Source organism: Rutidosis leptorrhynchoides, chromosome 4 (genome assembly GCF_046630445.1).
Source record: "Rutidosis leptorrhynchoides isolate AG116_Rl617_1_P2 chromosome 4, CSIRO_AGI_Rlap_v1, whole genome shotgun sequence".
In the NCBI taxonomy this organism is placed as follows: domain Eukaryota; kingdom Viridiplantae; phylum Streptophyta; class Magnoliopsida; order Asterales; family Asteraceae; genus Rutidosis; species Rutidosis leptorrhynchoides.
This window is the reverse complement of record NC_092336.1, coordinates 126,170,981-126,243,069: the sequence shown is the minus strand read 5'-3', so window position 1 is coordinate 126,243,069 and position 72,089 is coordinate 126,170,981. Positions and strand designations below refer to the sequence as shown.

Here is a 72,089-nt window from a genome sequence, read left to right as displayed (position 1 = left end):
TATTACAATTTATATGTATCAAATTTCATATCTATATATTATATTAAGATACTAATAGTCATAATATTGATAATAATATTAATATCTATCTTAATAATGGTTATGAAAGTAATAATAATAATATGATTATATTTTAACTTGTAGTTACATATATTAATATTACAATTTATTAATTATGTAATATTTAATAATTATATAATATATATAATAGCATTTGTTAAATATTTAATATTTAAATATTTTAATATACTATAATATACATGTTCATTTTAATATTAACCTAATTATTTTGTATATTATTTTATATTCTTAATCTTAGTGATTAAGTTTATGTTTTATTATTTTCACATTATTATATATACTTATTTTCATACTTATATATATGTATATACATACATACATATTTAAATATATATGTATCAATTTACAATTAGTTGTTCGTGAATTCTTGTGGATGGTCGAAGATCATTTGAATATATGAAATAGTTCAAAAATTTTGAGACTCAACATCACAGACTTTGCTTATCGTGTCGGAATCATATAAAGATTAAGTTTAAATTTGGTCGGAAATTTCTGGGTCGTCACAGTATATCCATATATACATCATTATATAATTATTTCTAATTATGATGTTCGTGAATCGTCAGACAGACTGGGTGGTCAAACATTTGCATGAAATCCATTCCAAATATATATATCTTGACAAGTTTGATTGCTTAACATGTTGAAAATATTTAATTATGTAAATATTAATCTTCAATATATTAGCGGAAAAATCCAGGTCGTTACATTTGTCGAAAACGCGACACGACTAGAAAGTGATAAAGTGCACTGAAACGAGACAAATATGGCAGAAGTGGGTGTCAGAAACTATCACATTCTGAACCACTTTGTCACGTTTTGATGCAGTTTGTCGCGAAACGCGACAAAGTATCGCGAAACACGACAGTGTGCGTAGCCAGCAAGTTATTCAATTTGTTTCCTAATTTTGATTAGCACTATAAATATACCTATTGTAATCTGTAACCCTAAGTACGAAAAATCAATAAAAAAGCTCTCTAGTTGGCCGTGGACTAAAGCAATCACACCGATTGCATATAACCACGTAATATCTTGTGTCGTTTACTTTTCTTATTGTTATTCTGTCCGTTTATCGTTTGTGGGATCACAATCTTTCGATTGGTGGTCGTTGTTGGGTCCACATATTCCTAACAATATATTTATTAATATAAACAGATGGTACATATACACTTATATACATGATGTATGAATTGGGAGATCATGTAATTCTCGAAACATATATGCATTCGCAATACATTACAGCACGAAGAGTAAAAAATTAAAACACGAAAGCAGTTTTAAGAGATCATTACGTTCAGCCGATTCTAACCTTGTTCGCACCTGCAGCATCGAGAGACCTTGAGTTGGTTAGCAAAGTGTGCCAATCAATGGTGCCTTTAGTCATTCTATTCGATATCCACTCGTAGCTTTTAAATTAAATTTCGTTTACTAGCACTGGAGCACTCATTTTAGAATTTCGAAACGCCGCTTGGTTTCATTTTTTTCAAATCATGTAACCGCAAATCCACTCGACAGATTGCCAAAGACGCTTACCCTAACTTGAAGAAAAATTATGACCCGCACTCTTGAAAATGTCATCAATACACATTATGTTCGGTTGATCAAGATGCCACCATTTATAGCGTTCCCACACATCGTACGCTTATTTACACAAACTAAAGAATGGTCTATCGATTCAAGACCATCATCATAAACCAGACATCTTAAGGAGTCTAAATCAATATCTCGTCTATTTAACACAACTCTAACCGGAATCCCCCTTCTTCTAGCTCCAACAAACAAAGATCCCGATTTTTTGCGGGATGAGGTTGTTTAGAAGAGTTTTGAATCCAGGAGAGGCTGACGGTGTAATGGCACTAAGAATCAGAAAGGCAAGGTGTGTCGTTGTGAACTTTCTTGTTGATGATAAAGAGCAAATCCAAGAATCACTGTCTCTTTTGCTTTTAACATACTCTGCTAATTCATTCGTGAGATTTTGTAGTTTGCCATCAAGTCTTCTCGTCATGTTACACGTCCAATTCCAAGAACATTCGATCACGTGATCTGACCACCGCACCCTATTACTGATGAAATATCTCTTTTTCGTGCACAAGTAGGAAAAGTCTGTTATACCGGTTCATAAGGATGGAAATGGCCACCCGATCTACTGGATATCCATCCGATCCACCCGGTTCGTAATGGATATAGATGAACCTAAATAGATATGGATACGGATATGTATGAACTTAAATGGATATGGATATGGATGAATAGTTTCATCCATGGATATATTCATTAACACCCGAAGTACATATACAAATACATAAGTATAGATATGTGGTAACATAATTACTATAACAAATACATTTACCTTAAATTCACATATTGCTTTCAATTTTATAATGAAATAACTATGATATATTACAATAAAACACGTATATCTAACAAAATATACATACAAATTAGATATTCAATTTTTCATAATCTACGTTTGATAGTAAATCAAACAAAATGTTTATTATCTTCGACAAACATCTAATATTCTTGTGGATAGATTTTATTTATGTCATGTTATATATATTATTGTTATAACACGTTTTCGTTTTCATCGCATATATATTAGAAAATATTATAAATTTTTTTAATATCAAATGGATATCCTTTAATTCGCTAAATCTGGCGGATATAGATATGGATTGATGAACTGAAATTAATTAGATATGGATGAAAAAAAACTAAATGGATATTAATACGGCATCACCCGATCCATATCCGATCCATTGCCATCCCTACCTGTTCATAAGCATCCCGCATCCGATCCAAACATCACTCCAAAACTTTGTTAGTGCACCATCAACTACCTCTATTTTAAAAAACTCAAAAAATTGATACCATAAACTACCTCTATTTTGAATGGTTAGCTAGCTCGAATGTTTGTTTTTATGAAAATTATTTTGATTGTTACCCCATCCCCCCCCCCCCCCCCCCGGGACCCCAAAGATGCTTTTTATGATACGTGCCCACAAAGTGTGTTCGGTTCCTTACAGAACTTCTACCACCATTTACACAATAGTGCCCAATTCTTTACTTTTAGAGAACTCATGTTTAGCCCGCCCTAATCATAAGGTAACATAATATTTTTCCCATTTTTTCCATGACATTTTTTTAGCCTCACCCGAACCCCCCCCCCCCCCCAACACACACAAAGGAAAAAAATGCCTTCTAATACCTTTGAGCTTAGTGATCACGCTAGAAGGAGCATGAAAGAAAGGGAAGAAGTGCAATGGGAGTGAGCTAAGGACCGATTTTACAAGAGTCAAACAACCACCGAACAAAAGCCCATTTGCATTTCAATCCGCCAACCTTTTTTTAAATTTTTCAAAGACCCAAATCCACTCCTTGAATTACTTCATGTTGGCACCTACTGTGAAGTCAAGATAAGTGAATGGAAGGTTTTCAGCTTTGCACCCCATCCATCTTGCCATTTCATTTATTTCCCCCTCCGATGCCCTAATACCCAAGATACTACTTTTGTTGAAATTGACTTTAAAGATACTACTTTTGTTGAATTGACTTTCAATCCGAAAATATTTTCGAAACATTTTAGTACTTTCATTAAGTTACGGGCAATTCCTTCTACTCCAATCTCCAAAGAAAACATCATCATTCGCATTTTGAAGGTGTGAAAGTACAATCTTGTCTCTCCCGATTTCTACCACTTTGAACAGATTTCTCTCAACCACCACCCTGGTGAGGATATATAAACCTTGTACCACGATTAAAAGTAAATAAGGGGATATTGGATCTCCTTGTTGTACGCCTCTCCTAGGGTTGAATTCTCGAGTAGGGGACCAGTTAATTAGGACCAAAATCGAGGCTGAAGAATGGCAAGACAATATCCATTTCCTCCACTTACATCTGAAGCCCATCCTACACATCATATTAAGAAGAAAACCCAACTAATTGAGTCGAATGCCTTGGCAAATTCAGCTTTAAAAATAAGGCATTAATTACGCTTGGCTTTAAGGTCTATAATCGATTCATTCGTGACAAGCACACCATCAAGAATATATCTCCCTCTTAAGAGCGCACTTTGGGTATCTCCGATTATCTTATGGATAACCTTTCTGAGTTGATTTGAAAGATGTTTAGAAATTTTTTTTATAGTAACAACCAATTAAACTGATCGGTCCATAATCATTGTGACCGAGAGGATCTTTTTTCTTCGGAATAAGGGATATAAATGATGCATTACATCCTTTTGAGATTTCTGCAACACTATAGAGCCAATTCATTGTTCGAATGACGTATTCTTTGATTAGTTCCCAAAAGGTTTTAAAAAACTTAAGGTTGAACCCGTCCGGTCCTGGTGGTTTCATACCAGTGCATCCTTTAATGGCATCAAGTATTTCGGTCTGTTGGAATGGAGCTTCTATGGTTTCACCCTCAATCGAAGAAATACATCTTGTTTCAAGCGCCCCAAGACTAGTCTTATTTTCATTTGCTAGCTCGAATTGGTTTTTAAAAAAGTTAAAAGCCTCCTCTTTTATTCTGGATGGATTTTCACACCATACACCACCAATGTTTAACCCACGAATGTTATTCTTATTATTTTTACGTCGAATAATTGAGTGAAATTATTTACTAAGTGTTCTATAAAGGAGACAAGGTGAACACCTTAAGAGCTGGATTTTTGATTTGATGAACACTATTTTTTATTATAAAAAGTAGTATAAATTGATATGTATATGAATTAATATCCATTATTCCATTTGATATAACGGATATGAATATAAATGAATGAATTGAAACTATGTAGATATGACACGTATAAAGAAAATAAATGGAAAAAGGGATGTACATCTTGGATGGAGCGTTGATCGCAAATGAAACACTTCAATCTCAAAAATGCAAATAAGAAAGGTATCATTTTCAAGGTAGATTTTAAGAAGGCATTCGGCAACCTTAATTGGGAATCGGCGTTTTTTTCAAAGGGAGGTGCATCTTGGATGGAGCGTTGATCGCAAATAAAACACTTCAATATCTCAAAAATGCAAATAAGAAAGGTATCATTTTCAAGGTAGATATTGAGAAGGCCTTCAACAACCTTAATTGGGACTTTTTGATGGAAGTTATGCGTTGTATGGAGTTCGGGAAAAAATGGAGAAAGTGGTATCGCCTTGCTTGAAGTCAGCTTCAATCTCAGTTTTGATTAACGGTTCTCCGAATCATGAATTCCTCTTAGGAAAATGGGTCCTTCAAGGCGATCCGCTTTCACCGTTTCTCTTTATTTTGGCGACGGAAGGATTAAATATCCTCACGAAAGCGGCGGTAGAAAGGGGTTTATTCAAAGGTGTGGAAGTCAAAAAACATAATTTTTATTTCACATCTTCAATAAGCGGATGATACAATTTTCTTTGGAGAATGGAGTAAACCCAATGCACTTAACCTCATTAGTCTTCTAAAATATTTTGAGTTATCATCGGGCATAAAAGTGAATTTTCAAAAAAAAAGTTGTGTTTTTGGCATTGGCACCAATAATATTGAAGTTGAATCATTGGCTCGTAGAATGGGGTGTAAAGCCGAAAAATTTCCTTTTACACATCTTGGACTCCTTATCGGTATCAAAATGAATAGGTTGAGTGTGTGGCAACCGGTTATTGATAAATTCAAAAGGAGACTTTCTGATTGGAAAGTGCGATCGATGTCATTTGGAGGAAGATTGGTCCTCATTAAATCGGTTCTCAATAGTCTCCTCTTGTATCATTTTTCGCTCTTCCGTGCCCCTTCGTGTGTAATCAAATTACTTGAGAGTGTAAGATGTAATTTTTTTTTAGGTGGGGATATTTCGGGTTCAAAAATGTCATGGGTAAAATAGAAAAATACTATTGCTCCTTATAGGGCTGGAGGGCTTAATATTGGGTGCTTAAACATTAAAAATCTTTCATTATTGGGTAAATGGTGGTGGAGTTTTAAAACTGAAACAAATTCATTCGGGGCGGTGGTTATTCGTAGTATCTATGGTTCTCAAGGTAACCTCATGTCGGATCACGGGATATCCCATGGTTCGACTTTAGGGGTTTGGAATAATATCATCCGTGCAGGAAAACAAATCGATAATTTTCAGGTGGCGTTTACAACATCCTTTTCGAAGATTATAGGTGATGGCGAGTTAACATCTTTTTGGAAAGATCATTGGATTGGACATAGCAGTTTAAAATATCTTTTCCTAAGGCTGTTCAGATTAGAATCAAGGTAAGATGCTAGTGTCAAAGATCGCGTTACATCTATTGGAAATCGAAATATGGCTGCTGTGGGCACTACGGGTGCTGATTCAAATTCGATTGGCTGCTAGGAATGGACAAGATCTCCTGTAGGCCGTACGCTGGACGAGCTGCATCATTTATCTTGTTTAATTACCTCAGTTAGCTTAGATTTCAGCAAATCGGATTCGTGGTCCTAGAATTTAGCCTCAAACGGTAAGTTCTCTGTTAAAAATATGTCTTCACTGATCGAGGAACACTTGTTTGCTGAAGCTTTTAATAGGGAGATTGAGACCAGTCGCAACCCTCTTCTTCCAAAAAAAAAGTTGAAGTTTTTGCTTGGTAGGCCTTAAAAAAGGCTTCCCGTAAGAACCGAACTGGATAAGAGGGGGATTGATCTTCATAGTGTTCGTTGCCCCTTATGCGGCGAGGACATTGAATCCATCGATCACTCACTTATCTTAAGTAGTCAGGCACAAGATGTTTGGTCGCGGGTTTTTCGTTGGTGGAATCTTGGGAATTTTTCTTTCTTTTCCATTAGCAAATTGCTTCGAGACACCCCATTGCAAGCTAGGTCTTCTTCGGGTTCATTAATATGGCAAGCGGTAATTTGGGTTAGTGCGTATTTGATTTGGAAGAACTGAAACAACAAGGTTTGTAAAGACAAAAGTTGGAATGCGCCGATCGCGTTAAATGAGATTCAAGTTCTTTCCTTTGATTGGATATCGAGAAGATCTAAAAAAAATTAAAATCGATTGGAACGTTTGGTTGTCCAACCCATTTTTCTATTTTTCATAACTTATGTAGGCATTTTGCAATCTCTGCTTCTGTTCTACTAATCCTGTTGTTCATAATCATTGTATAGTTTATAGGTTGGACTGTTGGCGGGCCTCGGATATGGGCCGTTGTATTCTTTTTTCGTGTTTTTTTATAAATTCTTGCTTTTCGAAAAAAAATAAAGAAAGAAAATAAATGAATATAAATATGAATATATAACATCATTGGATCCACGTGGATTGCCCTTCCTCCTAAATAGAACATAAAATTCTTGTTATTAGTTGTATGTAACATTTTTTTCTCGTGGAAAAATTTCATGATGTTATATTTCAGTAGGCTTATAACTACCTTTAGTGGCCTGGTTCAATATATTCAAATTGAAAGAACCAAAAAAAGAGAGATGTGTTGTAGAAGATATAGGAGAGAAAGAGGTTGAAGAGGTGTGATGTATTTAATGTATATGTGTGTTTTTGTAACTTACATTATGCACATATATATAGTACAAATTTTACTATCCATATTTGACTAATTACCATCCATATTTAACTACTAAATTTACAACACTCCCCCTTGGATGGTAATTTTTTTAAAGAGCAATTAATACTGCCTCGTTAAAAACCTTGCTAAAGAAAACCCAGTGGGATAAAACTTTAGCTAAGGGAAAAAGAGTGCAGCATAGAGTTGACTCCCCCTCAAGTAGACAACGCTGAGTCGTCACACCTTTTGAACTTGCCTCATGCCAATATTGTGAACGTATGTTTTGAAAACAGTGATTGACAGTGCTTTGGTATAAAGATCAGCAGAGTTGTTGATTGAACGTATATCATTTTAATCTGGTTGTCTTTTACGAGATCTTGAGTATATGAGAAGAATCTGAGGTTTTCATCTGAAACTGTATCATCTAAATCTTTTATGTACAAGTTTGACCCATGTGATTTGTCTACAGTCTCCTTCATGGTTTGCTCAAACTGTTGTTTCAATTCCTATTCCCTTTCAGTCTTTTTCTGAACCTTACCAATATACCATTCTTTTCCATCAAACTTATGACCGTTAAGACCGTTTATAGCTTTAGCGCCTCGTCAGCATTTATGTTTTGTTCTGTCATTTTTGATACTCTTCTTTCATTTGTACTATGTAAGCTGTATTATCTTTATAGATAGTTGTTGGGCTTTTATAGCGTTCTAGTCCACAAGAATCAATAATGATTTGTATCATTGATCTTAACTAAAATCATTCCCGAGTAGCTTCATGTAATGCAATCACTTCGGCATGATTTGATGATGTTGCAACAAGTGTTTGTTTTGAGAACGTCATGATATTGCGGTGCCTCCATTTAGGAATACATATCCAGTTTGAGATTTAGCTTTATGTAGATCAGATAAATAATCTGCATCTGTATAACCAAACAAATCTTGTTTCGAGTTGTTAGAATAAAATAATTATAAATCAGTAGTTCCCCGAAGGTATCAAACTATTTGTTTGATCCCATTCCAATGTCTTTTGGTAGGGGCTGAGCTGAACCTTGTCAACAAATTAACTGCAAAAGAAATGTCAGATCTTGTATAATTTGTAAGATACATAAGAGCCCCAATTGCACTAAAATATGGAACTTCTGAACCAAGAAGATCTTCATGATCTTCTAGAGGATGAAATGGATTAGTATCAATATTAAGATCTAACAACCATATGAGTACTTAATGGTTTTTGTCTTGTCCATATTAAAATATTTTAAAATCTTTTCGGTATAAGTTGTTTGATGTATAAGTAAGTCATTAGTTATATGCTCAATATGTAAATCAACGTAATACTTGATTTTTTTTTTTATTTTAAAATCTTTCTTTAGAAGTTGAATGGCTTCATAAATTTCTTTATTTAAGATAATTGATATAAACAGCTATGATCACATATCCGAACATTTTTTTTATAAAACACACGTGCAAATAAGTTTATATGTATACCCTTTTCTTATCAAGTAGTAATTTAATCGATTATACCACATACGTCCCGATTGTATAAACCCATTTAGAAATCTTTGTGATTTAATGGAATATATTCCATTGGATTTTGCATTAGATGCTTATGATACCTTAACCCTTCAGGTATATTCATATATATATATCATTATTAAGTGATCCATACAGATAAGTAGTAACAACATCCATGAGATGCATTTAAATAACTACCAGGTTGATTAAGTATCTAATAAGTAATTGTATTCATTATAGGAGGATAAGTTTTTCTCCTAATTCATTTCTGGTCTTTGTGGGAAATCTTGAGTTACAAGTCAAGTTTTGCCTTGTAACTTCATTTGCACATTTCTTTTCGGATAAAAATTCATTTGTATCCCATTGTTTCACATCTTTAAAAGTGATAACGATTGATCCAAAAACTTTTCTTTTATTGAGCGATTCTAATTCAGCTCGTATTGCTCCTTTCCGTTGAGTTCAATCACGTCTATTTTGATATTCAATGACAGATTTTGGTTCCAGATCATCATCTTTATTCATGATGTCATTGTAACATTATATGAAAATATCTCATCAAGATTTTTCATTTCATTTCAGTTTTATAATATTGCATAATTTATTGCCATTTATGTATTTACATTTATCAATATCCTCTGCAGAAGGAGTATTGATTTGTGGTTCTTCTTGAACACTTTCTTTTACCTCATTATCAGCTGATTTTCTTTTTCGAGCATTTTTATTTTTGGAACCAATTGGTCTCCCACGTTTCTGCCGTAGCAAAGACTCATAAGTGACATTATTGCCAGCTTTTGTAATTTCAATTCTAGCTGAAGCATTTACTGCTGGTATATATGATTTAGTCACTTATTTTTTGTATCTTTAAATGCATAAAGTAATTAATTTGCAAGTTCTTGCATATGCATTATATTTGAACTTTCTTTTCGCATTCTTTTGTGCGATGATCAATATTCCTTAATTGATGTTCACATCATGAAACATCATTTTATTTATATTTCATTTCTCCCTCTAATATAGGGAACAATGTTTCATTAAAGTGACAATCGACAAAACTTGCTGTAAAAACATCACCCGTCATGGGTTTAATATATCTTATGATTGAAGATGTTTCATATCTAACATATATTTCAATCCTTCTTTGAGGAACCATTTGTTGTGATTGTTCAATTAAAAATACACTGCACAACCAAATGTTCTAAGATGGAAAATATTCGGTCACCACCAAAATTAAGTTGGTAATGGAGAATATTTATAACTTGCACTTGATTTAATGCGAATTAATGTCACATCATGTAAATTTGCATGTCCTCATATAAATATTGAGAGTTTTGTACTCATTTCTAATTGTCTTGTTATTAGCTGTAAGCGTTTATCTATTGATTCAGCTAAACCAATTTTGTGTATGCACATGAGCAACTGGATGTTCAACAACAATCCTTGTAGACATATAATAATCATTAAAAGCTTGAGATGTTAACTCACCAGCATTATCAAGTCTCATCCTTTTAATGGTGTAATCAGAATAATGTGTTCTTAATTTAATAATTTGTGCAAGAAACTTTGCAAATGCCATATTACGGCTTGATAACACACAAACATGAGACCATGCGTTAGATGCGTCTATTAGAAAAATGGTCCACATGATGGATGAATTGGTCCATATATATACCCTTGAATTCTTTCAAGAAACATTGGTGATTATTTCTCAATGTGCTTTTCATTAATCGCCATATGTGCTTTTCATTAATCACCATATGTGTTTTTCGTTAATCACTATATGTGCTTTTCATTAATCAGTATATGTGCTTTTCATTAATCACCATATGTGATTTTCATTAATCACCATATGTGCTTTTCATCATATATCATTTTCACCATATGCGCTTTTAATCATATGTGCTGCGCTTTTCGTCATATGCACTTTTCATTATATGCGCTTTTAATTATATGCGCTGCGCTTTTCATCATATGCGTTTTTTATCATATGCGCTTTTAATCATATGCGCTGCGCTTTTCATCATATGCGCTTTTTATCATATGCGCTTTTAATCCTATGCGCTGCGCTTTTTATCATATGCGCTTTTCGGTGCTACATAGATATTTCTCATTTTCGATTATCATTAACTGATAATCATATCCATTATGATATATATCAGAGAAACTTAACAAATTTCTCTTTTATTTGGGAGAAAACAAGACATTGTTTACCCAAAAAATTCGTACCATTTGGTAATATGAAATTTTGCCTTTTTCGTTCCTTATATCAAGTTTGCAAGAGCTGATATAGTATTTATAATTCCTTCATTTGATTTAAATCAATGAAATATTTCTTAGATTTGATCATAGTGTGTATGTTACTACTATCTGCAATACATAGGTCTTTACCATTTAATTGATGTTGTATTTCAGCAGGATTCATACTAAAACTTCAAATAAGATAAGCAAATAATGAGTTATATTTCAGCAAGATAATCAAATTATATTACCTGCAAACAAGTTATAATCTGAAGTACATAAAAGATAACACTTAATAAAACATATGCGTTATGGTCTAAAACCATTTATTTATGAGTGATACATAAAAAAACTAGGCATCTTAGAAAATTCAAACCATTCAAGTCTCAAGGTAGCTCAGGGTTAATTTAATCAAGATTTGTCAACAGATTCACTCTCGTTTTCTTTTCTTTTGGGACTTATTTGTAGAGCTAAACAAGATGTTCATGTATTCAAGAAATACTAGACTGATGATCCACGTTACCAGATCATTAATAAGAATCTCCGGAATTCTTATAAGAGCGTCTACTAATATCTTTAATTTTATTCTTTCATGGATCACCGTTATTATTATTTTTTTTTTTTTGATAATTAATATCGTATCTATCTTTGAGTATTTTCCATAATACACTTGGATTTTCGATCATATAATATGTAGATTCTAAGGACTCGTCAATATGTTTGCTAAGAAAAATACTTACTATTGCTTTCTCTTGTTCGGAATAATTGTTATTTTCATTCAGGGTTTCTAAAATACCGTTTGATTCGAGATGTTTTTCTACATTCATAACCCATGTTAAGTAGTTGTTCCCACTTGTTCTAAATGAGCAAATTTAAGCCTTTTCAAATTCGACATTTTCTATTATCAAAAAGATGAATAACATAAATCATAATCATAATCAACTTCTATTCATAGACAAATAATAAAATGAAATTAGAATCATTTTAAATTCATAAGTAGCAAACAACAGAATAATGGTATGATTATAAATAATAAAACCACAAGGGCAGGATAGAATATAGGTTCACCCGGTGGTATATTAGCAACAATGATGATAGTTAATATGACCAATACAATAGGAAAAACCATCCTTGTGTGAATCATTTTTACAAAAACTTTTTGAGAGTAGTAATCTGAAAAATGAAGATTGATTTGTGAAAATGTGAAAACGGAGATGTTTATTTTATATTTGAAAAATATAGTTGTTGTAACGTCGTCAGTTGACGTTAACAACCGTTATGTATATATGACCGTTGTAACGTCGTTAGTTGACGTTAACGAATAAAGTCACTATATCAAAACGCGTATGAGTAATATAAAGGACAAGATTTTTTTTTTCTTATTTTAACTTTTAAGATTTACTTTTAATAAAAATACAAACTACTTTTTCTTATTTTAACTTTTAAGATTTACTTTTAATAAAAATACAAACTACTTTTCTTATTTTAACTTTTAAGATTTACTTTTAATAAAAATACAAACTACTTTTCTTATTTTAACTTTTAAGATTTACTTTTAATAAAAATACAAACTACTTTTTCTTATTTTAACTTTTAAGATTTATTTTTAATAAAAATACAAACTACTTTTTCTTATTTTAACTTTTAAGATTTACTTTTAATAAAAATACAAACTACTTTTTCTTATTTTAACTTTTAAGATTTACTTTTAATAAAAATACAAACTATTTTTTCTTATTTTAACTTTTAAGATTTACTTTTAAGAATAAACATTAGTATGCATGAAATAAATAATGATTAATTGCATAAGTAATCATAAATGTTAGATAACATATAAAGACCCCATCGTATTCGTATTGATCGGAATTAATCTCGACCCATGGTACCGTGTTGTCAAATGACGTGTTGCGTACATAAAGTACCGTGTTGTCAAATGACGTGTTGCGTACAATCATGAGGTCTTATTAACATAAATATAAATGTTAGTGAAGTTAATAAGAGTTAGATTACAGAAAATATAATTCAGGCGGTATAACCGACCATATATAACTTAAATAACATAAATATAAATGTTAGTGAAGTTAATAAAAGTTAGATTACAGAAATATAATTCAGGCGGTATAACCGACCATATATAACTTAAATAACATAAATATAAATGTTAGTGAAGTTAATAAAAGTTAGATTACAGAAATATAATTCAGGCGGTATAACCGACCATATATAACTTAAATAACATAAATATAAATGTTAGTGAAGTTAATAAAAGTTAGATAATTTCTTACCTTGATTAGTGACGTGTGCTTGCTTAGATAAACCTTGATTATACGGAGCACTTCGTGCTGATAACGTGTTATATTTCAGTAGGCTTATAACTACCTTTAGTGGCCTGGTTCAATATATTCAAATTGAAAGAACCAATAAAAGAGAGATGTGTTGTAGAAGATATAGGAGAGAAAGAGGTTGAAGAGGTGTGATGTATTTAATGTATATGTGTGTTTTTGTAACTTACATTATGCACATATATATAGTACAAATTTTACTATCCATATTTGACTAATTACCATCCATATTTAACTACTAAATTTACAACACATGAGTAAATGATAATAATAGCATACCATTAGTCAATAAAAGTGTTCATTAAATAGTTTCCACCTGAAAAAAATTAGTTAACACGATTTGAGATTCGATTTTTACCCGGGTTAATACACTAATACAACGCGTACTTAGATTATGGTCTCTAATATGGGAAGTAGTAAAACTATTGGAAAAACATATTGGTGGAACATAATCCCTTCTTTATAACCCTCTGTCAAACCAAAATGAATTTTCATAGACATGATATGAGAAAATACGGATGTTTGTTAGATAGTCGAACTAAAGGACTCAGGTAAACAAATTTCTTATTTGATTGATTTAATTTAGTTTTGTATAATTTGAGTTGGCTACTGAGAATCAAAAATATATATGAAACCGATTTATCCAAGACAAATAAACTAGGGTGTTACTGTCAAACCGCAAAAATCGGTTGGACCGTATCAATTTAGTTGATTTGGTCCAGTTTTGAATATTAGCGGTCCGGCCCGCTCGTTTGAAAATCACCAAACAGCGAAACTCGGTCCAGTTTACAGTTTTATTAAATCATCGACCGGTTAAACTGGACTAGACCGGGGTCTAAACTTAAGTTGATTCTTTAATGATATTAACCAAATTGAACGAGGTTCTCTAACATAGGTATGTGTATGTCACACCCCCAAAATGGACCAGGGGTAATTGTGACCAATCATATCATAACACAGTTGTATAAGCGAGAACGACTCTAAATGAGACGTTTTATTTATTAAATAAACAGCGGAAGCATTATTCAAAGTTTTACATCATAAGAGTACAGTAAATGGAAAATGTCTTAAACAAAATGATAAATATGAATGATGGACTCCATGCAAGCAGCAAAGCATACATCAATCATCTAGTAGCAAGTAGCAGCTAGCTCAATCATCACCTGAGACAAAACATGCTTAAAGTGTCAACCAAAAAGGTTTAGTGAAATTCACAGGTTTATAAATAATATCCAAAGTTTTAGACCACAAGATTTAGTTTAAAGTTGATTGATATAGAAATATCAATCTAAAAGTGTTGCTGCAGTTTGTAATATCGCTACTAAACAATTTACCCTATGACTCCTTGTACTGTCAGTGTCGTGGAATCATTATTATGTAACCAAAGACCAACGGTCGAATGGTTAGAGACGTTACTCTCAATAGGCCTACTCACAATAATTAAGTTTGCATTTAAACGTAGCAATTAACGATATTACGGTAGGGATTTAACATGAATCAAAGCATGACAGCATAGTTAACAATTTAGTACTTGTGTCTAAGCGTAAAACAGTTATAAAGCAAGCATGTGTCTCACCCCAAAAGTTATAAAACAGTTATGAAACAGTAAAAAGTGGGGCTATGAAGTTCACCTTAGTAGCACACGAAAGAATTGAACGAAAGGACGTGACCGAGATCTCAACCTAGAGATAGAACGTATGATCAGACATTGCCTAACAGACAATAGTATATAGTACTATATTGATAGTAATGGTTCACTAAAGAATTTCCATTTTCGGAAGGTTACTATTTATGGAAAGTTTCCACTTATAGTAATTTTCCAATTTTAGAAAGTTCGGGTTAATCTTTATCAAGACGTTGTATAACTTTACTCAAACTTCGTTGCTATCAAATAAGTCAGGAATGACCAGATGTAACCGGGGGCCCAGGACTCTTGACCAGAATCTAAGTCATGGCATTCGAGATCCACAAGCTTACCCATAAATGGCAACCTAGACATCATTCACTTACGACCGTGAGTAGCGATGAAGTTCACATGAATTATACATTATCTTTGATTAACCTTCACTTTAGGTGTATACACACAACGAATTATTAATGTACTTAATAATTATATATGTGATAATATAACCTAAGTTTTATTTAATATTTAGTTATTATACCTTATTATGTCTTATATATATTAAATATAATTATCTTTAAATAAATACCTAAATTACTTCAAAAATAATAGTGTTTTATTAATCGAACATTATTCAAAAATGTCTAAATAATAAATTAAATATCTAAAAATTACATACATAATTTTTATAATCTTAGTTAATCATATAAATTAGTAGAAAAATTTAAGAAAACGTTTTTATTATATTTTTGTATTTATTTTTGTTTTTACCCTTAATGTATTCACAAAACAATTTTAATTCTACATAATTACTAAATAAACCCAAATAATTATTTTTATAATTTTTATAAGTTTCTATCAGTCTAATAACCTGTAGAAAAATATTTAAAAAAAATATTTTTTATTATTTTATATTTATTCTTAATTTGCTTTCGAATTACATAATAATAGAGTTTAATTATATAATAAATACCAATTCGACCCAAGTAATTATTTTTATAATTTTTTTCAGATCTATATAAGTTTTAAAAACTCAGAAAAAATTATATATATTTTATTTTTAGTTAAAAGTATTTATTACGAATTTTACATTGTTTTTACGTTTAAACACTACATAATTCGTATTTAATTATAAATAATATTCCATAAATTATCAAAATTATTTTTATGCATCATAACACTTATAATACTAATTATAACATATAAACATAATTAATTTCGAATTTTACAAAGAATATACAATAAATATAAATATAAATGACAATATTGAAAAAAATTAATAAAAATAGAAAGTACCTCAAATTTTCTTCAAGGTTTTGAGAGAATAACTTAAGTTTTTGTGTTTGGCAAGAAAAAATGAATGAGGAGCCATGTATTTATAGGTAAAAAATGGTTGGTGAAAAGAAAAAAAATAATAAAATAAAGGTGCCAATTTTGACAAAATAATAAAAACATGTTAAAAATGTTTTTAATAAGTTTTTATTTTTGAAAATATTTAGTCAAAATTCATGGGCTCATTATTTAATTTATAAAAAAAATTCTTATTTCTTTTTATTTTTATTTTTTTATAAGCTAAAAATATATAATGATTAAAATAACTTATCATTTAATTAATAATTATGTTACATATAGTTTTAAATATAATATGCATTAATATTAAATAAAGTTATTTTATATAATTAGTGTAAACTTTAGTTAACAAAAAGTGTCGACTAAAAATAAATATTTGATCAATGTCAAATTTAGTTATATATTACGTATGGATAACAACCCTATAGTCAAATTAGTCAATTCAGGCATGGAAATATGAGGGTTGTTATAGTGTATTTAGGTTTGACAAGTAATCAAATACTCCCTCCGACTCATATAATAGTTCACAGATAAAAAATACATAGTTTAATGAAATATCATAAAAATATTGTACCTACCCGTTAAAAGAAATTTCGTCCCGAAATTTAGTTGTTGCCATTAATCGGTGTTGTTCGTACATAGATGAGGATATTTACGTTTTATTTGGTTTTCATGTTCCCAGGTATGCTCGGGGCCTTGCGTGAATTCCAACGGATAGAATATTGTTCTGTTTCAAGAATTAAAATCATACAAACCATAATTTCTACAAGTTCTTCTACGAAGTGCATTTTATTATTAATGCGGAGATCATTCAAAATGATGATGTTATACAAGTCATTTCAGTAAATTGGATATATAAAATGTGTTATGAATAATATCGAGCTCATTTAAACCTTGAGCGTTTATGCCACCACGCTAGGGTAGACAAAATAGAAAGGAGTTCATGAAAATCATAGTCGTGAAATTTGATAGAGATTGTCATTCTTTACAACAAGAATGATGAATATGAGTTGAAAATATTGTTTTATCAACATTGGGTAATATGGATAAAACGGTTCGATTATAGGAAGAGTATAAATGAAGTTATCTTAAAAGTTTGAAATAAGGAAATATCAGTTTGCCTTAACTTTTGACATAATTAAAGGTGATTTCCGGAATTCAAGAGATTTAAAGGAAATCTTTATAATCTGTATAAGATTTGATTCTCCGGTAATTAAGGAAATTAAAATTGCCTTGATTGTTGTGTCTAGAATTTTGCTATAAATTAGCTTCTTTTGTTTCATTATCTTCACCACTTATATACTTTCTTTCTCGATTCATACTTCCAAAGATTGTGAAAATGCTCCATCCAGTTCTTATCCTGGATATTTTTCTGACTATCTTTTCTGTCATTCTTCTTTTTCATTTACCCCCAGAGGAATCTGTTTACTTCTACAATTACCTTGGGGTTATAGTGTTTTTAATTCTCCCGTGTCTTTATGTTGCTATACGCATTGATATACACGGTTTGTAATTTCCGTGTTGTTATCGGGCTTTATATTTTCCCTTATATGTCGGAGCTCTATGCTCTTGTTTTTCCTTCCTGACTTCAAGTCAAGCGAATAATGGTCTAGAATTCGTAGGTATGGAGTTTCAAATGATCATAATATACAAAGCAGAAGGAAAGGTAATAGCACGATTTGATTTGTCAAATTACTAGAATTACTAAGGATAGAACTATCAAGAATATATGTTCTTGATATGTTCAGAGGTTAAGTAGAATGTAAAAGTCATGTAACATGGCAAATGATGATTATAAAGTCTATGAATCATCATCTTCCATTAAAAATTTAGCATGACTTACTGTAATATAATCACGTTGGACTGACATCATTATATTATACTGACTCATGCTTCAATTCCCAACACTACCTCAAATCATTCAAAATTTAAACTTGTATGTTATAGAAATATAGAAACTAAAACAGTTTTCTTTATTATGTAACACATAAAGTGCGAAGTGATAAATAATTTCGGACAAGAGTAGTTATGAATGTATCTTCAGAAATATGGAGGATATTTATAACGAAAGATACGATGATATCTTAGAATTTTCTAAGATCAAATGATAACGAGAAAAATTCTTCTGTAAGGATTTAGAATGCATAAGGAGATCTTTTGTGATTTTCATCAGAAATCGAATCATCTAGATTCTTTGATTACAGGTTTAATCCTTGTGATTTGTCCTCGGTCTCCTTCATGGTTTGCTCGATCCGTTTTTCAGCACCAAATTTTCTATCAAGCGTTCCCAATACCCCATTCTTTATCATCAAACTCTTGGCCATTTAGGCCATCTACAATTTTACTGTTTCCTCTGCATTTAATGCAGCCATATTTGAATCGTCGGTTATCAATCTGAAATGGTTTCAAGAAATTTCGTTTTTAGATGATTGAACGCTGATTGTGATCGTCAAGATTCAAAGGATGTTTTCAAAAAAATTTGAATTTGAAGTGTTTAAGCGTAAGATGCATCCATCAATGGATCTAACAGTTGACGAAGAAATGTTTGTGATTTTCAAAAGTAAGGAATGGTAAGTTCAGTGGTTTGATGTGATAATTCATCATAGAATACGAATGAATATAATTCATGAATGTAGTGATCTTTAAGAAGATAACACTTGCTAAAGTTTTACTTAAATTCCGATATGCCAAAATCAGAATATGTATTTAAATTTGTATGAAAATGGTTGTTCTTTAGTGAACGGATACATATGTGGATGTAAGTAGTATAGTTAATGACTGTTGAATCAGAATTGAAGAATGTACGGCGTAACATATTAATGTGAGATATAAATATTTCTCGAGTATTACCTACCCGTTAAAATATTTTCACCGTCAACAGTTTGTACAACAGAATATTTAATTACAATCTTTATGAAAATATATGTACATATATATTTTCTTTCAGATGTAATCATGGATTTAATGAGTTAATATAATATTAAACTCATTTGATTTACGGTTGAAATGAGAATTAATAATCTCCAAAACCTTTGAGATTTAATAATTGTCGCGAAATATTTCGCTAATGAAGTTATGAATCAATACTTCATCGTTCATTGTTATTGATATATCTCGGTATATGATGTTGGTGCTCGTGGATTTCTTGTGAAATTCACAAGACACGAATAATGTTTTCTAGAAAGTTTTGAGTACATCGAAAATGGAAGTGTAAAATCAAACATGTATTTGAATAATACACTTGATTTATTATGAAAATGGAGTTTAGTGTGCTGAAGCAGTGATTAACGATTGTTAAGTCATTAACGAAGGATGTACATCATAGCATATTAGTGATATGAATTAACCGAGTAGTATTTACTAGTTAAGATTCACACGTAATAGCTTAGTACGAAAATATTTATTATTGTTCCAAACCATATATATATAAAGTATACATATATAATTCTTCAGGAAGAATGAGTCAATACATCTTAACTCATTATTACTAATATTCCTTGGTATCTATGGGGCGTATGATGTTAATGTTTGAGGTACTGAGTGTGATGTTGAGGCGTGGAATGCAGATGTTGTTGTTGGTGAAGCTGATGCTGTTGGCGGTGATGCTGATGGTACTGGTGGTGCTGGTTATGCTGCTGGTGCTGCTGCTGGTGCTCGTAGGTTTTGCACCATATTTTTCAAAGCCACTACTCGAGCGCGAAGCTCGTTGACTTCTTCTATTATTCCGGGATGATTGGCGGTTCGGACAAGGGGATGAATAAGATCTGAAATTCTAGATATTATATATTCGTGACGGGATATCCTGGAAATGAGGGTGAAAATAGTGTTCCGAATGGGTTCGCCAGTAAGTGCTTCTGGTTCTTCGCCAATAGGGCAATGTGGTGGGTGAAAAGGATCACCTTCTTCACTTCTCCATTGATTAAGTAGACTACGAACCCACCCCCAATTCATCCAGAAAAGGTGATGACTAATTGGTTGGTTCATTCCGGTTACGCTGCCATTAGAGCTTGAGGAGTTCAAGGAATCAAGTGAGAAATCCATATTATCTGATCGGAATAAGGGTTTTTGTTATAAGATGAGTGTTGAATATTGAATGATATATTTGTCTTCTTGATATACGTATATATAGCAAAAAGATTTCCGTAATTTACGGAGGAAATTTAGAAAAAGTGTTAGACAAAGTCTATTAAGATAGATATGATAAGATATAATAAGATATGATGTGTCTATACTCCAATAATAGCAGTATGACGTGTCGAGATCATAAAATGATAAGTATGTAATCTGATAATCTTTCTATTAAAGACTTTCAATTCGTAATGGCCTATTCAGGTCTACGGCTTGAGCTATAGGATCCTTTAAATCGATAATCCAAACCCTTCTATTCTAGAGTTTCGTAGACGCCATCCGTCAAGAAAATTCAATGATAAAAAAATAACGAGAAATCAAAGATTTTAAAGTAATGAATATGAGTAGTGATGACATTATAATGTCTTTGAGATAACTCAATGACATTTTCCGGTTCATAAACCGATGCATAAAGCATATAGGTACGTGATATAACAAGGAGGTTATATACGTTTGAGTATAAATAGTAACAAATATAGGAGTTTTAAAAATCATGGATAACATTTCATGTAATACATATGTAATACACAAAACTATGATAGATGACATAGGAATGTCGAGAACGGTGTCGCATTTAAATGTGGTGGCGGAATTGAATAGTACTTAGGAAAGTGAGCAGAGTTCTTAGGTTGGCTCGGCATTCTAAGATAAGTAAAGTTTCTAAAGTATAGTGTAGCATTTAACAGTTTAAGGCAACAATTAAAGGCACTATAGTCAAGGAAAGTTGTAGTCCTACATTGCTAAGGTACCTAATTGTATAAGGCACACATAAAATGCAATCCTAGTTCTCTACATCAGCCTGCTCTGATACCAATCTGTCACACCCCCAAAATGGACCAGGGGTAATTGTGACCAATCATATCATAACACAGTTGTATAAGCGAGAACGACTCTAAATGAGACGTTTTATTTATTAAATAAACAGCGGAAGCATTATTCAAAGTTTTACATCATAAGAGTACAGTAAATGGAAAATGTCTTAAACAAAATGATAAATATGAATGATGGACTTCATGCAAGCAGCAAAGCATACATCAATCATCTAGTAGCAAGTAGCAGCTAGCTCAATCATCACCTGAGACAAAACATGCTTAAAGTGTCAACCAAAAAGGTTGAGTGAAATTCACAGGTTTATAAATAATATCCAAAGTTTTAGACCACAAGATTTAGTTTAAAGTTGATTGATATAGAAATATCAATCTAAAAGTGTTGCTGCAGTTTGTAATATCGCTACTAAACAATTTACCCTATGACTCCTTGTACTGTCAGTGTCGTGGAATCATTATTATGTAACCAAAGACCAACGGTCGAATGGTTAGAGACGTTACTCTCAATAGGCCTACTCACAATAATTAAGTTTGCATTTAAACATAGCAATTAACGATATTACGGTAGGGATTTAACATGAATCAAAGCATGACATCATAGTTAACAATTTAGTACTTGTGTCTAAGCGTAAAACAGTTATAAAGCAAGCATGTGTCTCACCCCAAAAGTTATAAAACAGTTATGAAACAGTAAAAAGTGGGGCTATGAAGTTCACCTTAGTAGCACACGAAAGAATTGAACGAAAGGACGTGACCGAGATCTCAACCTAGAGATAGAACGTATGATCAGACATTGCCTAACAGACAATAGTATATAGTACTATATTGATAGTAATGGTTCACTAAAGAATTTCCATTTTCGGAAGGTTACTATTTATGGAAAGTTTCCACTTATAGTAATTTTCCAATTTTAGAAAGTTCGGGTTAATCTTTATCAAGACGTTGTATAACTTTACTCAAACTTCGTTGCTATCAAATAAGTCAGGAATGACCAGATGTAACCGGGGGCCCAGGACTCTTGACCAGAATCTAAGTCATGGCATTCGAGATCCACAAGCTTACCCATAAATGGCAACCTAGACATCATTCACTTACGACCGTGAGTAGCGATGAAGTTCACATGAATTATACATTATCTTTGATTAACCTTCACTTTAGGTGTATACACACAACGAATTATTAATGTACTTAATAATTATATATGTGATAATATAACCTAAGTTTTATTTAATATTTAGTTATTATACCTTATTATGTCTTATATATATTAAATATAATTATCTTTAAATAAATACCTAAATTACTTCAAAAATAATAGTGTTTTATTAATCGAACATTATTCAAAAATGTCTAAATAATAAATTAAATATCTAAAAATTACATACATAATTTTTATAATCTTAGTTAATCATATAAATTAGTAGAAAAATTTAAGAAAATGTTTTTATTATATTTTTGTATTTATTTTTGTTTTTACCCTTAATGTATTCACAAAACAATTTTAATTCTACATAATTACTAAATAAACCCAAATAATTATTTTTATAATTTTTATAAGTTTCTATCAGTCTAATAACCTGTAGAAAAATATTTAAAAAAAATATTTTTTATTATTTTATATTTATTCTTAATTTGCTTTCGAATTACATAATAATAGAGTTTAATTATATAATAAATACCAATTCGACCCAAGTAATTATTTTTATAATTTTTTTCAGATCTATATAAGTTTTAAAAACTCAGAAAAAATTATATATATTTTATTTTTAGTTAAAAGTATTTATTACGAATTTTACATTGTTTTTACGTTTAAACACTACATAATTCGTATTTAATTATAAATAATATTCCATAAATTATCAAAATTATTTTTATGCATCATAACACTTATAATACTAATTATAACATATAAACATAATTAATTTCGAATTTTACAAAGAATATACAGTAAATATAAATATAAATGACAATATTGAAAAAAATTAATAAAAATACAAAGTACCTCAAATTTTCTTCAAGGTTTTGAGAGAATAACTTAAGTTTTTGTGTTTGGCAAGAAAAAATGAATGAGGAGCCATGTATTTATAGGTAAAAAATGGTTGGTGAAAAGAAAAAAAAATAATAAAATAAGGTGCCAATTTTGACAAAATAATAAAAACATGTTAAAAATGTTTTTAATAAGTTTTTGTTTTTGAAAATATTTAGTCAAAATTCATGGGCTCATTATTTAATTTATAAAAAAATTCTTATTTCTTTTTATTTTTATTTTTTTATAAGCTAAAAATATATAATGATTAAAATAACTTATCATTTAATTAATAATTATGTTACATATAGTTTTAAATATAATATGCATTAATATTAACTAAAGTTATTTTATATAATTAGTGTAAACTTTAGTTAACAAAAAGTGTCGACTAAAAATAAATATTTGATCAATGTCAAATTTAGTTATATATTACGTATGGATAACAACCCTATAGTCAAATTAGTCAATTCAGGCATGGAAATATGAGGGTTGTTATAGTGTATTTAGGTTTGACAAGTAATCAAATACTCCCTCCGACTCATATAATAGTTCACAGATAAAAAATACATAGTTTAATGAAATATCATAAAAATATTGTACTTTCTGCTTACTATTCATTTTCTTTCCCATTTAATCATTTCCACGTACATTAAGAGCATAAGAGAACTTAAGCTTCTTGTTATTTTCTAGTTATGAAAATAGACTATTAATTTGAGAAATTTCAAGATAAATTACTGGACTATTAATATGAGACGGAGGACATAATAATAATTGTTGAACTAGGTGCTCAATATTTTAGTCATACGTTTATTTTTCTTAATTACATTTTTAATTAGTTTTTAAGGTTGTGATTATTACAAAAAGAAGTTGTTCTTTAAAGTAGAATACTATTGTTAAAAGTTAGTCTCTCCATTCATAACAATCGTCTTTTAAATTTTCGAAATCTTTATTTTTCAACTTTGACGTTAAATATATTTATTTGTGATATATAATATTTGATTAGAAATGAAAATTATCTAAGTGAGTCAAGCTTTATATGTACTTTTTATTAATATGAGTTTCATAATAAACTATAAACTATTATATAACATAATAAAACTACTTACATAGTATCAAGCCATATTATCGATTATATTGTTTTTTCTTCTTTCGATTGGCTTTCTTCTCGTTATTTGAAAGCTAATTTAAATTGGAATACTTGGTTGCAAAACCCTCTTTTATCTTTGTAATGCCCTAGCTCCTTGCTAGTTTTTTATATAATTTAAAGCCGTTTAAAAAAAAAAAAAAAAAAACATAGTATCAAGCCATGGCATATGTATTGATGTAAAGGTGGAATGTGTAAGTGGCTATCGAAGACGTGGGATAGCATGTTTAGAAGACGGATACTTAACTAGTAGATGGAAACAAATTTTTAAAAAAAAAAGTGAACTTGAAACCATTAGACCATAGATAATGGTGACTGTGACGTGGAGTGGTAGAGTTTCACTTTTTGGGGAAAAACTGTGACTGGGCCATGACATTTTTGGGGGGAGTTGTAATGGGGGGCTTTTGTCTTGGTAAGCCTGTGACGTGGCATTTCCTTTTTCTTTTTTTTTATTGTTTTTAAATTATTTTTTATTTTGTTTAATACAAAATATAAAATTAATTAGACAAAAGTACATTAATTATTTAAAAAAAAAACATTACAATTAAAAAAAATACACCAAAAAAAAAAACATTACAGTACATTATTAAAAAAAAAACACTAGTTATGCATCGAGCGAAAGTTTGGCGGGAGGTTCCAAACGTCGAATTTTCACAAAAGTAATCGTTCGACAATAATTGACCCGCTGCTTCACGATATCTATTTAAAAAACGTCGTGGTTGTCTTTGAAAACGAGTTCTTGGTTGGATTTCTTCCTCTTCTTCGGACGACGTTGAATCGAATAACAAATCGATACTTAAGGCTAAAAAATCCATATTTTTTGTTTCTAAAACAAAGAAAATATATAAACTTTTATATATATGTGAGTGTGTAGTGAATAAAAGTGTGTGAAAAATGAAAATAAAGAGTGTGTATTTATAGAAGGAAAAAAAAAAAAAGCCAACGGCTACCTTGTAACGGCTATGAAATTTCCACCAATCAAACCGTGCCACATGCTCTTCTCGTCCGTTTGTCACAGCGTTTTTCCAAGACAAACGCCCCGCCACAAACGCTCACAAACGCCCCATTCCGGGCGTTTGTGGGGCGTTTGTGGGCGGGTTGGGTAGACATACGCCTGCGTTATCTATGGTCTTAAAACGGTCAAACCGAACCTCCTCAAACCAGACTAAACGGTCCAACAAGACAACTTTCACAATCTGATATGCTTTGATGTATGTTGAAACCTTGAACCCTGGTTTGATTGAGACTTAGTCAAAACCGGAACAATCCGAACAAAGAACACCCAATGAACTCTAAACCAATCGAACGTACAACTCACACTCGCTATAAGTCGGTTTGGTCACCCCTATTAAAGTCCATGCTCCACACAAACCCCAAAGGATTTGGATTTGGATTCTCTATAAATACCAAATCAAAATCTAACATTTCCTTTCACAAACACCACTCACTTCCAACACTTACACATTTGCTTACCACCATTAATCCATTATCATCATGCCTTCATCATCATCTTCAACAACTAATTCTGTTAACATAATTTCAAAATGCACTGTCTACCCACATACAAACTCAACAACAAAATCCTTGCAGCTCTCTGTTTCTGATCTCCCAATGCTTTCATGTCAATACATACAAAAAGGTGTATTACTTTCTCAACCACCATCAAATACCAATATCATTTCCCTCTTAAAACTCTCTCTCTCTAAAACCCTCTCTCACTTCCCACCTCTCGCCGGCCGTCTCTCCACCGACTCTTCAGGTCATGTTCACATCATCTGCAACGATTCCGGCGTCGAATTCCTTCACGCCACCGCTACCCACCTCCACACCCACCAAATCTTACACCTAAACACCGACGTCCACCCATGTTTTAAAACCTTTTTTGCTTTTGATAAAACTTTGAGTTACGCCGGCCACCACCAACCAATCGCCGCCGTGCAAGTGACGGAGCTTGCCGATGGACTTTTTATTGGGTGTACGGTTAATCATGCTGTCGTAGACGGGACTTCTTTTTGGAACTTTTTTAATACTTTTGCTGAGATCACAAAAGGGTGTCAGAAAGTAACAAACTTGCCGAATTTTAGCCGGGAAAATGTTTTTATTTCTCCGGTTGTTTTGCCTCTTCCGACTAATGGCCCATCGGCGACGTTTTCAGGTGATGAGCCGTTGAGAGAAAGGATAATTCATTTTAGTAGAGACGCAATTTTGAAGTTAAAATTCAGAGCTAATAATCCTTTAAGGAAACCACAAAATTCGGATCTGAATGATACAGAGATTTACGGAAAAGTGTGCAACGACGTTAACGGAAAAGTTAACGGGGTGACGTTTAAACCGAAAAGTGAAATTTCGTCATTTCAGTCTTTATGTGCTCATTTATGGCGTGCGGTTACACGCGCGCGTAAATTTAACGATACTAAAACGACGACATTTCGAATGGCGGTGAATTGTAGGCATAGATTGGACCAAAAAGTGGACCCACTTTATTTCGGGAACTTGATCCAAAGCATCCCAACCGTTGCTTCAGTTGGGGAGTTGTTGTCACATGATTTGTCATGGGCAGCCAATGAGCTTCATCAAAACGTGGTGGCACATGATAATGTTATGGTGCGCCAGGGTGTAAAGGAGTGGGAAAATAATCCTAAGTTGTTTCCTTTGGGTAATTTTGATGGTGCTATGATTACAATGGGAAGTTCTCCTAGGTTTCCAATGTATAATAACGATTTCGGGTGGGGTCGCCCGATGGTTGTTCGTAGTGGTAAAGCGAATAAGTTTGATGGAAAGATTTCAGCTTTTCCTGGACGTGAAGGCGATGGTAGTATTGATCTCGAGGTCGTTTTAGCTCCCGAAACCATGTCATGTGTTGAATGTGACGATGAATTTATGCAATATGTATCTTAAATGAATGTTGGTCGAATTCTAGTAAATTCATTTCGCAGGTTTTTTGAACGGCAGCACACACATTCATTATCATGGATACATACAATTGTTTCATCTCACAACCTAAACCCTCAATCACATGATTAAGAAGACACGTCCATACAACTAGACCAATGAGTCTTTGGTGAAATCATTTCGTTGTATCTATTCATATATACATATGTATATATATCTAGCAAAGACATTGTACTAATGTTTTGAAATAACAACAATTACAATATAATTGAGGAATTGAAAATTGTGTTAATGGTGGTTGGGGTTTGAATATCTTTATCGAGTCTTTGAAGTCTTATATTAAAGAAAAAGCTAATATAAATGATTCATATTTATGTGTTAATGAACTTGAGTAATGTTAATTAAAGGGTGATGGCTCGTTAATGTACACGCAAAGCAGACGACCATCTATACTTATAAGAGCACGGGGAATCATCACAAGTTTCACACTGTCCACCAAATCCAACGATGGTATCTCGGAGTCGCCGACACCGGCCCGACGTTAAACCGCCATTTTGAATCACGATTATCCTTCATTTTGAATCACGATCAGCCTTCAAAGTTAAATAGGCGACGTTAACCATTCCTCCATTTTTGTCTAGCGTTAAATTTCAGTGTTTTAGAAGACACTGAAATTAAACACTGAATATAGTGTCACGACTCATAGTAGTCTAATTATTTTGTGTTCATCAGTTTAAGTTACGTTATAATGGTGATAGAGATAAGTAGAGTTTTTTTTTTTTTTAACAACAAAAATATATATATAAATAAACACGATCCCTAGCAAGGAGCTAAAGGAAAAATTACAAAGGAACAGAGAGTCAAGTGTTCCAATTTGAAACTCTATGACCTCTGTTTTTAAGCCAACGGAAAGAAAGTAATCTAATAACATCAAAAAGGCTACTTCTACTAGAAAAACTTTCGTTAAACACGATGCCGTTCCTGAATCGCCAAAGAGCCCATAAAATGGTGACCACAATCCCAATAACTTTGTCTTTCATCCCGTTAGTAAAAGAAGACGCACCAAACCATGAAAATAAATCGTCCCACGAATGCAAGCTAGGAAACCCACAATCCATCCAAAGTCGAGACTTATACCATATATCCAAGGCAAACGAACACCCAAAAAACAGATGCGAAAGATCCTCCACACCGTTGTTACAAACCGGACACACGATCGAATTAATCTCTATACCTTTCGCGGAGAGATTCCAACGCAAGGGGAGAGCATTCAGTCTAAACCTCCACAAAAAAACATTCACTTTTCGGGGGATAAATTTAAACCAAACCGTAGAAGTGTTCGAAGTAATAAGGTTTCTGCTATCTATAATATCCCGTGTTTTCTTCACCGAGAATAAACCGTCCGACGCTGGAGAAAACACCCATTTATCTTCCCGTTCGCAAATAAAAACTTGATTGATCTCATGACGAAGAGAATTTAATAGCGCAAGATTACGACTACCAATTTCTTCTCTAGACCACACCCATTGCCAATCTCCATTAACCCATTTATCTGCGACTGAGTCATTTTTATTTACGTCTAGATGAAATAAACGATTATACCGAGAAGCTAAACATGAATCACCGCACCAAAGATCATGCCAAAATTTCACACTCCTCCCATTTCCCACATCCATGCAAATGAGATTGGGAGGCAACAAATTATCGTCGACAGTTTTAGAACATAAGCGAACAATCGATGTCCAAACGGAATTACCTTCTGTCTTATTGAAAACGTTACCATGAATCGACTTAATAACTGAAACCCACATATCGGCCGGATTAACAAAATAGCTCCATTTTCACTTATGAATCAAAGCAAGGTTAAAAGCTTTCAGACTTCCAACATTTAGCCCGCCACGCTCAAAAGAAGATAAAATAGAGGCCCATTTAACCCAAGCCATTTTCTTGACGGAATTACAACCACCCCAAAAAAAAACGAGCACTAAATGACTCTAATTGTTTCAGGATGGTTTCTGGGCATTTAAAAAGAGAAAAGAGGTAAATACCGAGACTACCCATGACGGATTTGAGAAGAGTCAGTCTGCCACCCGAAGAAATTAAACTAGCCTTCCAACCAGAAAGTTTAGCTCGAAATTTGTCCACCAAAGTACCCCAATTCGAAACCAAGTTCTTAGTTCCAATAGGAATACCTAGATACATATTCGGGAATGAACCCGCCCTGCATCCAGTTATCGCCGCAAACATATTGAGATCTGCCTCTTCGACTCTGACACCAAATATTTGCGACTTTGAAACATTTATCCGTAAACCCGAGACCAAGTAGAAAATTTCTAGAATAGTAAGGATCCTTTTCAGATCTTGTCTACTCCAACGGGAAAGAATAATATCGTCATCCGCATACAAAAAATGAGAAAGATGAATTCTGTTTGCCCCAACCGAAACTCCCCGAATAAAATTAATTTCCATAGCCCGCTGAAACGTTAAATGAAGACCTTCCATAACAATAAGAAAAAGAAAAGGACTAAGAGGATCACCTTGTCGTAGGCCTCTTTCGATACTGAATTCCCTGGTTGGCGACCCATTAACAAGCACGGAAGTTCTAGCCGAATTGAGACAACCCATAATCCACCTACACCAAGTATCACCAAAACCTAGAGAGGATAACATAAACATTAAAAAGTCCCAATTTACCGAGTCATAGGCCTTCTCGAAATCTACTTTGAAAAGCAAAAGTTTCTGTTTCGAACGTTTAAACCAAGACATAATTTCACTTAACATTAACGGTCCATCGAGAATCTGGCGACCAGAAATAAAAGCCGATTGCACCGGGCTAATTACTTTATCAATAACACTCGTCATCCGATTCGTGAGAAGCTTAGTCACGATTTTGTAAAAAAAACTAACCAACGAAATGGGACGAAAATCATTGATAAGAACCGGACTTTTAACCTTCGTGTAACAGACTGAAACCCGGGCTAGTTGTAAGTGGACTATTTTTCCCTTAGGGTTTGTGCTAAGTCTTAAGTGCTTTTTATTTTAATTATTTAATTAGTGTTTTATTATAATTGTGTTGTGACCAGTTTGTGACAAGGGTCCCAGAACAGGTTTGTTTATTTTATTTGGACCTCGTTTGGGTTACCTAATCTTGTGTGAAAGATATCAGATAACTGGTAAATACCCGTGTGTTGCTCAGTGTGGGAATTAAACCCAACTAAGAGACTAGTGTACTGTATTTCCTTCCCATTTCTAGAAAATTCATTCTTCACTCCCGTACCTAACTTCCACCTCTTCAAACCCTAATTCCTAAATTGTGTTCTAGAGCTCAAATTGTTCATACCATCTTGTTTCTTACAGATTACTGAGTCTATCAAGGTAAGTAACATGTGTTTTTGTGTTCAATTCGTTGTTAAATTCTTGGTTTTGTGTGAGTTTTGTAAAAAGCTTGAATTTGTGTCAAAACAAGTGATTTAAGTGTTGTTATGGTCAAATTGTTGTGAGTTTTGAGTCTATAACAAGTAGTGAACAAGTTGTGGTCGATTTTGGTGTTTAAGACGAGCTCTAGATCGAGATTTGAGGATTTCATCGTGAAGTCCGTAGCCTTTGTTCAGTTTCTGAGGAAGATGAACACAGTCGGCCGACTGTCGGACGACAGTCGACCGACTGAGGGTGAACCGACCGACTGGCGAGTGAACCGACCGACTGAGATTTGCCTTCGGCCGATTGATGTATTACCCAATGAATCGACCGACTGGACAGGTCAGTCGACCGATTGTGTCGACAGTCGACCGACTGTAAGTGTCAGTCGACCGACTGTGTGTACAGGGCAGAATGTTTTACCAAAGTGCCTTTTTCTAGCCGTTATGCTGCCCGTTTATATTTTGGTGTTCAGGATGTAAATTTTGAAAGTGCACAAGTGTTAAGCATGAAAATTTTAGCGGACGCATTTTTTTTACTAATTTGCTATAATTCGCTGTCAGTGTGTCTAATCTTGATGAGAACACTATTCTAACTTGGTTTTTGCTGTTCTCAGGAGATAAGGATAAGGAGGAAGCTCAGAAATAATAACTGAGCGGTTGCTGGTAATTGGTGAGTGGGTCTATCTACGGATAGAGTTTAAGTAGCATATCATGCTACAGTGGTGGACTCTTTTACCATGCATAGTGTAGAAATTGCCATGTTAGAATAATATAGTATGCCTGATGTTGTATGTGAATTATGTGTACATTGTGTGAATGGCACCAGTCGGGCCTAGGGAGACTGGGGACTCGAGATCGTGCCTAGGAGAGGTTAGAGTCCGTATGAGGTCAACCGTGCCTAGGGGAGGTTGGGTCCATAGGCTACTGATTGTGGAGTATAGTGTGAATGATGCATCCCCTGCATCTGGATAACTATACTGTGAATTGAGTAGCAGGGACTATCGGTAGACTCAGGCCCGATCAGCTGGGAGTCGTGTGCTCGTACAAGCCGCCGATCCTCGTATTGTCTTATTGTATGCTAGTTGGTAGTTAGCAAGTGTTGTTGTTAGTATATAGCTTGTGTGTGGCTTAAGCTATATCTGTTAGATAGATTCCATTCACTTAGCGGTGCGCTAATCCCCCACATGTTTTCCCCCTTTGCAGGTTTAGGTACTGCTAGATGGGATGGGTATTGATGCAGAAGACATGTTTGACAACCCAACTCTGATGTGGACTTTTGTATAAATAATGTTTTGTGATAACGTAACACCGTTGTGTAAACTTAAACGTAATGACGTGACTTATATTGTGTTTATTAATAAAGTCTTCCGCTGTGTATTTTAAAAAAAAATGGCCGGTGTTACAAGTTGGTATCAGAGCATGGTTTGGCAGCAAATACGTGCGCGTATTTTGTTCCCAAACCCTGAGGCAAGTCAAACATGTCTGTGGGAGTGGGGGCTAAGTGAAAATAGGATATACGTGTGTTAGTTGTGATTGAACTAACTGTTATCCACTAAGCTTTTGTGTGAGCTGTTTTGTAGCACAGGTATGTCTGATAGAAATGCAACTGGCCCATCCAACCCCAGAACATTTAGAGCACCAGAAGAGGGTGTTGAGTCTGATGATGATCAGAGTAGTTACATCCTTCAATTAGAAAGTAAGCTAAAAGAGGCTGAGGACAAAATTAATGAGCTTGAATTGGCAAGGCATTCTGGAAATGATGATTCACCACCTGGATTTCCAACCGCGCAATCCCAAACGATACCTAATGTGCACCAGAACCAGTTTCAGAATCAAATACCTAACCAATATTATATGCCACCGCAAAATACTTTTACTTACCAAAATCCCATGATGATGAATCCATACCAAATGCAAATGTTCTAACAACCTTACATGCAACCACCCAAAAAGTGTACTTATAAGAACTTCCGTGATTGAAAACCCTCTGAGTTCTCTGGAAGTACTGATCCGACTGTAACTCTCAATTGGTTGCGAGAATTTGAAAGGGTATTTGAAGCGTGTCAGTGTGAACCCGAGCTGAAGGTAACATATGCTAGTAGACTGTTGAAAGGTAGGGCTATGATTTGGTGGGATTCTTTGATTTCTAGTATACCAAAAGAGCAAGTGAGTATGATCACATGGGAGCAGTTTCATGGGAAGGTGTGTGAACAATATTGTAATCCATTTGATATGAACCGAATCAAGACTGAGTTTCTTGAAATGAAGATGACACCTCAAATGACGATCGATGAGGTAGTGGAGAAGTATATGGATAAACTAAGGTTTGTACAACAGTGGGTGCCAGACGAAGCGTCTCGTATACAACATTTTGTTAATATCATTTTGCCAGAGTACAGAACTTTTGTTAGAACGGCTACGTCGTTGTCTCAAGCGGTTGTGATGGCTAAGATGGTAGAAAGTGATGTTCAGGCCGCCAGAAACAGAATGTTTGGTAATGTGCTACAACAAGGTGGGCAAGTATCTGGTCAATCAGGATCTAAATCCAAGAAGTCTAGTGGGTTTAAATCGAAGGGTAAAAGTGGTCAGAGTAGTTCTAGGTCTGGATCAGGTAAAGGGAATTGGTGTCACACGTGTCGATCTTCTCACAGTGGTCAGTGTTCTGAGGCTACAAGAAGATGCTTAAAGTGTGGTGTTGTTGGGCATGAGTCTTCAGCATGCCCGTATCCGAATAGTGTGTGTTAGAGTTGTCACAAACCAGGGCATCGTGCAATTAGTTGTCCATCGAAGAGTGGTAGTTCCGGGGCAGGGTCAGGGGCGCGTTCAGCATCAGCTGGAGGGTCAACTGCCTCGAGTGGGCAGAAGAGGAAGAACCCTCCAATAGCAGAGGCTAGAGCTTTTCAGATGATGGTGGAAAATGCTGTGGCAACCGACGAAGTAATCACCGGTATGTTTCTAATCAACTCAATACCTGCTCGCGTATTGTTTGATTGTGGTGCCAATAGGTGTTTTATGTCCCTAGATTTCTGTGCTAAGTTGAATTTACCAGCTACTGTGTTACCCAAGCCGGTTAGTGTAGAAGTAGCTGATGGTAAGACCACACCCGTCACAACCTATGTGACTGGGGTTTGTATAGAGATCGAAGGGAAGTCTTTCCCGGTGACTTGTTTAGTGTTACCTATTCCTAGCTTTGATGTAGTACTAGGAATGGATTGGTTGAGCTCGCTTAGGGCTAATATTAAGTGTGATAGGAAAATGATTACCTTTCGTTCGACCGATGGAACCCGTGTTGTGGCCCGAGGGGAGCGGGGAGGGTATAATTTTCTGTTGATAACCATGATGAAAGCGAAAAAGTCGATGGCAAAGGGTTGTGAATCATTTCTTGCATATGTGATTGATGCGAAGAAAGAAAAGAAAACAGTGGCCGATATTCCGATAGTATCAGAATTTCCTGAAGTGTTCCCAGATGAGTTACCAGGTCTGCCGCCGGTAAGGGAAGTTGAATATAAGATTGAATTGGTTCCTGGAACAACTCCAGTTGCAAAAGTTCCATACCGATTAGCGCCGTCTGAAATCCGTGAAATGATGTCACAGATTCAAGAACTATTAGATCGTGGGTTTATCCGACCGAGTTCTTCACCGTGGGGTGCTCCGGTATTGTTTGTTAAAAAGAAAGATGGGTCAATGCGTATGTGTATTGATTATCGTGAATTGAACAAAAGAACAGTGAAGAATAAGTATCCGTTACCTCGAATAGACGATTTGTTCGATCAGTTACAGGGTGCTTCATTCTTTTCTAAGATAGACTTACGATCCGGATATCATCAGGTTCGTGTTGCTGAATCAGATATACCGAAAACAGCGTTCAGAACAAGGTATGGTCATTATGAATTTCTTGTCATGCCTTTTGGGTTGATGAATGCGCCAGCCGTCTTCATGGATCTAATGAATAGAGTGTGTCGTCCATTCTTAGATAAGTTTGTGATTGTGTTTATTGATGACATATTGGTGTATTCGAAAACAGAGAGTGAACATGCTGAACATCTGAGGTTGGTTTTGAACTTGTTAAAACGTGAGCAACTATTTGCAAAATTTTCAAAATGTGAATTTTGGTTACGTGAAGTGCAGTTTTTGGGTCATGTGATTTGTACCGAGGGTATAAAAGTTGATCCGACAAAGATAGAAGCGGTAATGAATTGGAATTCTCCGAGGACTCCGACTGAGATTAAGAGTTTTCTGGGATTGGCCGGTTATTATCGCAGATTTATCAAAGATTTCTCCAAAATAGCGGGTCCATTGACTAAGTTGACTCGTAAAGATGTAGCCTTTCGATGGACTGATGAACAGGAAAAGGCTTTTCAGATTTTGAAACAGCTACTGTGTCAGGCACCAGTGTTAGCTTTACCAGAAGGTTCAAACAACTTCGTGGTATACTGTGATGCATCATATGCTGGGTTGGGTTGTGTATTAATGCAAAGAGATAAAGTAATTGCCTACGCCTCGCGACAGTTGAAAGTTCATGAGAAGAATTATCCAGTGCATGATCTTGAAATGGCTGCAGTAGTGTTTGCTTTGAAACTGTGGAGACATTATTTGTATGGAACTCATTGTGTTATTTGTACAGATCATAAGAGTTTGCAATATATCTTCTCACAGAAAGAATTGAATATGCGTCAGAGACGGTGGCAAGAGTTGATCAAAGATTATGATTGTGAAATTAAATATCATCCGGGTAAGGCAAATGTGGTTGCAGATGCGCTAAGTCGTAAAAGGTCAAGTGATAATGTGAAATTTCTTCGTTTGAATATAACTTTAGATTTGATTAACAGCTTAAGAACCGTTCAGGCCTGTGCTCTAGAGGACGAACATATTAAATCTGAACAAATGACTAAACGAAAAGTGGACTTAATTGATGACTCACGTGGACTAAAGACTTTAAACAATCGTGTTTGGGTGCCTAAGCTTGGAGATTTGAGAGATTTAATCATGACAGAAGCTCACAAATCAAGATTGACAGTACATCCGGGTAGTAATAAGATGTATCATGATTTGAAAACAGTGTATTGGTGGCCGACAATGAAAACAGATATCGCTCGATATGTCGAAAAGTGCCATATTTGTGCTCAAGTGAAGGCAGAACATCAGAAACCTTATGGTTCGCTACGTCAGTTACAGATTCCAGAGTGGAAATGGGAACATATAACGATGGATTTTGTGACCAAACTACCAAGAACTCAGAAACGACACGATATGATTTGGGTAATAGTGGATCGTCTAACTAAAAGTGCTCATTTTCTTGCTACTCGTGAAACAGCTTCGTTAAGTGAGTTAGCCGAATTGTATGTTAAAGAAATAGTTAGTCGACATGGCTTGCCATTATCGATCGTTTCAGACAGAGATTCCAGATTTGTGTCGAATTTTTGGAACAGTCTTCAACAGAATTTGGGTACACGTGTGAATTTAAGTACAGCTTATCATCCTCAGACAGACGGTCAGAGTGAAAGAACGATACAGACTTTGGAGGATATGTTAAGGGCTTGTGTGTTAGAATACGGTGGTTCGTGGGATACACATTTACCGTTGGTCGAATTCGCGTATAATAATTCATATCATTCGAGTATAGGGATGCCGCCCTATGAAATGTTGTATGGTCGTTGTTGCAGAACACCGACTTGTTGGTTAGAAGCCGGGGAGAAACAGTTTGCAGGTCCCGAAATTGTTCAAATGACAGCCGAAAAAGTTGTAAGTGCGCGAGAAAAGTTGAAAGCCGCTAGAGATAGACAGAAAATGTATGCTGATCCGCGTAGACGTCCGGTAACCTTTAGTGTGGGTGAACGAGTGTATCTGAAAGTTTCGCCGTGGAAAGGGGTTATCAGATTCGGTAAACGTGGTAAGTTAGCACCGAGATTTATTGGTCCGTTTCCGATCAGTGAAGTGTTGAATGATCAGACTGTGGTGTTAGATCTTCCGCCAGAGTTAGCCAGTATTCATAATACATTCAACGTATGTTATCTTCGTAAGTGTAAAGTCGACGATGAAACACAACTTCTTCCTTTAGAAGATTTAAGGGTCGATTTGAATAAGAAATTGGTGGAAGAGCCGGTCCGTGTGATTGACCAAAAGGTGACTAAGCTGAGAAAGAAAGAGATTCCGATGGTGTTGATTGAGTGGAAACACAGTTTGGGTGTAGCGACCCCGACAAATCGTCAAATGACGGCGTCATCTACGTATGGTCCCATTACATGGTCGTAAGTCTTTATAACAAAGTTTGACCGAAAAGTATGTCGCATTCATTTCATAAATAGGGGTGTTTCAAAGTTTACAAAAGTAGTTTCCATAATCAAGTACATAACAATGTTTAAAGTTTGTATGAAACACGTGCGACACGATTAAAAGTAGTCCAAAAAGACGTTCCACGTAAGCAAGTATACTCGACATCCAATGCAAGTATCAAATAGTATGAGCGGAAGCATGTATCACCTAAGTTCAAGGACCTGAGAAAAACATAGAGAATCTGTCAACGAAAACGTTGGTGAAATCATAGGTTTAAACAAGTAAATGAGTAATAGTAAGTTGAACCACAAGATTTGCAATATCAATAAAGCCATAGTACATTCTAAAAGTTAATATTCACGAGCACCCAATTATCAAAGCTTAACGTTCCGTCCGTTGAATACCCCATCAATTAGTGCTAGAACAACACTGTTCCCGAAAATATATTTCATTCGTAAACGGTAGCGAACCGTTTGAATGAGGGTTTGTCAAACCCATATGGCCATATAACATAAGTTCTCGCTTACACCATCTGATGTAACTAATGATAATCGGATTGAGGATTTTCGTTCTAAACTCGTATGTAGAATGTTTGTTTTCCCGTTCTTGTGTTCACTTAGTTCAAAAGAATCGTTTATGTTTTCTCATCCCAAAAGTAAGTTTAAAAGAGTAAAAGTGGGACTATGATCTCACCTTGAGTGCACGAGTAGTAAAGTACTTCAACAAGTAACGTGTGCAAAGAACAATGCTAGTCTTGACCTAAACAATAGGTTGTATCAATAACGGTAAACACGATAGGTCAAAGATGTTCAATTAGTCCTATGGCTCGTTAAGACTCGATCATAATAGCATGTGAATCAAATTATCATGTTTCATGCAAGGTACAAGTATAAAAATATGTTAGAACGATTGCACAAATATTTGGTTAAGTTTGATTAAAAGTCAAACTTTGGTCGGTCAAAGTCAACGAAAGTCAACACGTTCGGGTCGGGTCCCAAACTATTTTTCTAAGCTTAGAAGTCATATATGAGCATGTTGGCCAAGTTACATGTTAATCGGAGGTGCGTAGCATAGCAAACATTATTCGAAATTTGACCAAGTTGGACAGAATCTGTCCAGGTTATTCTGCGCGCCGCGCAGAAAGGGGGCGCGCCGCGCCACTTCCTGGGCAGAGAATCCTGGCCAGTTTTTCAAAGTGTGCACGAACCAAAACCTTTTCTAACACAATTCTTGACCCGCAAACACTTATAACGCCTATCATACATCGTTGGAAAGGTAATTTGACGAGGAAAGCAACTAAACACATATCATCAATCAAACTTGCACTTATAACAACCTAAAATCGCATTTAATGTTCCATAATCAATGCATTCAAGTCAATATTGAAATTAAATGATTCGGTAACCAAATTACATGAACGATATGCCGTTTCGTAGGTAATTAAGCATACAACACAACCTAACACTTACAATTAACATTCATGTCATTTAATGCATCAAAGATTCATTCTTAGTTCATGAAACCCCAACCAAAAATCACCAAATTTCATAATCAAGTTTAAGGGGTTTCCTTGGTCAATCTTTACATCATAATGAAGCTAGTAACACTAGGAACAAGATTAAAACATGAAGTCTTAGCATCTAACAACATATGAACACTTAATATTCAAGATTAAACATGTTAACTTTCCATATGAACTAGTTACTTCAAAATATCGAAATCACGCATACAAATCACATAAACAAACTAAACTTGAGCCATAGACACTAATTAACAAACTTATAACTTAAAAATCTCAAGAACACAAAGATTAGTGATTTTAGAAAGTTACCCAAATTTGATGAGGTTGGTATGGAATCGAAGAGGAGATCACGAGGAGTTCAAATATGTAAACGGTTTGGAATGAATCCTTCTTGAATGATTTTAGATGATGATTTGCTTTTTGGAGAATTTGAGAAAAATGGAGAAGTATGAAAAGAAAAGAAGAAAGAAAATGAAAATGGGGAGGATAAGGGGGTTGACTAGTCAAATGGCTAGTCACCATTTTGGCAAGTTGGCGAAACAAGTCCCTCTACTTCCAATCGGGTGCGTTAAATTACCTAATCAATATAAATCGAAACGCGTATTAACGGGAGATGTTATAAACATATAACGGAACTCAAATAGTTAAACGGAAAAGTAGACGGAAAAAGGCGGGATGTTACATTACCTACACCTTAAAAGAAATTTCGTCCCGAAATTTAGGCAGGCGTAGTAATCGTTGTTTCTTCCTCGAGATCTTGCGTTTCCGAATTCACGAATAGATGAGGATACTTCCCTTGCATTTGATCTTGTCTTTCCCAAGTAAACTCGGGTCCTCTTTTGGCATTCCAACGAACCTTGACAATTGGAATTCGGCTTTGTTTCAATGTCTTGACGGAGGTGTCTACAATTTCAACCGGTTCCTCCACAAAATGAAGTTTGTCATCGATAGTAAGTTCCTCGAGAGGGATGACGATATCGGGTTCGGCAAGACACTTTTTCAAGTTAGATACATGGAAGGTAGGATGAACGGAGTTCAATTGAGGCGGAAGATCTAAACGATAAGCAACGGTTCCAATACGCTCCAAGATTTCGAAAGGACCAATATACCGCGGATTTAGCTTCCCGCGTTTCCCAAAACGGATTACACCCTTCCAAGGTGCGACTTTCAACATTACTCGGTCACCGACTTGAAATTCAAGATCGTTGCGTCGTTTGTCGGTATAGCTCTTTTGACGACTTCGGGCCGTCCTAAGCCTATCTCGGATTTGAACGATTTTCTCGGTGGTTTCGTGAATGAGTTCGGGTCCGGTGATTTGCATGTCGCCTACCTCGGCCCAACAAAGAGGTGAACGACATTTGCGGCCATATAGCGCTTCAAAAGGTGCGGCTTTAATACTCGCGTGATAACTATTGTTGTAAGAGAACTCGGCGAGAGGTAAGTGCTTGTCCCAAGCTTTTCCGAAATCAACCACGCAAGCTCGTAACATGTCTTCTAAGGTTTGAATTGTACGTTCGCTTTGTCCATCGGTTTGAGGATGATATGCGGTGCTCATGTCTAAACGCGTTCCCAACGCTTCTTGCAATGTACGCCAAAATCTAGAAACGAAACGACCATCTCGGTCGGAGATAATCGATAAAGGTACACCGTGTCGGGCTACGATCTCCTTAATGTAAAGTTGTGCAAGTTTCTCCATTTTGTCCGTTTCTTTCATGGCAAGGAAGTGTGCGGATTTGGTGAGACGGTCAACAATAACCCAAATGGTATCATAACCGCCCGTCGTTTTTGGTAGCTTGGTGATAAAATCCATCGTTATCCTTTCCCACTTCCATTGCGGGATCTCGGGTTGTTGAAGTAGTCCGGACGGTCTTTGGTGTTCGGCTTTGACTTTGGAACATGTCAAACACTTGGAAACATAAGTAGCTACGTCCTTTTTGATGTTCGGCCACCAATATAGTTGTTTAAGGTCGTGGTACATCTTATTGGCACCGGGGTGAATCGAGTATCGTGACTTATGGGCTTCATCTAAAATAAGGCTTCGTAGGTCCCCATAACTAGGCACCCAAATCCTTCCGGCGTAATATCGGAGTCCGGTCTCCCTAATTTCGAATCGAGAGACGAGAATGTTCAAGAGCTCGTGTGAAAGGTTTTCATCCTTGAGAGCCTCATCTTGGGCTACCCGAATTTGGCTATTGAGGTTTGTGTGGATGGTGATGTTTAAGGCTCGGACACGAAGAGGCACCGCTCTTTCTTTTCGACTTAAGGCATCGGCTACTACATTTGCCTTCCCGGGATGGTAACGAAGCTCGCAATCGTAATCGTTTAAGGTTTCAATCCACCTTCGTTGTCTCATGTTTAGTTGCTTTTGATTGAAAATGTGTTGGAGGCTTTTGTGGTCGGTAAAGATAGTACTCTTGGTTCCATAAAGATAGTGTCTCCACAGTTTAAGTGCAAAGACAACGGCTCCGAGTTCGAGATCATGTGTCGTATAGTTTCGTTCATGAATTTTGAGTTGTCGAGAAGCATAAGCAATGACTTTCGTTCGTTGCATCAATACACACCCAAAACCATGTTTCGAGGCATCACAATATACAACAAAATCATCATTGCCTTCGGGGAGTGACAAGATAGGAGCGGTGGTCAGCTTCGTTTTCAAGATTTGGAATGCGGATTCATGTTCGGTCGCCCAAATGAATTTCTTTCCCTTGTGAGTCAATGCGGTTAGAGGACGTGCAACCAAAGAGAAATTTTCGATGAATCTACGATAGTACCCGGCGAGTCCCAAAAATTGACGAATGTGAGTAGGAGTAGTAGGAGTCTCCCATTTGCTAATGGCTTCGATTTTCGTTGGATCGACTTTAATACCTTGGTCACTTACAACATGACCAAGAAATTGAACTTCCTTTAACCAAAATTCACACTTGGAGAATTTGGCATAGAGTTGTTCTTGTCTTAAAAGTTCAAGCACAAGCCGGAGATGTTGTTCGTGCTCTTCTTCATTTTTAGAATAGATCAATATGTCATCAATGAACACAATAACGAATTTATCGAGATACGGTTTGCACACGCGGTTCATAAGATCCATGAACACCGCCGGTGCGTTAGTGAGACCAAATGGCATGACAAGGAATTCATAACTACCATAACGAGTTCGGAAAGCGGTTTTGGAGACATCTTCCCCCTTAACCCTCAATTGATGATAACCCGAGCGGAGATCGATTTTCGAATATACACAAGACCCTTGTAGTTGATCAAAGAGGTCATCGATGCGAGGAAGAGGATATCGGTTCTTAACCGTCAATTTATTTAGTTCACGATAATCAATGCACATTCGTAGGGATCCGTCTTTCTTTTTAACAAACAAAATCGGAGCGCCCCAAGGTGAATGGCTAGGTTGGATGAAACCACGATCAAGTAGTTCTTGGATTTGACTTTGCAATTCTTGCATTTCAGATGGAGCGAGTCTATATGGTGCACGCGCTACGGGTGCGGCTCCTGGAATAAGATCGATTTGAAATTCAACCGGTCGATGAGGTGGAAGACCCGGTAATTCGTCGGGAAATACATCGGAAAAGTCACTAACAATTGGCACATCTTCGATACGCTTTTCGTCGGCCTCGACTTTCTTAACGTGAGCAAGAATCGCGAAACAACCTTTACGGAGTAGTTTTCTAACTTTAATACTCGAAACGAGGTTGAGTCCGGTGCAACTCTTATCGCCATAGACGATCAAAGGTTCACCATTCTCGATAGGAATTCGGATTGCGTTAAGATCACAAAGAATGTGAGTTTTCGTTTTGACTAACCAATTCATACCGATTATTACATCAAAGCTTCCTAGTTCCATGGGTATTAAGTCAATTTCAAATTCCTTACCCAAAATGTTCAAAGTACACCCCCGGTAATATGTGTCGGCACTTAAGAGTTTTCCGTCGGCCACTTCGATGGAATAAGTAGTATCTAAAGGGTGTGGTGGAGTGCAAAGGGTAGGAGCTAAAGTCTTGGACACAAAACATTTGTCGGCACCCGAATCGAATAAGCAAGTAACATAAGAGTTGTTGAGAAGAAACGTACCCGTGACTAGTTCATTGTCATCTCGGGCTTCCTCGGTGTTGATGTTAAAGGCTCGGCCTCGGTTGTTGGGGTTGGCTTTCTTTTTCGGGCATTCGTTCTTATAATGGCCCGTTTGGCCACATTCGTAACAAGTGACCGTTTTTGGAGGATTGGGCCCCTTTCGAGCGACGGGGGCGGTGCTTGTGCAATTGTTGGCCCTATGACCAACTCCTTGGCAACGGTGACAAATTAGTTTGTTACATTCGCCGTAATGATGTTTGTGGCACTTGTTGCACAAAGGTAAGTTTCCGACATAACCCTTCTTGCCGTCGTTGTTGAAGGGCTTTTTGGTGAAGGTGTTGTTGTTGTAGTTGGTTGATGGAGTGGCTTCCCATTTCCTTTTGTTGCCACCCGACTTGTCCTCGGCCTTAGGAGCCGGCGCTACGATTTCGTCAACCGTTTCAATTAGTTGGCGAGCCATGTTCATAGCGGCTTGATGAGTAGTGGGTTTGGATGACATCACCCCTTGTTTGATGCTTTTTGGAAGACCGAGCATGTAAAGCTCAATCCTTTGAGATTCGGGGTTAACAAGATTAGGACACATTAAGGATAGTTCGGCGAAGCGTTGATTATAAGCCTTAAGATCGTTTCCGACCGCTTTCAAAGCTCTTAGTTCTTCTTCAAGCTTTCGGGTTTCTTCGCGCGGAAAATATTCGACAATCATCTTTTCCTTCAAATTGGTCCAAGAGAGGGCATGAGCTTCATCGGTACCCACCGATTGAACATAGGTGTTCCACCAAGTGAGAGCAACACCGGAGAACGTGTGGGTGGAGTATTTGACCTTGTCTTGATCACGACAACCGCTTATGCTAAAGACGGCCTCGGTTTGTTCAAACCAACGAGTAAGCACAACCGGTCCACCGGTTCCATCATAAGTGTGAGGTTTGCACCCCATGAAAGCTTTGTAGGAGCATCCCTCGTTTGAGTTACCGGCCCCATTGTTGTTGTTGTTGTTGTTGTGGTTGTTGTTATTGTTATTGTTGTTGGAAGAGTGACCGGCCATGGCCGCATCTACGGCGGTAGCTATCATCCGTTCGAGAGCTTGTTCGGGAGTTTCATTGCGGCGTACACGACGAGGAGCCATTGTTCCTTCAAAACAAAATAATACCGTTGGTTAGTATTCTAAATAATACTAACCGTGATATGGGATAAAGATAGAGAGAAAATTATCCTTGACCCGCCTTAGATTCTTTATGTCATAATGTCGGTATGTTCATATGAGTCACCGTAATATAATTTCCGGGAATTATATTACCCTAATTCATATGTGCATTCGACATTACGTCATATAGTCAAGGTGGCGTGTCAACGCAAGATTCCATCATACAACGCAAGATTTAGATAGGATAAGAGTAGATATGAGTAAGAGAGTTCGAGTATAAATGCACAAATAGTCAAGTAATTCCTACGTCAAGTCTATATGCCGGTTGTAGTCTAGACTCACCAATGTACCCTAAGACTCGGGGTTGACACCAATGAACTCTAAATCCCTACAACCAAAGCTCTGATACCACTTGTAGCGACCCCGACAAATCGTCAAATGACGGCGTCATCTACGTATGGTCCCATTACATGGTCGTAAGTCTTTATAACAAAGTTTGACCGAAAAGTATGTCGCATTCATTTCATAAATAGGGGTGTTTCAAAGTTTACAAAAGTAGTTTCCATAATCAAGTACATAACAATGTTTAAAGTTTGTATGAAACACGTGCGACACGATTAAAAGTAGTCCAAAAAGACGTTCCACGTAAGCAAGTATACTCGACATCCAATGCAAGTATCAAATAGTATGAGCGGAAGCATGTATCACCTAAGTTCAAGGACCTGAGAAAAACATAGAGAATCTGTCAACGAAAACGTTGGTGAAATCATAGGTTTAAACAAGTAAATGAGTAATAGTAAGTTGAACCACAAGATTTGCAATATCAATAAAGCCATAGTACATTCTAAAAGTTAATATTCACGAGCACCCAATTATCAAAGCTTAACGTTCCGTCCGTTGAATACCCCATCAATTAGTGCTAGAACAACACTGTTCCCGAAAATATATTTCATTCGTAAACGGTAGCGAACCGTTTGAATGAGGGTTTGTCAAACCCATATGGCCATATAACATAAGTTCTCGCTTACACCATCTGATGTAACTAATGATAATCGGATTGAGGATTTTCGTTCTAAACTCGTATGTAGAATGTTTGTTTTCCCGTTCTTGTGTTCACTTAGTTCAAAAGAATCGTTTATGTTTTCTCATCCCAAAAGTAAGTTTAAAAGAGTAAAAGTGGGACTATGATCTCACCTTGAGTGCACGAGTAGTAAAGTACTTCAACAAGTAACGTGTGCAAAGAACAATGCTAGTCTTGACCTAAACAATAGGTTGTATCAATAACGGTAAACACGATAGGTCAAAGATGTTCAATTAGTCCTATGGCTCGTTAAGACTCGATCATAATAGCATGTGAATCAAATTATCATGTTTCATGCAAGGTACAAGTATAAAAATATGTTAGAACGATTGCACAAATATTTGGTTAAGTTTGATTAAAAGTCAAACTTTGGTCGGTCAAAGTCAACGAAAGTCAACACGTTCGGGTCGGGTCCCAAACTATTTTTCTAAGCTTAGAAGTCATATATGAGCATGTTGGCCAAGTTACATGTTAATCGGAGGTGCGTAGCATAGCAAACATTATTCGAAATTTGACCAAGTTGGACAGAATCTGTCCAGGTTATTCTGCGCGCCGCGCAGAAAGGGGGCGCGCCGCGCCACTTCCTGGGCAGAGAATCCTGGCCAGTTTTTCAAAGTGTGCACGAACCAAAACCTTTTCTAACACAATTCTTGACCCGCAAACACTTATAACGCCTATCATACATCGTTGGAAAGGTAATTTGACGAGGAAAGCAACTAAACACATATCATCAATCAAACTTGCACTTATAACAACCTAAAATCGCATTTAATGTTCCATAATCAATGCATTCAAGTCAATATTGAAATTAAATGATTCGGTAACCAAATTACATGAACGATATGCCGTTTCGTAGGTAATTAAGCATACAACACAACCTAACACTTACAATTAACATTCATGTCATTTAATGCATCAAAGATTCATTCTTAGTTCATGAAACCCCAACCAAAAATCACCAAATTTCATAATCAAGTTTAAGGGGTTTCCTTGGTCAATCTTTACATCATAATGAAGCTAGTAACACTAGGAACAAGATTAAAACATGAAGTCTTAGCATCTAACAACATATGAACACTTAATATTCAAGATTAAACATGTTAACTTTCCATATGAACTAGTTACTTCAAAATATCGAAATCACGCATACAAATCACATAAACAAACTAAACTTGAGCCATAGACACTAATTAACAAACTTATAACTTAAAAATCTCAAGAACACAAAGATTAGTGATTTTAGAAAGTTACCCAAATTTGATGAGGTTGGTATGGAATCGAAGAGGAGATCACGAGGAGTTCAAATATGTAAACGGTTTGGAATGAATCCTTCTTGAATGATTTTAGATGATGATTTGCTTTTTGGAGAATTTGAGAAAAATGGAGAAGTATGAAAAGAAAAGAAGAAAGAAAATGAAAATGGGGAGGATAAGGGGGTTGACTAGTCAAATGGCTAGTCACCATTTTGGCAAGTTGGCGAAACAAGTCCCTCTACTTCCAATCGGGTGCGTTAAATTACCTAATCAATATAAATCGAAACGCGTATTAACGGGAGATGTTATAAACATATAACGGAACTCAAATAGTTAAACGGAAAAGTAGACGGAAAAAGGCGGGATGTTACATTGGGATCTAATCTTACGTGGGAAACGGAAGAGTTGATGAGAAAATGCTACCCTCATTTGTTTGACCAAGACCAGATTCCGAGGACGGAATCTCCTTAAGGGGGGTGGATTTGTAACAGACTGAAACCCGGGCTAGTTGTAAGTGGACTATTTTGCCCTTAGGGTTTGTGCTAAGTCTTATGTGCTTTTTATTTTAATTATTTAATTAGTGTTTTATTATAATTGTGTTGTGACCAGTTTGTGACAAGGGTCCCAGAACAGGTTTGTTTATTTTATTTGGACCTCGTTTGGGTTACCTAATCTTGTGTGAAAGATATCAGATAACTGGTAAATACCCGTGTGTTGCTCAGTGTGGGAATTAAACCCAACTAAGAGACTAGTGTACTGTATTTCCTTCCCATTTCTAGAAAATTCATTCTTCACTCCCGTACCTAACTTCCACCTCTTCAAACCCTAATTCCTAAATTGTGTTCTAGAGCTCAAATTGTTCATACCATCTTGTTTCTTACAGATTACTGAGTCTATCAAGGTAAGTAACATGTGTTTTTGTGTTCAATTCGTTGTTAAATTCTTGGTTTTGTGTGAGTTTTGTAAAAAGCTTGAATTTGTGTCAAAACAAGTGATTTAAGTGTTGTTATGGTCAAATTGTTGTGAGTTTTGAGTCTATAACAAGTAGTGAACAAGTTGTGGTCGATTTTGGTGTTTAAGACGAGCTCTAGATCGAGATTTGAGGATTTCATCGTGAAGTCCGTAGCCTTTGTTCAGTTTCTGAGGAAGATGAACACAGTCGGCCGACTGTCGGACGACAGTCGACCGACTGAGGGTGAACCGACCGACTGGCGAGTGAACCGACCGACTGAGATTTGCCTTCGGCCGATTGATGTATTACCCAATGAATCGACCGACTGGACAGGTCAGTCGACCGATTGTGTCGACAGTCGACCGACTGTAAGTGTCAGTCGACCGACTGTGTGTACAGGGCAGAATGTTTTACCAAAGTGCCTTTTTCTAGCCGTTATGCTGCCCGTTTATATTTTGGTGTTCAGGATGTAAATTTTGAAAGTGCACAAGTGTTAAGCATGAAAATTTTAGCGGACGCATTTTTTTTACTAATTTGCTATAATTCGCTGTCAGTGTGTCTAATCTTGATGGGAACACTATTCTAACTTGGTTTTTGCTGTTCTCAGGAGATAAGGATAAGGAGGAAGCTCAGAAATAATAACTGAGCGATTGCTGGTAATTGGTGAGTGGGTCTATCTACGGATAGAGTTTAAGTAGCATATCATGCTACAGTGGTGGACTCTTTTACCATGCATAGTGTAGAAATTGCCATGTTAGAATAATATAGTATGCCTGATGTTGTATGTGAATTATGTGTACATTGTGTGAATGGCACCAGTCGGGCCTAGGGAGACTGGGGACTCGAGATCGTGCCTAGGAGAGGTTAGAGTCCGTATGAGGTCAACCGTGCCTAGGGGAGGTTGGGTCCATAGGCTACTGATTGTGGAGTATAGTGTGAATGATGCATCCCCTGCATCTGGATAACTATACTGTGAATTGAGTAGCAGGGACTATCGGTAGACTCAGGCCCGATCAGCTGGGAGTCGTGTGCTCGTACAAGCCGCCGATCCTCGTATTGTCTTATTGTATGCTAGTTGGTAGTTAGCAAGTGTTGTTGTTAGTATATAGCTTGTGTGTGGCTTAAGCTATATCTGTTAGATAGATTCCATTCACTTAGCGGTGCGCTAATCCCCCACATGTTTTCCCCCTTTGCAGGTTTAGGTACTGCTAGATGGGATGGGTATTGATGCAGAAGACATGTTTGACAACCCAACTCTGATGTGGACTTTTGTATAAATAATGTTTTGTGATAACGTAACACCGTTGTGTAAACTTAAACGTAATGACGTGACTTATATTGTGTTTATTAATAAAGTCTTCCGCTGTGTATTTTAAAAAAAAAAAAATGACCGGTGTTACACTTCGGGATAAGAGAAAAGAAAGCCGAGTTAGCACCATTAGGCATAGAAAAATTAGCAAAAAACTTTCTAATATCTCTACAAATATCGTGTTGTAGAATATCCCAAAAATGCTTGATGAATCGAAAAGAAAAACCATCAGGACCCGGAGCTTTTGAACACCCGCAATCCCAAACTGCCCGTTTAATTTCATCGTCTTCAAACTCCCTTTCAAGAAAACTGGCCTCGGCATTGGACAGAATGTAATGAGGACGAACCTCATTGAACTCGGCAACCGCTACCCAGTTACCATCAATCATCAAACCTTGAATTTGTTGTTGACCACGTTTGATTTTAAGAGAGCAATGAAAAAATTTTGAGTTTTCGTCCCCCTCCACGTCCCATTTAATTCTCGATTTTTGCAACATGTCAAGAGCATTCAACTTCGATAAATCGACTTTTTCTTTAAAAAGATTATTACGAGTCACAACAGTGGCCTCATCAGCGTTGCCTGAGTCAATATTTATATCGAGATCATTTATCAAATTAGTTACCTCTTTAAGTCTTAGACATTCAGAAGTACGTGAAGTATGAATCCAATCTTTGATGATGACTTTTAATAACCTTAACTTGGCCACAATGTTTAAATTTGGATCACTGTTAACCACATTCCAGCCATTACGTACACATGTATCGAAACCTTCTCTATGGAACTAAGAATCAAAAATTTTAAAATACGTAGGACCATAATCAAAGTTGTCTTGAAAAAGAAAAATAGGAGAATGATCCGAGAAACCACGAGGTAACACCACGCCTTTGATATCGTCTACACCGACAAGAACATTATTGGAAATAAAGAATCGATCAAGTTTACTAAGTTTATTACCCGGTTTATTTCTCCACGTGTATCGCATGCCCCCGAGAGGGACTTCATGAAGGCCCGAAGACTCGATAAAATTATTGAAACAGTCCGCATCTTGTTGCAAAAATTCAGACCCGCAACGTTCATCTTCTCTTCTAACTGAATTCCAGTCACCGAAAAGAATATAATCACCCGTATGGTTCTCCATGAAATTAGCCAACTTATTCCACAGGACGATTTTGTCCGAAAGTGGTTGTGGAGCGTAAACATTAATCATGAATGTGACAATATTCTCACGCACCCATAAACCTTTAACAATCAGGAAATTAGGGTCACACCAGATGTTACTTTTAACAAACGCATTTGGATCCCACATAGAAATTAAACCTCCTGAAAAGCCCCGAGATAAGCTTACCGCATAATCAAAATTGTGGTTGCCCCAAATAGATCTTAACCGAGCCAAATTAAGACGCATCATTTTAGATTCTTGTAACCCCATGAATTGAACTTTCGAAGAAAAACAAAGATCCCGTAACCAATCTCTTTTGTTAAACAACTCAGACCCGCAACTATTGATGGATATGATCTTCATGGGAAACCATTTAATCCACCAACTCGATCCACCACAACACCACATCTTCTTAGGTTATAGCCGAGATCATCCCCAATATTAACAATATCATCCATATCTCCATGTAAACTGTCACCATTACAATACACCGAGCAACCGGTATCTACTATGTCATCTTCATGAATGTGCATATGAGAAAAACCTGGAGGAGGATGAACGTTAGATTCGTCATCCCTTGAATCGGAAACATGAATTGGCTTTGTAGATTGATGGGAAACATCAGTCCCCACATATACTGATTCTTCACCCTTGCTTTCATTAACTAATTGTATACCATCAAATTCCTTATGAGGATCAGAATTAGAGTGATTCGAACGCTCATCAGAAGAAACACTTATCGTATCGCCTAGTTCGGATTCCAAAACATTTGTGGAATGCCCTTCGATGGTGGAGTCTATGTCGAACGTCCAACTGCCAATTTCCTGAAAGTGCGCTTCAACATCGACACCATTGATCCCCACTAATTCATATTTGGAAATATGTTTTTATCATAAGTTGCTAAACATACCCGAGACGTCGATAAAGGAACAGTACTCCGTGCTTCAAAAAACAAGAGATAAGTAGAGTTATAAGTAACGGTATAGGAATCTAGCAAAATCTTTGGGAGTAGTAAGTAGCTAAACTCATAAAAAAGAATAGTTTATTAGAGAACATAAAAACAAGCAAAAGAGTAGTATGTGAATATTTTAACGACCGTGTTAATGAAAGGAAGCAATCACGTAACTAAACTGCGTAGTTAGTAAAATTACGGTGACCAATTAAATAAAAAAAAAATTAATAATAAAAATTACTCAATAGATAACATAGCAATATGAGACAAACTATCGGGATTAAACGCGTGAATATTTTATTGAAAGAATAGTATATTAACATTGCTAAAACCAACAATGTTACACACATATACTACTATCTACATTTGGTACATTTGTAGTATTTCCTCTATGACTCATACTACAAAATTTATATTTTAACATATATTCATAATAAAAAAATGTGTGTAGCTACACTTAAATCACATGCAATAGATCTAAGCCAGATCATGGGTTAGTTGGTTAGAGAGTATAATAGTATGAAACAGGGGAGGATTTGAGCATGTTCTAAGTGTGTCATGGAACATGGCCCAATTTTTTAAATATATATTAGATATAGTGATCGACCCTTTAAACGGTCCAGAAAATTTATAATTAAAAAAAATCTACTAGGGAAAAACCTATGTGTTTGTTAGTATTATTGAATTTATTATTTACTATATATGAAAATTTTGATTATGCAAAAGGCCTAGTTTATATATGCTGAACATGGCTCATAATTTTGTCGAGACGGCCCTGGTATGAAATTTTGAAGTGACTTAAACCAATACCCAGAGAATTATTGTTTATGGATAAGTAAAACTAATTCAAATTGCATAACTAAACACGTAATTTATCTAATATTTGAAGAATTATTGTTCGAAGATACGTGTCAAAATTGACTCGAGTGCAATATGAGATGGATTGAAAGAAACTTTCGATCTGGGGATCTCGATTAGAGTTTGGGGGATTGAAGGGTATGTTAGTGGTTGACTTTTGTTGAGCGTCCAAGTGAGCGTAATGGATTTAGAGTGTTGGTTGAATTGAATGTCGAACCCCTTACAATGGACCAAAGGTCTTGTATTTATAGGTACACAAGTGGCGGTTATTAGATAACTGATCACCCAAAACTGCCCTATCAAGGAACATTTCAGAAAACGATGGTTATAGCTTGATATATAGAGTCCACTCTCAAGCTCACGTTTGCTTACGTGGAGCGAAATTCCTGGACACGTGTCAAGACCATCTATCACGCCACATTATTGTGTGATGTCCAATATGAATAACCAAAGCGCTTATCTTTATAGAAAAATCCTTGTAGGCTGAACAAATGGAAACGCCACTTAAGATTACAAGTTGTGTAATTTGTACCACTTGTGCCTCACATGACGTGTTGTGCCAGATGCACGTCATTAAGTCCCTCAGTTTGGTTAGGTGTGAACTAGAATCACACGAGACCAGACTAAATCATTACAAGTGAGAAGGCATGCATTAAATGGCATTGGCCAGTGAAATGACTCACGTTCATGTTCCATATACATACGTCACCATGACGTGTACAATTACAACGATAACATGGTAATTTCCTTATCAACGGTAAAGATATCAACGACCAATGACATGTGTGCGTCTGGGATTAAAGCCCATCAGGCCTGACCCAATAACTATCCCTTATAAATATAGGGTTTTAGTCTCACTTCGTTTATTTACCTCCATTCTATCATCTTCTTTGCAAATTACTCTTACAACTCCTGCAAGAATTTTCGATCAAAGTTTCGAACTTTCAAGATTAGTTATATATTGTTGCGAATTATATTTTCATAATTTAAAGATGTCAAAAGGCAAGAGTGGATGATGAGTGTAGTACCATTACACAAAAACAAATAGTAAAGTTTTGTGAGGCTTATCCGGCATTAGTAGAATACCATCATATTTCTCCGACTGAAGAACAATGAGCGAACGCGCCAGCAGAGTTAAAAGTCGCCTTATATTTGAAAGCGTTAACTGTAACACCCTGATTATATGGGTCTAAATGAAATATGTATATTGTGTTATTTTATGATTATAATTTAAATACGATATTTAAATTATGGGTAATAAGAATTATTTACAAGGAGTGAAATAACAAATTATGTGCTGATAATTTATTATGTGAACTTATGAAAACATTTTGTGACGATGGTCACGAAAAATATCGCTTTGTTTGATTTGGGTTTCGTTCGGGCTGTCTGACGAAAGCATTGTGTTTATGATAACGGATATAAACATCAATTAATATTGTAAGGAGGTTACCCTCATATTAAGGGAACAGTTTATAATCTATAATTTCAATTAAAATCCTATAATAATGATATCATTATTAGGCTAATTCTTTTGTTAAGAAAAAATTTAAATAAAAAGGAAAAAATCTATGTCACTTAAATGATAATGATGTCATTAATTCTAAGTATTTTATAATTAGAAAAATTGTACTTATAGTAACTAATTATTTAATAACTTAAATAAATTATTAATCCGTAATATTTTATTACCCTTTAAATTTCATAATGATGATGTCATTATTTTATAATAATATTAATATTAATTCTAATTAAAAAAGATACAAATTAAAAACAAATATAAAGCTCTAAAATGATTATGTTATCCATCCACTAATTACAATTTAATTTTCATAATAATAATGTTTTTATTTTATATTAATATTAATTCTAATTAAAAAAGATACAAAAATAATAACAAATAAATGTTGTTAATATATGAATGACGATACGGAAGGCAAAAATAATTAATAAAATATTATTTAATATTTAATACGGTATTATTTGTTTTATAAATATATATCTCGGAGCATCTCCACCATATATTATCACAACTCTTTTTCTCAATATGTACAAACCTTTACAACTATTTTTCTCGATCTTCACCATATTATCCAATAACCTTTTATTTTCAAAAAAACATGTACAAACTTTCATGTCATTGTTAATGATTTTTTCAAAGAATTATTCTCTTTTATGCGTTGTTTAATGATAAAATTTATCACATCTTGAATATTTTATTATTGAATATTTGTTAAACAACAAGAATCTGAAAATCGATAACATACGTCATATCATATTGTGACAATTTAAAATGAAGGTATATAGTATGATAGAAGAATTTAAAAAATATTCATGATTTTTACGAGGTTAAACCAGGTATTTTCAATCCCTCTTTTAATGTTAAATAAGTACCATTTATGACAAGGAAAATAGTATTTGTAATAAAAATTAGAGGAATGTGGTGGGAGAATGAATGTAGTTCATTTATTCTGACCAAGTTAACAACGACAAGTTTCTTAGTCGAAATTTGTGGTCCCACGAGTCATTAAACTAAATGACTTTAGCATTTACATTAACTTGATATCTATAATATATCATTAATATCTATAATATATCATTATACTGTTTCGTTTAAACAAACCCGTGGTTCTACGAGTCATCTCACTAGTTATTATATTTTTTTTAACAGCGATTGGGATCACCCGAGGGGGACTTTACCACCCGTTGCGATCATCTTCCGTTTTGACTATGCCGATGCAGCGATAATAACCTCACCCCCATCGCTGCCCGGGAGGAAACCTTGAAACTGATCAAAAGACACGGCCAAGTAAAACCCCCTCCCCTTTACCCCCCCCCCCCCCCAAAACGATATGGGAAAGGTGCCATGGGTGGATACTTCATGGCAGGGATGAAATTGTGTTTTTTAATATGTAGCCAACGGGGGGTCGAACGCCTGACCTCCCCTAAAAGAAGCAGACCACCAACCGCTGAACCACATCACAACTTCACTAGTTATTATATTAAATATGTATATATTTGTAATATAATTGAGAAAGTGGTCTCTTTGGGCATGACACATATTGATCCAAGTCCCTCATTCCCTTTTGATTTCATTTTACCATATGTGGTAATTAACACACACACATATACGACTACATATACATATGCATAATAACACACTTGAATTCTATAATTATAATTCATGAAGATTTTTGTTGGGTACTGTTACACCATGAATCAGAAACGAGATCAAGGTATGAAGCAAATGATTTTTATCAAATTAGTATTTAGTTTTAATGGTTATGATAACTAATTGAGTAAATGATCAAATCTAGGTATATAATGTTTATATGCTTAGATTGATAATGGTTATAGCTTGATTATGATATAAGTATGATTCAGCTATGTTTGATATATTTGTGTTAAATTAGTATAAATGGTGATTTAAATTTTAGGGTTCATGTTTGTATTAATTGGGAATGTTGGTACTTTGATCCTAAATTTTGTGTATAAGTGTTAGATATTAGTGATGGGTAAGGAATACGTGTATATATGTTTAGTGTGTTTCCTTGTGGTTTGATTTAGTCCAAGAATCTTGAAATCGATCTTTTTGGGCATAATATCACCTAATCAGCGAAGCATGTGGTGATACAGTGTTGCTCGAAAAGTTGTGTTTGAGAAACATTGCTCGAAAACCTTTAGTGCTCGAGAAGTTCATACTGCTCGAGAACCTGCTGCTCGAAAATAGTGTATTGCTCGAAAACATGGTTGTGCTCGAGAATAGTGCTCGAAAACCTTTGGTGCTCGAGAACCTTATAGTGCTCGAAAACCTTGTCTGTTGTGTGAATGTTTTCTGTTGAATGTGAAATTGTGTTTCAACACTTGGATATAATATTAACTTAGGATATATTGTGATGATTCTTAGGTGATAAAGTGGAAGTGAAGACTCGGTAATATAAGATCACTGAGTTTTGCTACTATCGGTGAGTGGGACTATCTTTATGGATGTGATTATACAGTGACAAGTGTAGTGCTTAGTACCATGTTTATGATTAGACTCTATAATAAGTCTGTGACCAGTGCAGTGACCGTATGTGATTATGTGCACACCCAGTACTAACGTCGATGGTGTAATTCCGACGTAGGAGGTCAACCCTATTTACCTTAGTGTCGGGTAATAGTGTTGGGCCCATGAGTTACTGATTGGTGGTATATTGTGAATGACGAGCGTGTCGCGTCTGGAGGAATATACCACTGATTTAGTAATGGGGGCTATCGGTAGATTCTAGCTTGATTAGCTATGGGTTGCCGATCCTCTTGTGTATGACTTTAAGTGATTAGTGACTAGTGCCTTTAAGCCATGCTTGATGCTTGTAGTGATGTCCACCTAGATATTGCCATTCACTTAGCGTTATGCTAATTTCCCCACGGTGTTTTGCTCTGCAAGTGTGTATTAGCGGCTTTTCGTGAGTATAGCAGGGCAAATGAAGATGTTTCACACGGTGTGACTCTAATATTTTATGTAAATGACTTTATTATATGGTCTGTAATTAAGTAACACCGTTGATTTTGTGGAATATGGCTATATGTGTGATTACTATGTTAATAATTGACTTTCGATGTGTATTTAAAAAAAATCATCAAGGGTGTTATATTAACTGTGGGGAATCCCCCCCCCCCTCTCCCCAAACTGATTTTATTATCTATGATTTGAAGCATTCTCACAAAGGGTTTTTGCACTTACACTCGCGGATATAAAAATTAATCATGTTTGAAATGTTTTTTAGAGGACAAATGAGGCCATGCCTCTTAGACATTTTTAAGGCAACTTTCAGATTGCGCATTTGGATAGACAGTCGGATATTTACGACTTATATATGACCTGTAATTCAAATGATTAAGTCTTGCTCTAAATATCGTCTTAAATTCTAAGTGAACGCTACATGTTTTATTGGATGGTCAGTCAAAACTAATATTGAATGCGCTTGAAAGTAACGACGAAAACATCGTGTCGTGTGGATGAGATAAAAGATCACCTTTTCAGTGGGTGAGTAATTAATCTCTCCATTATGTAGGACTTTGCTAACAAAAAAGATAGGCACATGTGAAGTGGCAAACTTTGCAATCAAAATTGAACTATTGCCTCAGCCGAGGCGGCCAAAAAAATCGTTAGGATTTCACCCTCAAGTGTGACGCTAGCAATTATTTCGGTCACTAAGACTTCTTTTCAATAGAAACGTTATTACCTGGAACCGAGGTAGTTAGTGTGGGAAGTGTTTTCAATAGCGTTTTCATTTCTTGAAACGCTTTTTCCGCTTCCTCTGTTGTGACACCGCTATTTTTTTTTTAAATACGTGGCGGAAGCATTTATTTATTAATTACCAAATACACTTTAACAGTGTCACGTGATCATAAAAAAATACATGTTTTAAACGGAAGAGATGTAATTACATTCGGTTTACAAAAGAACACAATTCATATGATAAAAGACTTCATCAGAGTTAAACATTGTCAAACATAACATTGGCATGCCCATCTTCTCCCAAAAGCAATATTTACAAAGCTACAACCTGCAGGGAGGAGATGGAGGGGAATTAGCACGAAGCTAAGTGAGTACGACTAACTACAGGCAATAGTATACAGGAACTATCATACTAATCATGTCATAAAATCTAACACACAAACATCACCCAAGTGCCATCTACAGAGACTCTGGCGGCTCGGCCAAACCATTAACCACCAGCTGATCGGACTGGGGCTTACCAGAAGTTCCTCCACCACCGTGTTGTATATATATAATCCACATGCGACGAACACGTCATTCACATATATATATACACCACGATTGTCTAGGCCACCACATGAGGAACCCAACCTGCAGGTTGATCTCTCCTACCGAGGCCACCACACAATAGGGACGCACTGGGCTCCAGCAGACAAGCATCAACCAACATGCAGTCATCACAACTTACTAACTAACTGTATCAGTAAGTATAGCTAACAAGCATGGCAATCATAATATAACATGCTACTCTATACTATGTTCTCCAGTTAGTCCCACTCACCGATTACCAGCAAATGAGAAGGTGTTCAGCTGTTTAATCACTGAACCTTCTCTTTCTCCTTTTCTCCTGAGAAAGACATATACACAAGTTAGTTATAATGTCTCGATAACAACCCGACAATAAAACAATAATACCAAATATCAACACTTAAGCACTTAACAACTAGTTCACCAACCGTACGAGTAACACTCTCACTCGTACGTTTGAGAACACTCAACCGCACGGGTGACAACTTACTCGTACGTTTGGTCTGACTAAACACCCATCAATGGATTAAATGATCCGTACGGTTCATCACACGCGTGACTAGTGACTCGTACGAGTCACATCTCAACCGTACGTATCATCTTAACTAAAACAATAGTTCTCCATATCCACTCACTCGCACGGTTCATGACACGGCTGACCACCCCAACCGTACGAGTGAAGGCTCACTCGTGCGAGTGATGAAGAACAGTAGCAGCAGTTTTTTATATGGGTTTCCACTCAAAATGTACAACATAAACATCAATACATACAGTAAATTAAGCCATATCATCATATATTCACTATATGATAAGCCTACATCATAAATCCAATCAATAACGACACTAAACAAGTACAAAACAAGACATACACAATAAAATCTCTTCTTATGACCAAAATAAAGTTTTATCTAGCATTTTAAAACCTTATAATTGGATAGTAAACTTCAATATGAGTCCAACGATAGTTTATTCATCGAAAACGGAGTTACGGTTTGAAAGTTACAGCCTTTTCAATTTTACCAAAAACTGACCAGTACTCACTCGCGCGGACGAGACCTCACTCGTGCGAGTGAGTCCTCAACCGCGTGGTTGATCCTTAAACGCGTGGTCACTCGTACGAGGGACCTGTCAGAAGTGTGGGAGCTGTTAGAACATTCCAGCTCGCTGTTTTCGCATTTTTTGACCCAAAATCATGATTTTTGCAAGATCTAACACCAAAACCACTTCCAAAACATCATATAAACTATATATATAAGCTATTATAACAACAATTGAGCATAACAAACACTTAAGATCAAGAATCAAGCATCAAAACCTAACTTTTACTCAAGAACACAAAAACCCATCTAAGCAAGAATCAAGACATGAATCAAAGAGATGCTTACCTTAAAATGATCACAAAATCACAGAGAACAAGAAGATGTAAATAATTTGAGCTCTAGATCAAAGATTCAAGATTAGGGTTTGATTAGGTGAAGGAGATGAAGGTACGGTGTGTGTTTGGAAAAATCTAGAAATGGGAGGAAGAACACAGTACACTAGTCACTTAAGTGAGGTTAATTCCCAGACTGTGCAACACACGGGTATTTATCAGTTATCTGATATCTTTCGTTCGTTATTTGGCAACCCAAACGAGGTTCAGATTAAATAAACAAACCTGTTCTGTGACCCTTGTCACAAACTGGTCCTAACCACATCATCAAATAATAATAAATGTTAAATTAAAATAAAAGCATATAATAACACAACATAAACTTAAAGACAAACTAGTAATCTTACAGCTAGGCCCACTCGAGGATGTTACAAATCTACCCCCTTAAGAAGATTCCGTCCTCGGAATCTTGTCTACCACAACAAAAAAAGTCACGGGTTCTACTCACATTCACTGTTCTCTAATCTAAGTGCTAGTCAAACGTACGATACACATGTACTCTAACACACATAGTCGGTTAAATCACCACCAGGGTCTTTCACATCAACAAAATCAACAAATTCACTCACCAAAATCAATAACCAAATTAAAACCCTTATCATTTAAAACCAACCACCGTTTCTAACAAGATGTAAAGGATAACTAACTCTCATGACAAACACCGTCAATAATAATTATGGTTACCACAAGGTTCGTAGTTCTAACAATCAGCATTCTCAATTTCCACGGTCCTTTCATAGATCAAGGTCCATATCCAATCACTATGTCATCTGTTATCAACAAATTACTCATTTTGTCATAGCATCTATCTCTTTTACGCAGTTATCTTTCTTAAAAATTTCTAAGTACATGCAACAGATATTCATCTAATTCACTAAATGCGAATCATACAATACAATAGTCAGACAATTTACTACACAATTGACCATAGTATCACACTCTTCTCTTGCACATATAAGTAAGTACCATCGGCCAATCATATTCCAAAAGCTGCGCAAGTCATTTTCTATCCGAGTTATAAGATAAAAGGATAACAACTCATCAGTTCAATACCATCTACCGTTAGACTCCTTTTAAACAGGAAACAACACATAGAAAATACATCGATCCGTCATCGATTCTAATAAATTTTCACACTTTTTCCCTAGTCATAGGTAACTGTTCACCATTTAACCCATCAATTATCACTAACATCTTGGTTTCCGTCAATTTTCCACAAAGAGTTCTACATTAGAACGACCATTGCACATCGCACATCATAAAGACGAATGGAAATCCACTTTTAATCCATCATATGTAAACCATATCATCAGGTTACGAGATTACCCATTAGATAACTCCATCGAATTTTCCAATTCAATTCATCTAAACCATCAATTCGGCGTCATCACATTACTTGAAAACACTTGCTCAATCAATTCCCGCAATTACTGAACCACAATGTCAATACTAGTTCACTAAACATACCCAAATTTGTAGTTACATACCCATTACTAACCCGGTATTTATGAATTTAACCACAATTCTCGCAAGAATATTATTATATATATACTCAATAATCCGTCGACTAGAATATATCTCTGATCATCTCTTCAACAATAAGAATTATTACAAACACGATTCTCAAACCACTTTCAATCATACCATCAATGATTTATACTAACGGATATCCACTTATACTGTTATGACACGGTTATTAACAAGTTATATCCATCAAATAACATCAGCATACAAATCGGACACCACACACTACCTCAGTAAGGTTATCACTTGGTTAAAACTCCATCAAGATTCGCAATTTAACAATGTTTAACCAATAATAAACCAATATCTAATTCCAGTCCAACGATCAATACCAAATCTGAAAGTCAACTTATGATCAAAATCCTCTAAAAATTGCAATAAACCGACATTAGAGGAACTTCCACTAATAAATATCAATCATTATCCATCAAGTTTATTTCTTTACAAAGATTTCATATATACATAATCAAACTATAGTTTACAATCCATCGAAACCATATATATACTAAACATCAATTATCATCTTATTCTTCACTTGCTACGTCTCCTCCGACTCCCAAAACTACTGCATGATTTACCATGATGTATTTTTGTTAGCCAGACATAATACATCATCCTAAATCATATTTTCATTTCGAGTATTTCGGAGCAAGACCCTAATCAAGTCTGTCAATCTATCACAGTATGTTCCTCTGGTCACTGAAAGTTACAATCCACTAATACAAATTTATTATAATGTAAAGTTTCTAACTGGATCATCTGATTACAACTAGCTTGGTATACTAACGCACCTGTCACAATCATACTGTTCAAATTTACCCAATTGATCCACTTTTGCAAACACACTGGTAAATCCTGACATTTCTATTCAAATCCTCTCTAGTTACAACTGTTAAATGAAGAAGTTATAGTTTCCTCATAACATGATATCATCAACCAATAACTAACCCCATCATTACCATTCATATCCCTGGTGATTACAATCGTCAAGTACAAATGTCACACAACTCTCAAAGTATAGGAATATATTAAATCATACCATGCAATTCCAACGATGTTCCAATCACAATTCTAAGTCAAAAGTCACATATTCTCTAAAGAGTTCACACGGTTCACCTCCCACATTCCCGCCGTATATAGTCACAACTGTCAACTAACGAGATCTCACTACCGTTGGAAATAATCATGGTCAAACCATACCAATTTACTCTAAGAAAACACTAGCCACAATATTCCCAAAACATCGTCCGACACTTACACTGATCTTGAAGTCAACAATACAATTATTATCCAATCTAAAGTCAAGTCAAAGTCTGTCTCTATCTCCTCAAGAGACCAAATAAGGAAAGCCTCCCCCAATAAAGTTCTAAGGACCATCCACAAGGTCATGTTAAACCAAAGTAGGAAGATAGTTCTACTTGACAACCCTACAGGTTCCACACAACAAGTCCAAGCATATAATATCACTACTAGGCTAGTCACCTACTGTTTCAGTCACAGTCTGTAAACCTACAGACTACATATCATATGGCCACAAACTAAGGTACAAGTCTCGGGTCAAGAAATAAGGGAACTACTACCTAAACAGTCCCTACTGGTCACTACGTGTGTCCAACCAGTCAACGGTCTATGGTAAAGAGAAAGACTTCTTACAAGTCTTAATTAATACAACCAAAGTACGCATAACAGTATCAGATCAAATCCGGACTAACAGGACAATCTAAATCAGTCATACTAACCAATACCTAAAGCATGGTACTTAACAAATCTAACATGTTGCATACAATAAATGTAACGACCCTGGATTTTCCAACGTTTATTTATTAATAATTATTATTAATACTTGTGATTTATTGAATGTATTGTTTATATACATTTACTTGTTACCGCGATTAACTTTGAATGCCCGAAACGACTTTGTGACACACGTACATTACACGAATAATATTTTCGAGTATTATTTACATTCATGATTAAGTTTTATTAATTATTTTTAATTAACTATGGATACTAGTTAATTACTTGGGCTTTTGTTGGATTAACTTATTAAATACTTGAACTTGGGCTTTGATTAGTGTTAATGGACTTAAGAGCCTACTCTACTCACCTTAATGGACTTATTAGCCCATTACACATGTAAGTATCATATTAAGATTAAACTAGATGGATTAAGTTGCATGGAATCTAGTTACATGTTACTTCCCATGCAAATACACCTTATGACCAACTTTTGAACCTTTACATGCAAGAGACTTGTGGGTTTTTCCTTTCCCCTTCTCCACTTACAAACCGTCGGCTCTCATAGAGTGGGAAGGAGTTTGTTTCATTTTTTTTTATTACTTCAAGCACTAGTTCACTTATTCTCTCACATTTACTCATACACTCTTACTTGCTTTTTTTCTCTCAAACACTTCTCCCATTTTGCTCTCTAAATTGTAAGTAGCAAGAACTTCTCTTCTTCCTTTTCTTTTGTCCAAAACCGAAACCAAACAACACCTTCATCATCATCATTCTTTGTTTTTTGTTTGTTACTTGATCTTAGTTGTTGTTACTTACTAGTTACTAAGAACCAAACTCTTTAGTTTGTTCTTCATATTATCTTGTATTAACAAGAACATACAAGAACTAAACTCTCTAGTTTATGTTCTACATTTAATGTTTGAAAGATTGAAAGTTCATGTGTTGTTAAACTCATACTTGTAATTCATGTTAGTAAACTTAAAGTTTACTTCCTTAAAGATCAAGACTTTGGCTTGAATCTTTAAAGTATGAACAACCATGAATTGTTACTTGTTTATTTAGTTTATAACTTCATTTCCTTGCACTTTAATTTTGTGATTATGGTTGTTGTTGGTCAAATGTTACTAGTTAACTTTGATCTCATTTTTCTTGAACTAAAGTTAACTTTAAAAGTTCAAGAACATGAAAGTATAACTTTTTAGTTATAACTTCATACACTTATGTTAGATTTAACTTAATAACTTTAGATCTAGACTTTTGGGTCTTGGATCTTCAAGATCTAACTAAGAACTATGTTCTACAACTTAAGATCTTGATTAGTTAGTTCACTTTCAAATTTGTAGTTCCATATTACTTTTATAACTCTTGTATGTGTTGGATCTAAGGTCTTGATGTAACTTTGGTTCATCAAACATCATACAACTCTTAAGTGAGTTGTTCTACATATCTTAGACTTACACTAGTGTCATGATAGTCAAAACTTGGTTAATATTACTTTTATAGTTCATGTATGTGTCGGATCTAAGATTTTGATGTAACTTTGGTTAATGAAGCTACTTGCAACACTTAAATGAGTTGTGCTACATGTCTTAGACTTACACAAGTTTTATTATGGTCAAACCTTGGTTAAAATGATGCAAACACATCAACGATTTGTACACTTGAAGCTATATGCATCAAGGATGAGAACCGTGATAAGCATCGAGCACCAAGAACCCACCAGAACCTACTGTTTACTATTTTCTGGAACAGACCCGAATACCTGGGCTACTGTAAAGTTGATTTTCAGTTATCTCTGTTCGAGTAGATAATTTTTCATTTAAGACTCGTCTTAATCCGAGTTACGGTTTAGGATCTATGGTCCTCCGAACGTCACTATGTCCTTTTAACGTTGTGCTGAAAATTCGGACCTACTCGCACTTAGACCGATGCCACGGTCAAACGAAGACGAGTTTGCTTCTGGAATTTTTACCACAACTAAAGGACTCATATACGGAGCCATGGCCACTGGTCTCACCTTATTTCAGTAGGTATAGAAGCCGTGGTGACTGACCGAAGTCAGCCTTTGTTTTAAACTCTTTTCATGAATGAAACTTACGTTACACCTTTTGTTTGATGATGATTGATGATGACCCTTAAGACCTTATTTACATACTTTTAAACCTATTGGGATGATTTACTGACTTAGTAATATTTGAATTAGGTTGAGGACTTTCCGGACCTACGTACTTGCTTACTTCCCAACTCGAGTTTACCACTACTTTACCACTGTGAGTTATAGCATCCCTTTTTTACTTTAACTATTTTGGGAACTGAGAATACATGGTCATTTTACATTTTACATACTAGGCACGAGTACTTAAACTTTATATATGTGTAGGTTATACAATGGCAGAAACTTTCCCTTTAGCTCGGTAACGTTTAGTCATTGGTTTTTGAACCGGTGAACTCGAATCTTAGATATGGATCCATAGGGTTTGACATCCCCACTCGGGCTAGTCGCGCTAGCATTTAATGAGTGTTTAATACTTTGTAAACATACGCACTCTCCAAGTGTACTTTCAGGGGGTTATAAACATTAAGTTAGTTACCAAGTACCCACGGTTAAACATATACTTTATCATACTGTTTTGAAACGCTCTTTGTAGCACTGAAATCTCATGGCCTACCTTACATACTGTTATACTTAAACTAAAGCTCACCAACCTTTGTGTTGACGTTTTTAAGCATGTTTTTCTCGGGTGCTTAAGGTTGATTCTGCTGTGTACTAGTCATGCCTCATAGACTCCCGCTGTGCTTTACTAGAGATGTCACCGCATGAACTACTTTATCTTGCATTCAAACTTTAATACATTTGAACCATGATTTGTAACGACCTGAGGGTCACGTACTATTTCTAATTACTTATGTTCATTGAGGCATACTTTTGATGTAAAACATTTGACGTTGTTTATGACGTCACCTTTTATCATGAATGCAACTTGTTTTGAAAATGCATATAGTGTTTGACCTTGTAATGATCCTGTTGTTGATGATTCGTACACGATGGTTTTGTACGGGGCATCACATTTGGTATCAGAGCATTGGTTGTAGGGAATTAGGTTGCATTAGTGAGTCTGGACCGACCCGAGTAGGATTTACTAATAGGACTAATCTACAACTTGCTAGTTTACTTGTTTCCGCTGAACTTGCTGCATGCTGCTGCTTACTTTTACTGCTATATGCCGTATGTTATTACATGATTTCACTACTGCATTCTATTATCTGCTTTCGATTGCATGATATTTGTCGTTATTGTCATGCTACTTACTGTTATACATGATCTAGACTGTTGTAGTTACTTGGCCTAATACGTGCTTGCTTTATGACTTTATGACATGGAAAATTTATTTTTCCTTGTTCAGATGTCGAATATTCCACTTGCTATCATTTTGGGCAGCGATTCAGACACTTCAGCCACTTCACCTGCCACTGTTGCCGATCCCCCGATCCCGTCGGTGACACACTCTAGTGACATAGGCGCTTCGTCCTCCGGAGCTAGTAGTCATGCGCCTGCCCCAGTGGGTACTGCAGACGGAGCCCAGGACCTCCCGGCAATTCCAGCTCCACTTGCCCCGGTACCTCAGGAGCCACAGCACCATCCCGGTGGTGTTGTGATTCCCGCAAAATTTGGGGAAGGTCCATTCCGTAATCAGTATCGTCATTAGTGTCGACGCGCTCCTGATGGACGTTTGGTGCCGATCCCGCCTTTCAGATACCGACAGATGATGGCCGCCCGAGGAGAGCCAGTACAGCCACCCGTGCAGCCACCTCCACATGATTTAGATGACCTGTCATCCGACGACTCATCCACAGACGACTCTAGTGACGAGGATTCCACCGATGACTCCGACGAGGAGGACCCCGATGATGCACCTGTACAGCCACCCTCCACCCCGCCGAAGAAGCGGTACCGTTTCGATGGTACCGTCATTCCAGGGATCAACGGAGGTCGAGCATTCACTGACGCATATGGTCGGCGTCGTAGGGTTACCGCCCGTAAGCGGCTTGTGCCGTATCCTGCTAACCCCTTCATCCGTAAGCCTTACCGCTTCGCAGCCTCTACTTCTGGAGCCAGACCGTCTGCACCACCAGCTCCACCAGCACCACCCGTACCGACTGCACTACCTGCCCCACCCACTCCCTCTGTCGAGGAACTGATGAGGGAGGTGGAGATCCTCCGTGCTCGGGTAACTGAGCTCGAGGACCAGATGTCCCACGTATTGGACATCCTACACCCACCATCACCGTAGGGCTTTTGTAGTAGATTTCATTATGTAATCTAGTTGTAGTTTTATGTTTCACTTATGTATTGTAAGAACCTATACAAATGTATGCAACTTATTATTATTAATGAATGGAACTTTGCGTTATTTAATTCTTGCACGATGTTCTATTTACGTTACTGTATGATTCTGTGGTATTTGTACCTGGATTGTATTACTTAATAAACATGTGATGTGTTGATTCCATGTTGGTTACCATATACTGTATTATTACTATTTGAATACTGGGTTTTGACTTGAGTCAAAATTTTTGTTTAGAACACCATGGCCAACGGACGATCCACACCTACCGCAGCCCAAATGGAGGATATGATCAATGAACGAGTCACCGCAGCTTTAGCAGAAAGGAACCTCCAAGCTCCACCGCCACCACCACCGGTTATTCAACCCATTCGTAATGGGTGCACGTACAAGGAGTTCCAAAGCTGCAAACCCCACAACTTCAGTGGAACAGAGGGGCCGGTTGGTCTCACTAGATGGTTCGAGATATTAGAATCTGTGTTTCGAGTTAGTAACTGTTCAGAGGCGAATAAAACCAAGTTTGCTTCATGCACTCTGTCTGACGGCGCACTAACGTGGTGGAACACGTTAGCTTAAGCAAAAGGTATTGATGAGGCATTTGCTACCCCATGGGAGGAATTCAAAGGGGCCCTGATTGAAGAATATTGCCCTAGGACCGAGATCCAAAAGACGGAGATTGAGTTTATGCAGTTGAAGGTTGTAGGGAACGACCTCGATGGGTACAATCGTAGGTATTTGGAACTAGCCCTGATGTGTCCTACCATGGTCACCCCGGAATTCAAGCCTATGGAGAGATACTTGTGGGGACTTTCTAAGTCCATTAAGGGAAACGTCACCTCGTCCAAACCACCTAATGTCCCGAAAGCGATGCGCATGGCGCATACTTTAATGAATCAAATCATCATTGATGAACCGGAGAAGGCTAAGTCTGAAGCGGGTAGTAGTGAGAAGCGCAAATGGGATAACAACAGGGGAAGGACCTATGATCAAAAGTCGGCGAAACGACATGAGGGTTTCAGAGGAAACAACAACGGTGGAAACCCCAATCCGAACACCAACTCAAACCCCAACTACAAGGGTACCCTACCACAATGTAAGAGGTGCTACAAGCACCATACTGGGTATTGTAACGTTGTTTGTGAAAAGTGCCAACGGACTGGGCATATCGGTAAGGACTGCAAGGTCACCACTTTGAATGGAAAGCCGAACACCAATGGACCTAAAAAGTGCTACGAATGCGGACAAACGGACCATTTCAAAAATGTGTGTCCCAATAAAAGAAAATACGGCGGACCACCCCGTGGTAGAGCTTTCAACGTTAATGCAAGGGATGCACGCGAGAATCCCGACTTGGTGACAGGTATATTCACTATCAACAATCTATTAGCTTCTGTCTTATTTGATACTGGTGCCAATAGAAGTTATGTATGTAGACACTTTTGCGATAAGATTAATTGGTCGTTAGTCCCGTTAAAGGAAAGTATGCTTGTAGAGGTAGCCAATGGAAAACATGAGAAAGTTGACCATATTAGTCGAGGAGCTATTATCAACATAGCTGGTGCGGAATTCGAAATTGACTTAATACCTATCAAATTGGGAAGTTTTGACGTTATTGTGGTTATGGATTGGTTGACCAAGATAAAGGCTGACATTATCTGTGGAGATAAAGATCTTCGTATACCACAAGGAGATGGTGAGCCACTGATCATTTACGGAGAGAGATGTACCTCGAAGCTGAACCTCATTAGTTGCGTGAAAGCGCAAAAGATCATGAAGAAGGGACGTCTTGCTGTCCTAGCACATGTGAAAATGGTAGAAACCGAGGTGAAGAGTGTGAACGACGTTCGAATTGTGAACGAATTTTCCGATGTCTTCCCTGAATAATTGCCTGGATTACCGCCGCCGAGAGCAGTAGAGTTTCAGATCGATTTAGTGCCAGGAGCTGCACCTGTAGCTCGCGCACCTTATCGGCTCGCACCTTCAGAAATGCAAGAGTTACAGAGCCAGTTACAAGAACTGCTAGACCGTGGATTCATCCAACCAAGTTTGTCGCCTTGGGGCGCACCTGTTTTATTTGTGAAGAAGAAGGATGGATCCTTTCGCATGTGTATCGACTTCCGTGAACTCAACAAATTGATGATCAGGAATCGGTATCCTCTTCCCCGCATTGACGATCTTTTTGATCAACTTCAAGGATCGAGTGTTTACTCCAAGATCGATTTGCGATCCGGTTATCACCAGTTGAGGGTGAAGGAAAGCGATGTGATGAAGACTGCATTCAGAACTCGTTATGGTCATTATGAGTTTCTTGTAATGCCATTCGGATTAACCAACGCACCTGCCGTGTTCATGGATCTCATGAATCGTGTCTGCAAGCCATATCTGGATAAGTTCGTTATCGTCTTCATAGATGATATCCTCATCTACTCCAAGAGTGAAGAAGAGCATGAGCAACATCTTCGATTAGTAATTGAACTCTTGAGACAAGAGCAACTTTATGCGAAATTCTCCAAGTGTGAATTTTGGCTGAAGGAAGTCCAATTTCTGGGACATGTTGTGAGCGACCAGGGTATCAAAGTTGACCCTGCCAAGATTGAAGCTATCAGCAAGTGGGAAACCCCCACTACACCGACGCATATTCGCCAATTTTTAGGTCTCGCCGGTTACTATCGAAGGTTTATTGAAGGTTTATCTCTGATTGCGCGTCCTTTGACTGCGCTGACTCACAAAGGGAAGAAGTTCATTTGGGAACCCACACACGAATCAGCATTTCAAACTTTGAAGAAGAAGTTAACCACCGCACCTATCCTATCACTTCCTGAGGGCAGTGACGACTTTATTGTTTATTGCAATGCATCAAAAAGTGGTTTTGGTTGTGTACTAATGCAAAGATCAAAGGTTATTGCCTATGCTTCTCGTCAACTGAAGATTCACGAACGGAACTACACTACCCACGATCTCGAACTTGGAGCCGTTGTCTTTGCGCTCAAATTGTGGAGACACTATCTTTATGGAACTAAGAGTACTATCTTCACCGACCATAAAAGTCTCCAACACATCTTTGATCAGAAGCAACTGAATATGAGACAGTGTCGATGGATAGAGACGATGAACGATTATGATTGTGAACTTCGTTATCACCCTGGCAAGGCCAATGTTGTAGCTGACGCTTTAAGCCGAAAGGAGAGGACGGAACCTCTTCGTGTTAGGGCTCTGAACATCACCATCCATTCGAATCTCAACAGTCAGATCAGAGTAGCCCAAGATGAGGCTCTCAAGGAGGAAAATATATCTCATGAACACTTGAACATACTTGTCTCTCGATTCGAGGTTAGGGAGACTGAACTCCGATGTTATGCTGGAAGGATTTGGGTACCTTATTATGGAGATCTACGAAGCCTTATATTAGATGAAGCCCACAAATCGAGATATTCGATTCACCCCGGAGCGGGTAAAATGTACCACGATCTTAAAGAACAGTATTGGTGGCCGAATCTTAAGAAGGACGTTGCAACTTATGTTGGGAAATGTTTGACTTGCTCGAAAGTTGTGACGATCGCTCCAAATTCATATGGACGAACACATCATTCATTGATTTCATTACGAGGTATTTGACCTCTATATGATACATTTTGTAAACATTGCATTCTTTTGAAAAGGCACACCATAAATGAATATTTAAATCAAAGGTTTTCGACATCTGATGATTTCTACATATAGACAATCACCATAAATAATAGTTTACAACAGTACTTCCGTTGACAATGCAGTCAAAATAAGATACATGGTGATGATTTGGTGAATGCAACGTTTCCTTGAAAAATATGTCATGTAAGACTCCATGCACATTGCTTGTCTAACATCTAAGCAAACAGCGGAAGACTTCTAGGAAACCTGAGAATAAACATGCTAACAAGTGTCAACACAAAGGTTGGTGAGTTCATAGTTTTAATGTTTCGTATAATCTGTATATAAAGGTGGATCACAAGATTTCAATTGTTTTATCCAGAAACGTTTATCAAAATATTCTACAAGATTGAGCACCCTGGTAACTAAGCTTTAACGTTATAATAATTACCCCTGTTTTAACATACATGCAACCAACATGTACAATACACGCAAACCAACGTGTACTAAACTCGAATAGCATACGTCTGTTTTATAGTTCAGGCTAGGGTTTCTATACCTGGAATAGACGGGGATGTCAAGCCCTATGGATCCATATACCTCTATTCGCGCCCATCAGTTCTTATAACCGACAGTTACCAGTTACCAAAGCTAAGGGATTTTTGGTTCAAACTCAGTGTAGAACTTAGTATGTACTTGTGTCCATTGCGTTTAAAATAAAGTGCATGTATTCTCAGCCCAAAAATGTATTGAGTTAAAGGGATCATATGAAACTCACCTTAGCAGCATATATAGTCGTTCACCAAAATGTGACCGAAACTCGGATTACCAAATAACCGTAGATCTCAACCTAGAGAACATATGTTGGTCAATAAATGTTTATCAAGCTAGGTCAGGTCATAGTGTATCACAATCCTAATGCTCGAGATCGACATACAAAAGTTATCCAAAGTCGTTGTAGCAAAGTCAATTTTGACAATAGTTTAACAAAACAAGACGTACCTTATATAAGGATTCATTTACTCGGTTGGTAATATTCAAAAATCTATTTTATCAATCTCGTAAACAAGTTGTTTAAATCTTAATTGCAGATTCAAAAGCAATTTAAATTAAAGTCCATCATAATTCAGTTGATCATATCTTTTAATCCGTTCATCGAAACTATTCGATATCTAAATGAAAAGTTATTGATTTTTAGCCAGCTTTCCAAAAACATGCATATCATATACCTTTTTCCAGTAATATATGTATTTAATTCGTGATTAATTATAACTATTTAACGACGAAATTTAGCATACAAGTATGTATAAATATATATATACTCGAGCACTAGACATATATACACTATTAATTTATAAAAGATAAAATATAAATGCTTACGTATCAATATTGTGATTCAATATTTCAGAAAAGTACGTAGACGCAACAGAGATGATAAACACTAGATTTGATTCATAATTATACCCCCGAACATTACCCATAACCTCCTTGGCAATAAGCCATAATTTCCTTAGCTTTATCCCGCTCGAAAACTCATTTTGAAAGTGACACGCTCATAACCTCGTCGTAGTATTTTATGTATAATACTACTAATAATAATAAGATTAATAATAATAATAATAATAATAATAATAATAATAATAATAATAATAATAATAATAATAATAATAATAATAATAATAAGAATAATAATAATAATAATAATAATAATAATAATAATAATAATAATAATAATAATAATAATAATAATAATAATAATAATAATAAATATAAATATAAGAGTATGGAAGAGAAATGAATGCATTAAAAATCAGAAACGTTTGAGCTTTTATAGAGTTGGCCAGATTTCAGACACTATGCGATCGCATGGTTTCTGTGTGTAATGGCCATGCGATCGCATGGCCCAGGATACCAGCTCACATATTTTTGTTTCTTTGTTTGTCGACATAATATTTAATTATATATATAATTTATATAAT

The 72,089-nt window shown here is 35.9% G+C and overlaps 3 protein-coding genes across 3 annotated transcripts; 1 reads left to right on the top strand and 2 right to left on the bottom strand.

The window, feature by feature from the left end:
* The first annotated feature begins 26,206 nt into the window (after window positions 1–26,206).
* LOC139840114 (uncharacterized acetyltransferase At3g50280) lies at window positions 26,207–27,996 on the top strand. The gene has a single exon (XM_071830341.1). It carries the CDS (start codon window positions 26,256–26,258, stop codon window positions 27,657–27,659), a length of 1,404 nt encoding a protein of 467 aa, XP_071686442.1. The 5' UTR covers window positions 26,207–26,255; the 3' UTR covers window positions 27,660–27,996.
* A 517-nt stretch (window positions 27,997–28,513) lies between these two features.
* LOC139840984 (uncharacterized) lies at window positions 28,514–29,464 on the bottom strand. Its single transcript, XM_071831222.1, has one exon. The coding sequence runs from the start codon at window positions 29,462–29,464 to the stop codon at window positions 28,514–28,516; it is 951 nt and encodes a 316-aa protein (XP_071687323.1).
* Window positions 29,465–29,609: 145 nt separating this feature from the next.
* LOC139840983 (uncharacterized) lies at window positions 29,610–50,107 on the bottom strand. Its single transcript, XM_071831221.1, has 3 exons — window positions 49,485–50,107; window positions 48,769–49,403; window positions 29,610–30,307 (listed from the first exon to the last, which is right to left on the bottom strand). The coding sequence occupies exons 1-3, from the start codon at window positions 50,105–50,107 to the stop codon at window positions 29,610–29,612; spliced, it is 1,956 nt and encodes a 651-aa protein (XP_071687322.1).
* Window positions 50,108–72,089: the final 21,982 nt, after the last annotated feature.

Excerpts from the sequence above, each read along its gene's own strand:
- LOC139840983 (XM_071831221.1), bottom strand. The coding sequence starts at position 50,107 with ATGGGGTTACAAGAATCTAAAATGATGCGTCTTAATTTGGCTCGGTTA. Across the intron at positions 49,404-49,484 it reads AACTTTGATTATGGTCCTAC|TGATCCAAATTTAAACATTG; the intron begins GTATTTTAAAAT and ends TGTGGTTAACAG. Across the intron at positions 30,308-48,768 it reads CTTTTCTCTTATCCCGAAGT|GTTTTGGTGATACTTGGTGT; the intron begins GTAACACCGGTC and ends TATCCTCTCTAG.
- LOC139840114 (XM_071830341.1), top strand. The coding sequence starts at position 26,256 with ATGCCTTCATCATCATCTTCAACAACTAATTCTGTTAACATAATTTCA.
- LOC139840984 (XM_071831222.1), bottom strand. The coding sequence starts at position 29,464 with ATGTGGGTTTCAGTTATTAAGTCGATTCATGGTAACGTTTTCAATAAG.